This window comes from Nicotiana tabacum, chromosome 10 (genome assembly GCF_000715075.1).
Source record: "Nicotiana tabacum cultivar K326 chromosome 10, ASM71507v2, whole genome shotgun sequence".
In the NCBI taxonomy this organism is placed as follows: domain Eukaryota; kingdom Viridiplantae; phylum Streptophyta; class Magnoliopsida; order Solanales; family Solanaceae; genus Nicotiana; species Nicotiana tabacum.
The window spans coordinates 120,679,468-120,751,556 of record NC_134089.1 but is presented as its reverse complement, the minus strand read 5'-3'; the positions used below and the strand labels follow the sequence as shown (position 1 = coordinate 120,751,556).

The 72,089-nt window shown below is 37.4% G+C and overlaps 3 protein-coding genes and 1 long non-coding RNA gene across 9 annotated transcripts; all 4 read left to right on the top strand.

Annotated features, from left to right (window-relative positions):
* Positions 1-14,086: 14,086 nt before the first annotated feature.
* On the top strand, positions 14,087-20,786 carry LOC107783993 (glycolate oxidase). 2 transcript variants are annotated; one of them, XM_075223254.1, is made up of 12 exons: positions 14,087-15,261; positions 16,219-16,400; positions 16,499-16,623; positions 17,001-17,047; positions 17,648-17,725; positions 17,813-17,937; positions 18,044-18,110; positions 18,202-18,264; positions 19,516-19,585; positions 19,684-19,784; positions 19,908-20,012; positions 20,364-20,786. In XM_075223254.1, exons 2-12 carry the CDS (start codon positions 16,261-16,263, stop codon positions 20,556-20,558), a joined length of 1,116 nt encoding a protein of 371 aa, XP_075079355.1. In that variant the 5' UTR covers positions 14,087-15,261; positions 16,219-16,260; the 3' UTR covers positions 20,559-20,786. The 2 variants fall into 2 exon arrangements, with proteins under 2 accessions (XP_075079355.1, XP_075079356.1); XM_075223255.1 differs by having other exon boundaries at positions 15,252-15,337.
* Positions 20,787-23,648: 2,862 nt separating this feature from the next.
* Positions 23,649-29,244, top strand: LOC142164746 (glycolate oxidase 2-like). Of its 3 annotated transcripts, none has more exons than XM_075223251.1 (9): positions 23,649-23,898; positions 25,639-25,946; positions 26,323-26,395; positions 26,502-26,568; positions 26,660-26,722; positions 27,974-28,043; positions 28,142-28,242; positions 28,366-28,470; positions 28,822-29,244. In XM_075223251.1, the coding sequence occupies exons 2-9, from the start codon at positions 25,685-25,687 to the stop codon at positions 29,014-29,016; spliced, it is 936 nt and encodes a 311-aa protein (XP_075079352.1). In that variant the 5' UTR covers positions 23,649-23,898; positions 25,639-25,684; the 3' UTR covers positions 29,017-29,244. The 3 variants fall into 3 exon arrangements, with proteins under 3 accessions (XP_075079352.1, XP_075079354.1, XP_075079353.1); XM_075223252.1 differs by having other exon boundaries at positions 23,888-24,301; XM_075223253.1 differs by lacking the exon at positions 26,323-26,395 and having other exon boundaries at positions 23,843-23,898.
* A 2,862-nt stretch (positions 29,245-32,106) lies between these two features.
* On the top strand, positions 32,107-37,702 carry LOC142164745 (glycolate oxidase 2-like). 3 transcript variants are annotated; one of them, XM_075223248.1, is made up of 9 exons: positions 32,107-32,356; positions 34,097-34,404; positions 34,781-34,853; positions 34,960-35,026; positions 35,118-35,180; positions 36,432-36,501; positions 36,600-36,700; positions 36,824-36,928; positions 37,280-37,702. In XM_075223248.1, exons 2-9 carry the CDS (start codon positions 34,143-34,145, stop codon positions 37,472-37,474), a joined length of 936 nt encoding a protein of 311 aa, XP_075079349.1. In that variant the 5' UTR covers positions 32,107-32,356; positions 34,097-34,142; the 3' UTR covers positions 37,475-37,702. The 3 variants fall into 3 exon arrangements, with proteins under 3 accessions (XP_075079349.1, XP_075079351.1, XP_075079350.1); XM_075223249.1 differs by having other exon boundaries at positions 32,346-32,759; XM_075223250.1 differs by lacking the exon at positions 34,781-34,853 and having other exon boundaries at positions 32,301-32,356.
* A 2,850-nt stretch (positions 37,703-40,552) lies between these two features.
* Positions 40,553-43,342, top strand: LOC142164744 (uncharacterized). The gene is made up of 3 exons (XR_012695702.1): positions 40,553-40,814; positions 42,555-42,862; positions 43,239-43,342. It is a non-coding gene; the product is annotated as an uncharacterized LOC142164744 (long non-coding RNA).
* Positions 43,343-72,089: the final 28,747 nt, after the last annotated feature.

The following is a 72,089-nucleotide window of genomic DNA, read 5'->3' as shown; positions in this document are numbered from 1 at the left end:
GGTCCCACCCGAACCTGGGAGACCTTTGTTCTTGTACCTTACAGTCCTAGAAAATTCTTTCACTTGTGTCCTGGGGCAACATGATATGACCGAGAAGAGAGAGCAAGACATATACTATTTGAGCAAGAAATTCACTAGTTATGAAGCCAAGTATACTTTGTTGGAAAGAACTTATTGTGCCCTAACTTGGGTCGCCCAAAAGCTTAGGCATTATTTGTTGGCCTATACCACATATCTCATAACCAGAATGGATCCTTTGAAATACATATTCCAAAAGCCGATGCCCACAGGAAGGTTAGCAAAATGGAAAATCCTGCTTATCGAGTTTGACATAGTCTATGTCACCCACACGATGATGAAAGCTCAAGCCTTGGCGGATCACCTAGCTGAAAATCCAGTTGATGATGAATATCGACCCTTTAGTACTTACTTTCTGGACGAGGAAGTAAATTCAGTTGAGGTAATTCCAGAAGACACCAATGCTTGGAAAATGTTCTTTGACGGAGCTGTAAATGCAAAAAGTGTTGGGATAGGGGCAATTTTGATTTCGCCCACTGGTCAGCACTATCCGGCAACAGCCTGACTTCGTTTCTTCTATATGAACAACACTGTCGAGTATGAAGCTTACATTAATGGAATGAACATGGCAATTGATCTGGATGTGAAAGAATTGTTAATTATGGGAGATTCTGGCTTGATTATTCGACAAGCTCAAGGTGAACGGGAAACTCGAGATATCAAGCTTATCCCATACAAGAAATATATAGAAGATCTTAGCAAATGGTTCAAATCCGTCGAGTTCAGGTATATCCCTCAGTTCCACAATGAGTTAGCCGATGCACTAGCTACTTTAGCCTCAATGCTGCCCTATCCGGGCAATGTCTACATTGACCCGCTGGAAATCCAAATCCGAGAAAGACATGGTTATTGAAATATAGTTGAAATAGAACCAGATATTCAGCCATGACATCACGATATCAAAAGATTCTTGAACACAAAGGAATATCCCGAGCAAGCTAGTGGAGACCAAAAGAGAACCATTAGAAGGCTCGCCAGTAGTTTCTTCTTGAGCGGAGAGGTCTTGTACAAAAGAACTCCAGACCTGAACCTTTTAAGATGCGTGGATGCCCAATAGGCTGGAAAAATCATGAATGAAGTGCTTGCAGGAGTATGTGGACCCCATATGAACGGATACGTCTTTGCAAAGAAAATCATTCGGGCAGGTTATTACTGGATGACCATGGAAAAGGATTGCTTCAGTTTTGTCCGAAAGTGTCATCAGTGTCAGGTACACAGTGACCTGATTCATGCACCGCTAGAATTTTATCCTATGTCAGCACCGTGGTCGTTCGTTGCTTGGGGTATGGATGTCATTGGGACAATCGAGCCAAAAACTTCAAATGGGCACAAATTCATTTTAGTTGCCATTGACTATTTCACAAAGCGGGTTGAAGCAGTCACTTTCAAAGCCGTCACCAAGAAAGCAGTGGTGGACTTCGTGTATTCCAACATTATCTGTTGTTTTGGTATTCCTAAGACTATCATTACGGACAATGCTGCAAATTTGAACAGCCATTTGATAAGGGAGGTATGTGAACAATTTAAGATCATGCATCAGAATTCTACCCCTTATCAGCCCAAAGCTAATGGTGTTGTTGAAGCAGCAAACAAAAATATCAGTAAGATCCTCAGGAAAATGATTCAAAGTTCTAGACAATGGCATGAAAAGCTGCCTTTTGCATTATTGGGATACCACACAACCGTGCGCACATCAGTTGGGGCAACACCATATCTATTGGTTTATGGCATTGAAGCCGTAATATCTGCAGAAGTTGAAATTCCATCTCTTTGAATAATCGTCGAAGCTGAGATTGAGGATAATGAATGGGTCAAGACCCGTCTAGAACAGTTAACCATGATTGATGAAAAGCGGATGAACGCAGTCTGCCACGGGCAGTTGTATCAACAAAGAATGGTCCGTGCCTATAACAAGAAAGTGCGGCCTAGAAACTTCAAAGTGGGGCAGCTTGTTCTAAGGCGTATTCTCCCGCATCATGAGGAAGCAAAAAGGAAAGTTCACTCCAAATTGGAATGGTCCATACATTATAAAACAATTGTTGCCAAAAGGGGAATTGTACTTAGGAGATATTGAAGGAAATGACCTCGAAACAGCTGTCAATGCGGACGCGGTCAAAAGGTATTATGTTTAACCCTTTTGCGATACTAATATTATCCGATTGGGATGATGAAGGCTTTCATTCTCGCCACCCAAATACTGTCAACCCTTTGCAAACCCTTTGAGCCAATTACTTTTCTTTGATTACCCTCTTTGGAACTCGAAAATGTTGTTAAAAAAACAATCAAAACAAAGTTCTTGAACTACGTTCGACTTGATTCCAAAAGGATACGTAGGTAGCCTCTCTCTGGGGTTCAGTCACACCAAAACAAAAATTCATATTTCCCCAAAGTTAAAATTGGGGCAGAAGTTACAATGATTCGGCAATAGTTTTTGCTTGAAAGGTTCCAAAGTTGTAATTCAATCCAAATTCTTTTACCCTAAGTCCTGTTCAAGTCCTTTAGACCAATCGTTAAAGATGTTCAAGATTGGAGGATATGGTTACTTGGATATGCTACAATCAAATGAGAGAAATAAAATGAGAGTCTTATTGGTGTAAACCTACGGACACCATAGGGCGATGGTAAGTAGAGAAATTGAGAATGAGAGAGTCTTGTTAGTAAAAACTCGCAAAGAGCACTATAAGACGACAATGAGAAGAGAAATAAAAGAGGTCAGTTGGTGAAAACCTGCAAAGGGCGCCACTGATTGAAAAGGTAATCCCTTACAACCATCGGTATTGATAGACCTGGCAAGATTTCTCGGGTTTTGAGGTATGGGATATGATGGGTTTATGAGAGTTGGATGGTTTACGCATATCGAATATCCAGTCCAAGAAGCATGTCATGTCCATTGAAGTCTGCATGCACTCCAGATAAGTCCTTCTTTTCTTTCCCCGAAAGGGACACCTCTCGTTTAAATTCATTATCATGTCCATTGTTTACTTTTCTTTGAATCCCTTTCGGTCTAATTCTGCTCCGAAACTAATACAAAGAAAATATGGCAAGATAGGTTTACAGGGTTTTGTTTGAAAAAAGCCAATGTTCAAGAAAGGCACCTAGCCTCAGCAAGAGCATCAAGTCAACCTCGACTGGCCATGATGGCCGATGCTTCGGAGTCAAAAACTCTTGAAAAGAAAGGAAATCAAAGTCAAATGTCCATAAAGGCAAAATAAGGTGGAAAAAGGCCAAGTCCCACACGAGTTAATTATCATGTGAAGTTTGAGAAAAGTCAAAACCCTTGGGGTTTAGAAATGAAACTGATTCCCAAAAAGAGCAAGCGAGCAATGAAGTTCCTTATTGAAAGAGCGGGGCCAAGATCAAGTGATTGAAACAATCAAGGACACAAAACCAACCACCGCTTCAAACTGACAAATTGTTCTTTGTTTGAAAGTAGGGAAACAGGTGCAATCCGAAATAACCTTGCAAGAAGCAGGTGCGATAGAAGCCAAGTACGTAGAGACCAAAACGGTTCTGCAGCAAAAGTTAACCCAAAAATGAAAGTCCCCTCCGAATTCTTTATTCATTCTCCTAAATAAAAATGAAAAAAGAAATCGAAAGGAAGGAAAGAAGAAAATTCAAAATCATAATAGTATAAGGTCTCCAATCCCTAGCTGCGTCTTTTCCAACATAGGGTCCCACTCTCTAGTTGATGTCGGTATAGCCCGATGACTTTTCCAACATAGGGTCCCACTCCCTAGTTGATACCGGCATAACCTAATGACTTTTCTAACATAGGTACTCACTCCCTAGTTGATGCCGACATAACCTGGTGACTTTTCCAACATAGGGTCCCACTCCCTAGTTGATGCCGGCATAACCCGATGACTTTTCCAATATAGGGTTCCACTCCCTAGTTGATGCCAGCATAACCCGATGACTTTTCCAACATAGGGTCTCCATTCCTTAGTTAATGCCGGCATAACCCGATGACTTTCCAAATAGGGTCCCACTCCCTAGTTGATACCGACATAACCCAATGATTTTTCCAATATAGGGTCTCACTCCCTAGTTGATGCCGGCATAACCCGATGACTTTTCCAACAAAGGGTCCCACTCCCTAGATGATGCCAGCATAACCCGATGATTTTTTCAACATAGGGTCCCACTCCTTAGTTGATGCCGACATAACCCGATGACTTTTCCAACAGAGGGTCTCACTCCCTAGTTGATGCCGATGTAACCCGATGACTTTTCCAACATAAGGTCCCACTTCCTAGTTGATGCCAGCATAACTGATGCCAGCATAACCTGATGCCAACATAGGGTCACCATCCCCTAGTTGATGATTTCCTAACAATAAGGTCTATAATCCCTAGCTGATTTCAGATATAGGTTCTCCACTCGCTAATCTTTTTTTCCAAGGATACACAATCCTGATTTTATTGCTTTCAATAGTGAAGTAGCTTAGAATTTTGTTATAATAACTCACGAAATTTTTCTAGTTAAAACTGAGGCAGAAAAAAATCGTTCGTCTATTTGTTTTAATGTCTGAGTAGGTTATACCTCGAGACACAGGGTTCGAGACGACCAAAGAAGAAGTCTTAATCCAGAATAAAAGAAAAGAAGTGAACTCAAAGTGTAGAAGCGGAGAAAAGATGTGGACTTCTCAAGACATGATTGAAGTCACAAGCTCTGCATGTCCCGCCTTGATCCGAAAAGCTGAAGAAGAATGAACCAATGGTTGCAGCTAACAACCATCAAGATTCAGTTCAAAGTCTACAAGAAGAACCAGCCGAGACTTAAGATCAAGCTTCAGAAGGTTTATAGGTAGGAATCTTGTAACTCGTAGCTGATAGGTTTAGTTAGTTAAGTTTTTCATTTTGATTTTGGTGTAATAAAGAGCTCAGCAAACAGAAATAACAGCAACAACAGTGAAATCACAGTTATTCGGTAGTTCCATCTACCAAAACTTCGAGAACTACACTGACCTCATTCCTTTATAGCCAAGGATATGTAGACAACCTCCGAAGTAAGGTTCAGTCAAATTTTTTCAAATGCTTTCTAGGGAGTATCCAGACGGGCAAAAATCGCTCATAATTGCTCATTTTATATTTGCCCGAAAACTCTTCGTGTTTCCGAGCAAAGAGGGGCAGCTGTGAGCGTTTGGTTTTTGCCCTACTAGAAATACTCCTACAAAAATTAAGGAAAATAGATTTTTCTAAATTGTTTTTAATTTCATAGGATTTTTGTAGGATTTTATTAATTGTTTGCATTTCTATGCACATTTAATTTTGTTAAAATCATGGAAAATACCACAAAAACGTCAAAAATTTCATGCATTGCATATTAGGTTTTGTGTTCATATTTTAGAATTAAATAGTTAATTAATTGCTTTACTAAAATGAAAATCACAAAAAATATTGTTTATTTTACATTTTTTAACTTTTAGTATTAGATTAGTAATTTTCTCTTCATCAATTTAGGATTAATTAATTTTATAAATATTATAAATATATAATTAGTCTGATTTTAAAGATTAGATTAATTTAGATTTTAATTTAGGACTTTTAATTAATTTAGTTAAGTATTTAAAATTAAAGAAAAGAAAAGGAAAAACAAAGAAAAAGAAAATTGGAGAAATAGTTTGTTTGGGTGTTCTGATTTTGGGCCACCCAAAGCAAAATTCAGTGGCCCAAATGCTATTTTTAATCAATTTCGCCCAAGCCCAATACTCCCTATACCCGGTCCAATCTTCCCCCTACCTAAACGACGTCGTTTCATCACTCTTTAATCCCAGCCGTTGGATTCTTTTGATCCAACAACTCGCAACTCCACACCCCATCTCCTTATAATTGTCCGAATAGACCCCCTAACCCCCAAAACACCCTCATTCTCTTCTCTCTCTCAATAACGTTAACCATAGTTGCCCTAAAAAACCCATTCCCTCACCACCAGTCCCCGCCCACCGAAAATCACCTCACGGCGGCGGCGACGCTCCAAACCCTTCCAAATTAACACCAGACAACCACCCTCTCCTCCTCTTTCTATATCTCGTAACCATTCCCTTCAAACAAGCCCAGAAATTCCCAAATCTCAGATTTAAAGTCAAAACCCTAGTTTGTTCTGTCTCTAATTTTCTGTTCAATTTCGGGCCATTTGAACCCAAGACCTTCATCAATTGATTGCTCTTGATAAGAGCAATCGATTGATGATAGTCTTAGTTCATTTTACCCCACCGGAATTTGTCCGAGTTCGTGACTGTCCAGTTCAAATCAAGCTTTGGTACTTTCTTTTTTCCATTTTTCTTTTGTTTGTCTCTTTTCTTCTTTGATAATCATCTTCTTTTTCTCCTTAGCTTGCATGGCTTAGGTTTAATTACAGCGTTTGTTCTTCTTTTTTTTGTTGTGCCTGTTTGTTTATTTTGTCTATACTAATTTGAATCATCTGAATATGTCTGCTTATGAGCTTAACAGTTTTCCCTTTCATGAGAGTTTGTTGATAGTAATAGATTCTCAATAATTCCATTATGAATCTGGTTCATGCTAAGTTTAGTTAGGTTTATGATTAGTCTAGGTTTTCAAATGCTTGATACTCTAGGTTTAATTGCATTGTCTCGTTTCTGCTTGTCAATTGATTTGGATTTTGATTTTTTTTGTTTGCCTTGTCTCTGTTTGCCATAATTTGTAAATCATTAGAAACTTGTAGTAGTTAATTGAGCTAAAAAAACTTAGGAGGGTCTTAGAAGTTTTAGAAAGAAAATATCTGGAAAGGAAAAACTTTTAGAAGGGATAACTGTCCAGAATTTGTTAAAAAAAGATGCTGAAAACTGGACAGCTCTCTATTATTTCTGTCAAAAGATGATGCACTATCGGACATTCCTGAATTTAGGGTAGAATATTCCATTTTTATGCCGATATTTGTGCATTATATATAATATATAGACCATCATTCACTCACACACACATTCATTAGCATATTCATCTAAAAGTTTCTCTGAATACACAGAAGAGAAAAAAAGGAAAATCTCCTTGCATTTTCTTGCTCTCAACATCTGCTTTTGTTAAAATTTCCCTACTGGTTCACCCTAGTACTGTCTACTCTGATTCTGGGCACTCAAGTCAGCTATTGTTCTTTGATTTCTCGGCTGATTTCCTGCTATGTTGATTGTTTCTTGCTGTTATTTCCTCTTTAGCTTCAGCCAGAATTTCTTTTTGTTTCCTTTTAGTTTTTGTTGTTTCAAGGTACTGATTTCCATCCTTATTGATGTACTATTTATTTCAATGTCATAATATCAAAAGCTGCAGTTATGGTTTACTTGTATGTGATAAATGAGTTTTATTTCATGTTAGTTACTGATTTGTATTGCTATAGATCTAAGTAATCTCTTGTTATGTGAGTCTAAGATTGAAATGATCTAATGTAAGTGTAGTGAAACAAGCTTGGTTGGTACATTAATACTTGTAGCTTTCTCTTATAGGATGTGAATTGTTGACTTCAGGGGTGTTGTTTGAAGTTGTTTCTTTTAGTTAAAATCTTGTAGTGTCAACATTGATTCTAAACATATAGCTGCTGTAATTTTCTTTTCTTCTTCTTCCTACGTATGTGATTAATAACATGGTGTCTAGTTGAGGTCATTGGGGTTTTGTGTTGCTAATTATGGGCTATAACTTGTGGATCTGGCCACTGGTTGGCCAAATCAGCAAGTTTTAAAGCCAGGAGCTGAAATTCTGCTGTTAATGTTATGTTAAAATTAATGACTCCATGTGGTGGACTAAAGCTTTGGTGGATAAATCATATCCAAAGGGGCAAGTGTACACTAGGCTACCAATTTCATGGGAGTTGTAATAGAATTAGTTAGTGTTTTCTCTTTAAGTTTAGAATGTTGTTATAATAAATCAGTTGTAATCCTCAAATGTTAAATATATGCATATTTTCCTCTTAAGGTAGTCGTAATTATTGTCATTTGGTATCAATTGGGTTTAAAGTATATACTGTCTTGGATCAAAAATGTAAATGTTATTGGTTGTTTTAGATTTAATGAAGATAGCAGGTGGATTTACTCATGTGGTTATCTACCTATGTGCTATAAATACAGCATAAAGTTTTAATTATAATTGCTATTGATTTTAAAGTTGAAGTTTAGTTGAAATTTCCTTTCCTAGGCATAATATGTCATGATTCAAGGATGTTTTGTTCAATTAAAGTAGTTCAAGCTAATTCCACTTTTCAAACGGCATGTTAATGCAACAAATTAAGTTTCTAGTATAGTTATTCATTATGTTGATATTCAGAATTTGGTATGATGTTTGCTATTTGTGTATTTGAGGAAATGTGAATGTCAAATGAGGCATTGGTATATTAAGAGCCTTCATCTTAAAGTTGGGCCTGGTACTTAGCCCAAGCGAGACAGCCTGGTCAAAGACAAAAGACCTGAGGTGTCTCTGGGTCTTCGTTTCGCGTCTGGGCTCAGTTTCGAGCCCAATCCAGCGGTAGTAGCACCATTTTTAAAGGCATGGCCAGAATAATGCATTGGGTTTGTTGCTTGGCCCATCTCTTCTTAATAGCTAAAATCATACATATCTTTCACAATGTTATAGCCATAATTCGTGGCCTTAACAATAATCTCAAATTAGCTTTAAGAGTAACCATGAACATTCATAGTTTGTTTTAGGCGCGTTTATAATAAATCATCATGACTATGGGTACGGTTCCCGTGACGTAGTTGTGATACATAATTTCCAAAATTTGGGTGCACATTTCATGTGACTCGACCACAACTTCGAACAATAATAAAATGCACGTGTTGTAGATTGTGGGTACGGTTCCCATGGCACGATTCACAACATTTACAAAAATAAACAAGTGTACGACAATCGCAACTTGTTCCAGAAATAATTCCATAAATAATTAAAAGCGGTTAAAAGGTTAAAATATACACTAGGTTTTAAATATGTAATAAATCAGGTAATTACGCCAATTATTAATAGTTAAGCGACCGTGCTAGAACACGAAACCCGAGAATGCCTAATACCTTTTCCCAGATTAACAGAATTCCTTACCTAGTTTTTCTGATTTTGCAGACTTTTAAATAAAGTCAAATTCTCCTCGATTTGGGATTTAAAATAAATCGGTGACTTGGGAACACCAAATAATTATTCCAAGTGGCGACTTTAATTAAATAAATAATCTCATATCGATTTATGCCATTTTAATTGGAAAAACTCCCTTATACCCCCTTTCGGGTAAAAAGGTGGTGTGCCAATATTCTTATGATGTTTTGGGATGAAAATGATATGGTAAGAATAAATATGATGTTATAGATGTTGTAGGCAGATTCATGGAAGAGGAATTGAATTTAAACTATATTTTGTTAATCGTAAATAGAGTTTGCCGCTCAAAATAGTTGTTGAAGTAATCGGAGAGCTTATTATGAATTATATTGTTGTTATTTTGGGATTTTTGGTGACTTACAGTCACTTATGGGATGTATTACAAACATGGAAAGTGTTGTTCGTTTTCTTGAATGTTGGTTTCAACATATGAGAGCTACAATGTTTATGTGATGACGACGAAGTCAGTTTCGTTTGAGACGTAAGAAGATCATATTGAGCTTGGTTGAAGATTGCAAAAGTATGTTAAGTCACTTCCTTCTTTCTTTTGTCATGATCTAAAGTGCAATGAACATAAACGATAAGCTATTTTATAACGGATCTACTCCTAGAAACTAAGGTTGTCCATGTCGTTCTTTCCTTATAAAGTTATTCTAAGCAAGTATGTATGATCCTTATCATATTGAGGTTCATATTGATGGTATGGATGTCAATAATGTTAATCAAGGATGGGTATGATATGATGATGATACCCACAGAGGTGTATGTTTTTAAAAGTATATATACATATATATATATATATATATATATATATATATATATATATATATATATATATATATATTTATATATATATATATATATATATATATGCATTTCATGTCAATCGCCCTCAGAGGCACCCAGATGTTACATGTTGTATCTTCTCTATCTCTCTTTGCATTACTGATCTTGTTTATGCTTTCCTGTGTTACATACTCGATACTTTATTCGTACTAACGTCCTTTTTGTCTGGGGACGCTTGCGTTTAATGCTTGCAGGTCCCGATAGACAGGTTGGCAGTCCTTTTAATAGGCTATCGGCTCAGCGGAAGGTGTTAGTGCACTCCACTTGCTCCGGAGTTGCCTATTTGGTTAGTATGATTTGAACATGTATTGATTGGTATGGCGGGGCCCTGTCCCGACTTTTATAACGCTAATGTGCTCTTAGAGGCTTGTAGATAGATGTCATGTATATGTATACTTGTATGGCCTTGTCGACCTATGCTTGGCTTTATAGGCCCGTATATCACATATATAAATTTTTATACCCTTCGGTTTGGATCGTGGCAATTATATAACCTTTTGCATATTTAATCAGCTTTAAATTACTCCATCAATTCTATTTTATATGATACATTTTCTTCTTTAGTATATCATAAAAAAATAAATTGTTGAAAGTATTTGACCTTAACATTCATATTATACCTTTAATGACATGACATTGGGGCCTACTTGATATAAAATTTCGTTCTTTTATATAAGGAGATAACACATGGAATTGTAACCACCACTCGTTTAAAATAATAATTTTGATACTTTATATATTGACTTACATTTCAAAAGCCTTATGCAAATTTTGATGTTCAATCAAACACAAATCATATAAAACGAGAAGGATGAAGTAATATCATTTGTGTTTATTGGGTTAGGTGGTCCATTGGGTGACTAATAAATCGTTCTCCATCTTTGACGACACCTGCTTCTCATGTGCCATCTTATGAGGTAATTATTTATGGATCGTTTGATTTAGAAATAAACAATACAACTCTACAACATTATGCATATATAGCTACAATATATCGTAGCTAAATACAAAAAAAAATCATGGCTAAACACTTTAGATACAATATTATAAAAGATATGTATCTAGTAATCTCTACATCTTTGAAGAATGAGAGCAAAAGTCTGTTGCATGCTCTAGTATCGTGTCTCCTTTTGAGCCACCTTATCGATAAAGATTCTCTCTCTATCTTTGTCGAAGAAGCTCTATCCTTAGTTTTAGAATATTTTTTCATTGGATCGTAAGTCATGCCGATTTGTAGAATACCATCACATCTCGTTAGGTCAAAGGGTTAATAAGTGAGTTGAGTTAGCTCATTTTGATGTTTGGGGGGTCAAGTTCTGTTGTTTCTAAAACTGGACATAGGTATTTTGTCATTTTTATAGATGATTTTTCTCGAATGACTTGGATTTACTTTATGAAGAGCCGCGCTAAATTGTCTACTCACCTTTTATGCTGAAGTCAAAATTCAATTCAATATTTCGGTGGATATTCTAAAGAGCGATAACATTAAAGAATACATGTCAGAGTTATATAGGTCGTACATGAGATAACATGATATACTACATTAGTCCTCATATATTGATATACCCTCTTAAAATAGAGTTGTTGAGAGAAAGAATAGACATCTACTTGAGACAGCTCAGACACTTCTATTCCAAATGAAGGTTCCTAAATAGTTCTAAGTTAATGCGGTCTCTACGGCTTATTTTCTGGTTAATCATACGCCATCTATTGTGCGTGGTGGTAATGTGCCTTACATTGTTCTTTTACTAAACAAGTAATTATTTTCAGCGGAACCTAAGGTATTTGGATGCACATGATATGTTCGAGATGTTTGACCATCTATTATCATTAGATTCCAAGGCATTGAAGTATATTTTCCTGAGCTATTATCGCCTCTAGAAGAGGTATATTATTCTACTAAACTTGATATATATCTAGTGGCAAATAATGTGGTATTTTCAGAGACTACAACACCTTCCATTTCTATAACAGGGGAAGGAAGATGAGTAGCAGTATACCAGGTTACCAATATTTTGATAGAACAATCAGATGATGTCCGTCCATCTCCTAGTTGTTCTGTTGAGAACCAAACAATTATTATGCCTTCAGCACCTGCTCTAATTGTGTTAGCAAGATGGCTAATTATTCAAGTTTTCTCGCAGAGGCGAGAGACAAATGATATATATCCTACAATAGTCCCATCGATATCATATTTTTCTCCGCCTAATCCTAAGAAAAACATTGACCTTCCTATTGCTCTTCGCAAAGGTACACATACTTGCAAGTCCACATATTTTATTGCTAATTTTATTTACTATAACCACTTATCCTCTACATCTAGATCTATGATTGCTTGTCTGGACTCTATCATGGTACCCAAAATAGTGAAGAAGACTTTGAATCATCCCAGATGGTATGATGCAATACTTGAAAAAATACATGCCTTAGAGGATAATCACACATGGGATTTGATGGATTTACCCAAGAAAAAAAACTAGTAGGATGTAAGTCGATGTTCACAACTAAAGTTAATCCATATGGTTCTATGGCAAGACATAAGGCCAGACTTATGGCTAAAGGGTATACTCAAACTTATGGGGTGAATTATTTCGACATCTTCTTTCAGGTTGCCAAATTCACTTCTGTCTGCTTAATTATTTTTGTAGCTACTTCCGAGAATTGACCTTTACATCAATTGGATTGGATTTTTTGAAAATGCGTTTCTTCATGGTGATCTTCAAGAGAAAATGTATATAAAGCAACCGCTCAGTTTTGTTGCTCAAAGAGAGTACAAGGAATTTTGCCATTTGAAGAAGTTCTTGTATGGCTTGAAGCAGAGTCCTTGATCTTGGTTTGGCAAGTTCAGTAAAGTAGTTCAGGAGTTTGGGCTAAAAATGAGCAAGTGTGATCACTCAATCTTCTATTAGCAATCAACAATTGGCACTATTCCCTCCTTGTTGTATATATTGATGACATTGTTATCACATGAAGTGACTATGAGGCGATATCTTACCTCAAGTCTTTCTTGCATACTATGTTTTGTCAAAGGACTTGGGCCTGTTGAAATACTTTTTGGGAGCAGAAGTAAATAGAAGCAAGAAGAAAATTCTTGTGTCTCAAAGAAACTGGAAAGTTGGTAGCTAAACCCTATAGTATTCCAATGGTTTCTGATGTGCAACTTGTGAAAGACAATATAGATCTTTTTGATAATCTAGAAAGATACAGATATTGCTTTTGCAATAAGTGTCGTTAACCAGTTCATGCCCGCACCAACGATCAAACATTGGGCAACTTTGGAACAAATTTTATGTTACTTGAAAGGAGCTCATGTACTTGGCATATTAATTATATAGCAATCACATCCATACTCGTATTGAGTATTTTGCAGATGCTGACTATGTTGGATCCAAAATTGATAGAAGATCTACTATATGCTATTATGTCTTTGTTAGAGGGAACCTGGTATCATAGATGAGTAAGAAGCAATGTGTTGTATCTCGATCTAATGCGGAATCCGAGTATAAAGTTATGTCATAGTCTATGTGTCAGATTATATGGATACATTATCTTTTGGCTGAAACTGAGTTGGAGCTTTCAATACCAGAAAAACTCTAGTGTGACGATCAAGCTGCCCTCCATATTATATCAAATCCTGTGTATCATGAAAGAACAAAGCATATTGAGGTTGACTACCATTTTATTCTTGAAAAGGTTTAGGAGAACTTAATCTCCACTAGCTGCGTGAAGACAGAAGAGCAACCAGCTGATTAATATCTATGCTCCAACTTGAGGGAAAGTATTACAACATAATGAACGTAGACATATACGACGTAATAAACATAGAATGTACAAAGCTAGCAGAATTATAGAGATTCACACCAGATTTATAGGATTTCCTTTTTGATTCTTTATATAGTTAGTACTCTATGTACTTGTATATATACTTGTTATTTTTTGAGTTATAGTTAGTGCTCTATGTACTTGTACATATATTTGTTATTTATTGGGTTATTACACAAAGAGATTGCTCTATTGTCTGCGTACTATAGTCTTCAATAATTTTCACATTGCTATTCATTTCTCTAAATTTTGGGGAGTGCAAGCTGCCCAGCACGGCATTCCCGTATTCCACACTCTTGCTCTCTCCCAGGCGTGACTTCCTATACGAGGGAGCGCTAGCTCTCAGTCCAATTCCATTCTATTGGGTAATAATAGACCTAGTTAGATTAGATGATATGAAGAGTTCAAAATCAAATTTTTAGTGTCTCATATAACAGTGCGAGGGCAAACAAGTGGAAAACATGGGCTTGCACTAGTGTATCACTAAGCCATTGAATATTTTCCTGTTTTTTTTTTCCTTTTTCTTTTCAAAATTTCAAGTCTCTTACATGCTAAGGTCAGTGTTTCGTTAGCTATTCGCTGCTTGATGTTATTCTTAATAGAAAGCACTTGCCCTAATAAGAGCACCAAGATTAGAACATAAAGACTGCCATTGACTACTTGACCTGTTTACTGAACAACTGGATTAATTCTCTATTGCTGTTGCAGCCACAGGGAGGGTAGTTATTTATTGTTATAGGTGTGAAAAAACTGTATACTGTAAATTCAGATCAGACTCATGACATGGTAATGCTCAACTGCCTAACCAATATGCCTATAGTTGTGGCTATTTAACAATGGAGCCATAATTCAAGTTTCACGTGTGCCGAACTGTTCTATAGTGGCACTCTTACCAATGGGTAGTGAACTAACAATTTGGACTTTTAGCAGTATCTCTTTTGCTAGAAAACAGCGACTCTCAATTCTCACCCCCTTATCTTCATTTACTTCTTATCTCCTTATAACCGTCTGGTATTCTGTATAACGACAAGTGGCAGGTTATTAAGATGACTTATGATAAAAAGCTATGGACTTTTTGTTGAATGATGTATAGTAGATGAATGATTTTTGGGAAATTATTGTTTGGATGAAAGTGAAGGGAAACTGTGAAACACAGAAGATGCATGTGGTAGAGAGCCATCCATTTGCCCCTCTAATCAGATATGGTTTAAAATACTCACCTCCAAAAACTGATCCTCAAATTTGTGCTTCTCTCTTCATCCACACCCCACTTCCATTTGTCTTTTTCTTCATTCCTATTTAATTATTTTCTTGCCCACTTTGTCAGTATTATTTCTTGTTTTTTCCTCTACTATTTTATCAACCAGTTGTCCACTGGTTACATTTCACTCTGCTCAAAGAGTTCTCAACAGCTTGGGAGTCCAAGGTCTGTCCTATAGACTTCCTTACTCTTTCTTTAGTTTTGTTTTCAAGAATCTTTGGTTGTTTGAGTCCTGTTAGTTGTAAGCTCTATTTACTGCATGCATGTTTCATGCTTTATTTGTTAATTCAAGTGAAGAGTAGCATTTAATGCCTAAAAGACTCAGCTTTCTTACTTTTAGATCATTTGTCTTTGTTGCTTCCTTTATTCTGTTGGTCTGTGCTGTTTCTGCCAGATTTCTTTGTTCTTGTTTGTTATTTCTTCAAATGTGTGACTTTCATCTCTTTGATGCTGGTTCTTTCTCAATCCCGAGTAAGGCATATTCTTGTATCATATACTCTCATAGAGAATCTATTGTTTGTCTTAGTTGCTTTTACATCTTTGATGGATACTTCTTCTTCACTAATTAAGTGTGTTTGGTATGATGAAAACATTTTTCTGGAAAACATTTTACATGATGAAGTCATTTTGGTCTTTGATTGCTGCCACCAAAAGGGGTCAATGACTTCCCTCACTTATTTGTGAAGTCATCTTCTTTAATAACCGAGTATTTTTCGTTTGATAACCGAGTAATCCTGGAGGGAGGGCCAATGGCGCACGGCGAAACTCGGTGTAATGGCCTGATCCTCTACCCTTTTCCACTTAAGCTTTTGTTGCGGCAGAGTTCGAACGCTGACTCTTACTTTATATCACTTGCTTTAACTAACTTTTAGACATTATTATTGATCTTTAATACTTAAAAAATCTCAACAAAATACTATCATTATACTTTATATAATGATAAGTTACTTTATACCCAACCAAACACTGGAAAATGATCTAGATAGAGTGTCTTGAGGTAAAACATCTTCCTTGGTTGCCATCTTGTATTTATGTATGTGCAATAGAGACTTCACAGACTGAGCTTAGATAATTATAAGACAATAACTCATCCAGCATCTTAATGTGCTAAATTTTGTGTAGCGTCAGGAATTTTAAAGGAGGAGCACAAATAACTTGCTAAAGATGGAGGAAGTAACAAATGTCATGGAGTATGAGGCCATTGCCAAGAAAAAGTTGCCAAAGATGGTTTTTGACTACTATGCCTCTGGTGCTGAAGACCAGTGGACTCTGGCTGAGAACAGAAATGCCTTCTCAAGAATTCTGTAAGCGGCTCTTGGTCTAATTCCTGAATTTGCCTACGTAAAATATGACTATTGGGTTATATTCACATATATGTTGTATTCTTTTTCAACTGATACAGGTTTAGGCCCCGTATTCTCATTGATGTGAGCAAAATGGACATGAGCACCACAGTGCTAGGATTCAAGATTTCAATGCCTATCATGATTGCACCAACAGCCATGCAGAAAATGGCACATCCTGAAGGTATACCTTGCACTCATACAAGTTACTTAAAGTTTACTATCTGGACTCTACTGGCATAACTAAGAATTTGTTTCGTGCTATCACAGCTAACTCAAAGGACATAATGTCAGTTAATAAGTTAATGGATTATTCAATTAAAGACCTGCTGCAATAAAACAGGAGAATTGTGAATTTGCATTTGCCAACTCCATGCATTTCTAAAAGGCTTTGAGCTCTGTCTACTTGAGAAAACTGTTGGTCACGTCTGGTTTAATTATTTATCCATAAATCTTAGTAGAGTTCAGACGGCTATAGTTAATTTTGAGGGCTCGAGTATTCTTAATGTGGACAAACTGTTAAGTGTCTTGTAAGTCTGATTACTTGGTTGCTTTATGTAGGGGAGTATGCTACAGCAAGAGCGGCATCAGCAGCAGGCACAATCATGGTTAGTGTCACTTGGTTTTTTGTAGCAACTTTAACTTTAAAAAGCCAGGATCAAACTCTTCCTTTCCGGTTACATTGGCTTGGCCTTTTGGACAAGCAGATAGCACATGACCAAAATTTTTTACACCCATGAGCTATAATGCCATTGGATTAGAAATATGATGGACTCATAGCTGATCTTACATGATGTCGATAAAAATATTTTTGGAATCTTTCCAATCCCAATATAATTGCAGCCAATGGTTAGTGCCTTTAAAACTTATTTTGAAATGAATAGTGCAATTGATACAATTTCGGCCAACTTTGGCTTCTCATTTAAGTCTTGCATATACTTGTGGATGAATTGCATACATAGTACAATTGATCACTGCCTCTTTATTTGAGCAGCTAAATCAAGTCATAGCCTTGTAAGTTACTGTTATCACTGTCCTGCAAAAGAGAGAGGAATTACGTATTAGAACAATGATTTTCTGGTTCTTCAGAAGGCTCCTGAAGCCTCTTTTATGATCTAAAGGACATGGGAAATATAAAAGAAGAATTAACTGTGACTTAGAATGTGGTGTTTTTCACTTTGTTAACGTAACACAAATTTGTGTTTCAGACATTGTCATCTTGGGCCACTTCCAGTGTCGAGGAGGTTGCTTCAACAGGACCTGGCATCCGTTTCTTCCAGCTTTATGTGAGCATGAAGTTGCAGTTAGAATTTAAGACAAATGTACGCACATTATATTATGTCTAAACTGTATCTATCCTCTCATGTATTCAGGTCTACAAGGACAGGAATGTTGTTGCTCAGCTTGTGAGAAGAGCTGAAAGGGCAGGTTTCAAGGCTATAGCCCTTACTGTTGATACCCCAAGGCTGGGACGTAGAGAAGCTGATATTAAGAACAGGTAATATCCTAATACTGTCATATCATTAGGTTTTATCGCCTTTTCAGTCAGCGAAGGTGCTTAGTATGAAGCTCGACAAGCTAATTTTATGTCCACCACCTTGCAGATTTGTTTTGCCACCATTTTTAACGTTGAAAAACTTTGAAGGATTGGACCTTGGCAAGATGGACCAAGTGAGTGGACAAATGGATATTTCTCTGATCCGTGCTTCAAATTCTTGTAAGAATCTATTTTGTATCATCTTAAATTGTCTTCTCTATGCAGGCAAGCGACTCTGGATTAGCTTCATATGTTGCTGGTCAAATTGATCGCACTTTGAGTTGGAAGGTACATTACCTTTCTTCAGCTCATCCTGCATATTCCATGTTTTATTCTCCTTTTCCATCATTTCGTGATACTTCAGTAGGCCTAGAACTAGAGTGGCAAACGGGCAGGTCGGGTTGGATATGGTTCGGGTCGAAAACGGGTAATGAAAAAACGGATAAATTATCCGAACCGACCAATATTTAGTACGGATAAAAAACGGGTTAACCGGCGGATAATATGGATAACCATATTATCCATGACTTCTTGCATATGATCACTTTTGGGAGAATTCTTAGTCTCCCTAACTTGAGAAATCCCCAATTTGAGGCTTCACAAATGTAAAAGTTAGACTAAGTTGCTTGGACACGGGTGCGGGTATCCGACACGGGTGCGGATCCTTCGAGATATAAATTCTAAGATTCGGAGATATGGATCCTAGTACAGATACGGGTGGGGGATCCAGCTAAAAATAATTCAAAAAAATAAAAATATAAAAATATCTCTAAATTATGAGAAATTTTGTGGAATACTTAGCTTGTAAAGTATGAATTTCTTTATTCTCAAGTTGTAGATAAGTAAAGTATTGATTTCCTAGATAAGTTGTGCTATTTTCTTTAGATTTACCCTAGTTTAGTTCTGATTTCGGGAATCAAATTGTATCTCGTCTCGAATTTTTCTGTCTGATGTGGTCAAAGTATCCAAAATTATTTGACCAGATCCGGTACGGATCCCATACCCACACCCATACTAGTGTCGTGTCGACAACGGCACCTAAACTGCCATGTCGGAGCAACTTAGAAGTTAGACCCATTGATTATCCATTGGTTACCCAATGGTTATCCATTTTCTAAATGGATAATATGGTTCTTATCCATATTTGACCCGTTTTTAAAAAGTTCATTATCCAACCCATTTTTTAATGGATAATATGGGTGGTTAACTGTTTTCTTTTAACCATTTTGCCACCCTTACCTAGAACTATTCTTTAATCTCAAATAGGTAGAAACACCAAAGATTTGCAAAACACATTTTTTTGGCCAATGAGGAAAATAACATCTGCTGGAGCTATAAAAATGTGGTAGTTTCTTGGTTTGTAATAGTTCAAATGCACTGGGGTTAGGATTGAAAGTAGAGACTCAATTTGACATGGCAAAAAAATAAAGATTTGATGAACTTGCATATCAATTGAAACTGCAATCACCATTCTGTCCTTAAAAAATGAATCTCAAGAAAAATTTCACTTGTCAAGAATTTCTTTCTGGACTTGAACAGGATGTTCAGTGGCTCCAGACTATCACTTCATTGCCAATCCTGGTGAAGGGTGTACTTACGGCTGAGGATGGTATATGACTCATTGCTCTAACAAAGCTACCCTCTTCTATTATTCAGTCCTATGCTCGTGCATTAATACTGAAACAATTTTCCTCCTTGGACTTGCAGCTAGGCTTGCAGTTCAGGCTGGAGCAGCTGGTATCATTGTGTCAAACCATGGTGCTCGCCAACTCGATTATGTCCCTTCAACAATCATGGCTCTTGAAGAGGTAGGTGACTTGCTTCTAAAAATCGTTGTTCTTTGCGGTTCCTGTTACTTTTTCTTTGTCTGGAAGTTCTGTTGGGAGCTTCTATACACATTCTGATGTGCTCCATTCGATCTATCATTCCAGGTTGTGAAAGCTGCACAAGGCCGGATCCCTGTATTCTTGGATGGAGGTGTCCGCCGTGGAACTGATGTCTTCAAAGCTTTGGCACTTGGAGCTTCAGGCATTTTTGTAAGTACCATATGCTGATTTGACCTAGATTGGCATAGAACTCAATCTTTTATCTTTATCTATTCTCTAGTAGACCAAGTAGTGCCTTTTTACCAAAATTCTGCCATGAGAATGATCAACAATCGATGGTCGTAGTTATCTTCCCCTTTTAGGGCACTATATTGGGAAATTCAAAGTTAATACTGACAGCTCTAGCATTTGTAGTAGAAGTACCTTGCATTTTCGAGAATGAGTTCCATAGGTTAATGGAAATGAGTTCATTATTGGCGAAGTAAACAGTGGCATATTATTCGATGTTTCCTTCTCGTCTTAATGCATTTAGCGAGTGACATTCTGTGGCGGTCTTCACAGATTGGAAGGCCAGTAGTTTTCTCATTGGCTGCTGAAGGAGAAGCTGGAATCAAAAAAGTGTTGCAAATGTTGCGCGATGAGTTTGAGCTAACTATGGCATTGAGCGGTTGCCGCTCACTGAACGAGATAACCCGCAACCATATTGTCACTGAATGGGATGCTCCACGTGCTGCTCTTCCAGCCCCAAGGTTGTGAAAATGTACCTCAAGTGTCAAATTGTTTGATCAAAGCAAAGTATTGCTTCACTGTTTCAGAAGCTTATATTTTGGTTTTGAATACTTGTTTCTGTTTAATGAGTTTACGAATATGTTAAGCTTTTCTCAGTAATGGAAAACTGATAAATTCTGATAAATGGCCAGATATGCCTCCATTTGTACATCCTCTATTTCTATATATCATCATATTGTGAACTTCTCGCATAAATTTCTCTGCTCAATAGCCAATACTTGGCAGAGGTAGATTCTTTTTTGCTTGTGGATATGAGTTGTTCTTGGTTGGAACAGACTTGTTGTACATCTGCACCTTCAAATTCTTGACGTGCCTTTGAGACATTGGATATACGCTTTTATGCCAAATAGACTTAACAGGCGTATAATTTATGGAAACACAGAATGTGACATATGTGATATGCCTATAAATCTAATCTTTCAGCATTTTTTTAATTTCTACCATCTAAGTTTTTGTCCTTTCTTTCCCATAATATGGATAAATACATCCCAGTTATAAAATGGTCTCTTCAATTACTATTTTGACTTTATTAGTATTCTGCAACTTCAAAATTAGTTTTGAACTATTATTAGAATCACTCAAGAGTTAGATATGATAGTAACTTCAAAATTGCTTTTGTTTGACTGGAGATCTCTGGATATGTCTGTTGCCTTCAAAATTTATCCGAATTACTTTATATTGGGACGTGTGATCTAGGTGCTTGGATAATATTTGGTAGAGAAAATAAATTATGGAATTGGGAGGTGTTTAGCCTAAAAATTGTAGTTAATAGATTAAGCAATTAAATTTGTATTTGTAGGCATAAATTTTCGTCAATACAATGTAATAGAGAAATTGAAAATGGATTCAATGATATATAATCAAAATAATGCAGAGAAGAGATAATTCTTATTGAATGATCCTTGATATGATGAGTGAACCAATAGAGCTTGATGAGCCGAATTATAGCCAACTATGAAGCAAATTTTCTATGAATTACAACGTTTTGAATTGTAGAGAATCGAAATTAGATCATTACAATGGTGGTAAAATGTACCTATTTATAGCAATACTCAGATAACCACTTCCCTTGAATCATGAGTCCATTTTTTCAGTCCATTTATTATTTTTGAAAGACTTGTAAATGCTGAGCTAATGTTGGATTTCCATAACTGCTGAGTTAATTCTGTAACCGCTGGTCGGTTGGTTAGCTTGTCCTAGAATAGTTGCCTCGGGATATTCTTATACGGAGATACTTTACTCGGACAGTGTTTCCAGATTCGATCACTGTCCCGGACTCATAATGGTTACCTCCGGAATGACACTGGTGGATCCCGATGATTACTCGGGTTGTACTTCCTTGGATGGCCTTCTGACTTGATGTGGAGCTGATTATGTTTCAAGCGGACCACATATTAAGTCCATTTTTTATTAATATGGGAGGCACAAAACAAAATGGAGAAGGAAGACACTGCATAATTACGAACTTTTCAAGGTTTCATTGCTCGAATAAATTTCACAATAAATTTGGATAAAGGAGCAACCATTATCGTAAATCAATGGTTAGCATATAATCAAATTAGGATGCTTCATAGAATTCGTATAGATAATGATAACTAGTTTGAAGCGGCGACGGAGTTAGCATTGATGGAACGTGTTCGGTCGAATTCAGTTACTTTAGTTCAAACCTTGTATTTGTCTTAAAAATCTATTTAATATACAAATTATTAATTCAAAATCCAATAACTTAAAAGTCTTAAAATTTCGAACCTAGGAACTTCAAAGCCTAGCTCCTTTGGTTTGGAGTTGCAGTAGATTGAATGATATTGTGGTGGCACCAACAGTACACCAGCATTTGAAGATGGTACTATAGAAGCCATGGCTTGTGGCCTTCTACAGTTCCACATTTTGTACTTGTACAGTTTACTGCATAAACCTCAAAATGCACAAGACGATAGTGCGCTGAAAACATCATATATGAAAGTTGTAGGCATTATGCCCAAGGAGGCTGGAAATGCAATTACCAGCAGATCGCTTCTTCAATATGCGACGTGATGCATTAATTTTTTTTCTTTTTGATTTTCTTCCGAAATACTTTGATGAAGCGCACAATTAGCCGCTTTTTGGTCCGCTATTTAAATAATAGTCGAATTTATAAAATGTAGCAGCTTCATAGCCAAACTTCAGATCATGGGGTTTGAACTTTCAAACTTCAAACATCGGGTATAAAGTTAGAGTCTGCATTTTAAATGCAGTTTAAGTTTAGGCCGAAATTGAGATGAAATTTGAACCGAAGCCTAACTTTAGTGGTATCAAATTTTGGTTTTGCCGTTCAAATTCAGACTGTATGGGGCAAATTGGTTGGTAACAAATGGTTGAATGGTACGATGACACGTGGATCCCAAAGATAGACAAAACGCGAATTGGGAAATAATTAGTACCGAATGCGGCGTGTGTGGCTGGTACCGGATAAATTTCGAAGGGAACGTAGTCGGTGATAGAAGTTCAAAGATTTGCCATCGGACTGCATTCAATGAGGGAATATTTACTGGCGTTAAATGAATAGCCATTACAAAGAATATTGGCATTGAAGGCCTGTCGTTACAGACTCATCAATGGCCTTTTTATTATCATTTAAAGAGGAGCTTGATCCTAAGATCTTGTTTTCCTAGGTCGAACTATAAATAATGGGGTTAACATCCATTGTGTGGACACGAAACACTCTGTACACAAAAGATATGTTGTTTTGCTCTCATACTTCACCATTTAGCTCTCAATTTAATAGCTTCACCATTGCTTTATCTCTATTTGCACTTTTTGCTCTCGAAAAGGCTGAGTTCAGAATCAGGCTTGTTATTTTCTTTAATTATAATCGCTAAATAATAATTTTAGTTTTACTTCTTTATCATTCTAAGGGTCAAATCGATCCGCTTGTTTATAAATCACGTTACAGATTCAACAGTACAATTTTACGGGTAAACAGTTTGGCGCCCACAATGGGGCATAGACAGTTACGTAATCCCTTTGATTTATACGTTTTCTCTTATATTAGAAGCAACAGTTGGTTTCTTCACCTGTCAGTGTCATCAACATGTTGTCTGGCCCAAATGCTTGGCCTTTCACCACAGGCCAACCGATGAAAAACCAAAAATCTAAAAAGACAGTTATTTGCAACTCAGTAAAATTCCACCGTCTCCGATATTGCACACGTGTTTCGCTCTCACTCTCTTTTGTTAACTAAGGCAAGTTGCAACAAACGTTTGGATGCAGTGAACTGAAACAACACTCTTCTTAGGCGGCGAATTTGGTTCTCTTTCGCTACCGCTACGTACTCTTCTTTCTCTCTGACTTTTTTCCTCTTGATTTCTACCCTTATAATCCAAAATTCATCCTTATGCTAAAAGCCCTAATTTCTTTTATTCCCTTATTATGATTTTGGGTAAATTGGAAAAACTGTGTGATTATGTAATAATTTGGAGGTCTCCTTCTCCATAAATCGATTTCGCAATCGCTATTTTTTTAAAATCAACTGAAATCCAATTGGGTATTGCTTTAAAATTTGATGGGGTTAACTCTATTACTGATGTTGATCTTTTTTTTTTTTTGACATAATATTTTGGATTGGTTTGAAATTAAGGCTTGACGTAAAAGTTGTTCAAACACTTCACTTTCTTCATGTAAAATTAACCAATTATTGGACTTCCTATTGATGTGCTTAATAGAATCAAAAGGTAATGTGGTTCCATTTCTATTCTTGTGATAATCCCAAGATAATATATTTGTTGTTTGATATGGCTACTGTTCTGTGGTTAAAATTTTTGGTTTCTTAATTTTTTTTCTGCTTTTGATATGAAAATAGTTGCAATTTACTTTATACTAGAGGTGGGCATCGGTCGGTTCGGTTCGGTTATGAATATTATCGGTTTAGCATATCGGTTATCGGTCAAATTTGATAAACCGATAATCGAACCAATAACATATCGGTTATCGGTTATCGATTAATCGGTTATCGATCATTATCGGTTCCGCTATCGATTTACCCGATAAGATAACTCAATCTAGAGTTAAGCAAAAAAGAGAAGACAATTCACTGGAGTTGTCAAAGCTCAGCGTACTGTACAAAAGAATAATGTTCAAAATATACCCGAAACTGATGAAGATTGTCGATTGAGAATTGATAAGTGCGAAGATAAATTGGTAGTCGTTATAGGCTGCACAACGTGAGCTCACAAAATTAAGAAATGAAATAAAAAAATAAAAAATCATTAACAGTCAAAAATACCACTATGAAGATGAATTTTGTTATAGAAATTAAAAGCCTAATGTATAAGTTCTAAAGACTTACGCTAGGAGTAACTAGTAAGGTCTATGAAGAATGAAAATGAAGCAACTGAAGAGTGCGGCTGAGAAAGAATATGAGAGAATGAACTGAAGCCCTAGTATATGTATATACTTAAGGGTAAAATTATAATTTTATTAGTTCTTATTGGGTTATCGGTTAACCCATTAACAACATTGGCAACTCGAGGCCCGAACCGATAATCCACTAGTAAAAAATTCTAAACCGTTAACCCAATAACCCTATACCGATAACCCAATAAATAATTAACGGTTCGGATTATCGGTCTTACCCAATATATGCCCAGCCATACTTTGCGCAAAGTGAAAGATAAGTTGCATTTACTGGTTCATTTGGTTATGTCATTGCTAAATACTTCAAATGTGACCATTCAACTGTATTCACTTGAAGAAAAGCTTTATCTTACCACGAGCTGCATATAACATAAAATATGTTTGAGAATCTAATAAGCTGCTAAAATTGATCATTTAACCATGTATATATTACGTAGATCAATGCTATTTGTGTAGTTCCTAATTTGTATTTTTGTTTTGGTAAAATTTCTACCGGACCAGATGATCTGACCTTCTGAAATTAAATCAACATTGACTTTCAGCCAATGTTTTTTTTAATGAATTTCTTGGTACAAGTCATTAGAACTATTTCTTAGTATAGTTGCACTATTATTTGTTTACTGACCATGAATTTTATAACGTTTAAAAATTGTAGGAATCTTGTGCCAACTGATATTAGGGAGCAACAAACTTTAATATTGATGGACTCTGGACAAACAAACAAGTGTCCCTGCTCTGAAAATAAATGTCCTGATAGGAATGTTAGACGACGCGAACATTATAAACTTAAGATAGCGAATGAAAAGAGTGCACTATCGTTACAGGAAGTACTCAAAAATCAGGCGTTGCAACGTAATCGCTTTGAAAGAGCGAGTTCTACCATCTCTACTGATATAACAACAACATCAAGACATTTACAGTGTACTTCTAATACAAAGGGCTCCTACTATACTTCCAAAATAGGTTAGTATACTAATTTTATGTCGCAATCTATATTGTACGCAATTGTTTCATTGTTTAGAATAAATATAATTTTTTTGTGTGCATGAATATCTACCATAAATTTAATACTATAGACATCTGTTGTGCTTACGCCTACTATGCATAGAGTAAGGTTACAATGCTTCCATCATTTCCTCCTTTTGACAAGGGAAATCCTCTTTTCACTTATGAGAAAGGCAAGTTGCCTTAAGTTACCATAATTTTACACTAATATACAAGACATTATGTTGACTAAAAAACTACTTATCTGGTAGGTTCAACGTCGGTTGTACCTAATGAACAAAATGATACAACTGAGATAATGATAACTAAAGGTTTGTATTTGTGTCATCTTTAGGCTATATCATTTTGTGCTTACTATTTCACTCCTTAAAACCTCTACAACATGCATGTCGCAGTCAAAATAACAGGTAATATCCTAATACTGTCATATCATTAGGTTTTATCGCCTTTTCAGTCAGCGAAGGTGCTTAGTATGAAGCTCGACAAGCTAATTTTATGTCCACCACCTTGCAGATTTGTTTTGCCACCATTTTTAACGTTGAAAAACTTTGAAGGATTGGACCTTGGCAAGATGGACCAAGTGAGTGGACAAATGGATATTTCTCTGATCCGTGCTTCAAATTCTTGTAAGAATCTATTTTGTATCATCTTAAATTGTCTTCTCTATGCAGGCAAGCGACTCTGGATTAGCTTCATATGTTGCTGGTCAAATTGATCGCACTTTGAGTTGGAAGGTACATTACCTTTCTTCAGCTCATCCTGCATATTCCATGTTTTATTCTCCTTTTCCATCATTTCGTGATACTTCAGTAGGCCTAGAACTAGAGTGGCAAACGGGCAGGTCGGGTTGGATATGGTTCGGGTCGAAAACGGGTAATGAAAAAACGGATAAATTATCCGAACCGACCAATATTTAATACGGATAAAAAACGGGTTAACCGGCGGATAATATGGATAACCATATTATCCATGACTTCTTGCATATGATCACTTTTGGGAGAATTCTTAGTCTCCCTAACTTGAGGAATCCCCAATTTGAGGCTTCACAAATGTAAAAGTTAGACTAAGTTGCTCGGACACAGGTGCGGGTATCCGACACGGGTGCGGATCCTTCGAGATATAAATTCTAAGATTCGGAGATATGGATCCTAGTACAGATACGGGTGGGGGATCCAGCTAAAAATAATTCAAAAAAATAAAAATATAAAAATATCTCTAAATTATGAGAAATTTTGTGGAATACTTAGCTTGTAAAGTATGAATTTCTTTATTCTCAAGTTGTAGATAAGTAAAATATTGATTTCCTAGATAAGTTGTGCTATTTTCTTTAGATTTACCCTAGTTTAGTTCTGATTTCGGGAATCAAATTGTATCTCGTCTCGAATTTTTCTGTCTGATGTGGTCAAAGTATCCAAAATTATTTGACCAGATCCGGTACGGATCCCATACCCACACCCATACTAGTGTCGTGTCGACAACGGCACCTAAACTGCCATGTCGGAGCAACTTAGAAGTTAGACCCATTGATTATCCATTGGTTACCCAATGGTTATCCATTTTCTAAATGGATAATATGGTTCTTATCCATATTTGACCCGTTTTTAAAAAGTTCATTATCCAACCCATTTTTTAATGGATAATATGGGTGGTTAACTGTTTTCTTTTAACCATTTTGCCACCCTTACCTAGAACTATTCTTTAATCTCAAATAGGTAGAAACACCAAAGATTTGCAAAACACATTTTTTTGGCCAATGAGGAAAATAACATCTGCTGGAGCTATAAAAATGTGGTAGTTTCTTGGTTTGTAATAGTTCAAATGCACTGGGGTTAGGATTGAAAGTAGAGACTCAATTTGACATGGCAAAAAAATAAAGATTTGATGAACTTGCATATCAATTGAAACTGCAATCACCATTCTGTCCTTAAAAAATGAATCTCAAGAAAAATTTCACTTGTCAAGAATTTCTTTCTGGACTTGAACAGGATGTTCAGTGGCTCCAGACTATCACTTCATTGCCAATCCTGGTGAAGGGTGTACTTACGGCTGAGGATGGTATATGACTCATTGCTCTAACAAAGCTACCCTCTTCTATTATTCAGTCCTATGCTCGTGCATTAATACTGAAACAATTTTCCTCCTTGGACTTGCAGCTAGGCTTGCAGTTCAGGCTGGAGCAGCTGGTATCATTGTGTCAAACCATGGTGCTCGCCAACTCGATTATGTCCCTTCAACAATCATGGCTCTTGAAGAGGTAGGTGACTTGCTTCTAAAAATCGTTGTTCTTTGCGGTTCCTGTTACTTTTTCTTTGTCTGGAAGTTCTGTTGGGAGCTTCTATACACATTCTGATGTGCTCCATTCGATCTATCATTCCAGGTTGTGAAAGCTGCACAAGGCCGGATCCCTGTATTCTTGGATGGAGGTGTCCGCCGTGGAACTGATGTCTTCAAAGCTTTGGCACTTGGAGCTTCAGGCATTTTTGTAAGTACCATATGCTGATTTGACCTAGATTGGCATAGAACTCAATCTTTTATCTTTATCTATTCTCTAGTAGACCAAGTAGTGCCTTTTTACCAAAATTCTGCCATGAGAATGATCAACAATCGATGGTCGTAGTTATCTTCCCCTTTTAGGGCACTATATTGGGAAATTCAAAGTTAATACTGACAGCTCTAGCATTTGTAGTAGAAGTACCTTGCATTTTCGAGAATGAGTTCCATAGGTTAATGGAAATGAGTTCATTATTGGCGAAGTAAACAGTGGCATATTATTCGATGTTTCCTTCTCGTCTTAATGCATTTAGCGAGTGACATTCTGTGGCGGTCTTCACAGATTGGAAGGCCAGTAGTTTTCTCATTGGCTGCTGAAGGAGAAGCTGGAATCAAAAAAGTGTTGCAAATGTTGCGCGATGAGTTTGAGCTAACTATGGCATTGAGCGGTTGCCGCTCACTGAACGAGATAACCCGCAACCATATTGTCACTGAATGGGATGCTCCACGTGCTGCTCTTCCAGCCCCAAGGTTGTGAAAATGTACCTCAAGTGTCAAATTGTTTGATCAAAGCAAAGTATTGCTTCACTGTTTCAGAAGCTTATATTTTGGTTTTGAATACTTGTTTCTGTTTAATGAGTTTACGAATATGTTAAGCTTTTCTCAGTAATGGAAAACTGATAAATTCTGATAAATGGCCAGATATGCCTCCATTTGTACATCCTCTATTTCTATATATCATCATATTGTGAACTTCTCGCATAAATTTCTCTGCTCAATAGCCAATACTTGGCAGAGGTAGATTCTTTTTTGCTTGTGGATATGAGTTGTTCTTGGTTGGAACAGACTTGTTGTACATCTGCACCTTCAAATTCTTGACGTGCCTTTGAGACATTGGATATACGCTTTTATGCCAAATAGACTTAACAGGCGTATAATTTATGGAAACACAGAATGTGACATATGTGATATGCCTATAAATCTAATCTTTCAGCATTTTTTTAATTTCTACCATCTAAGTTTTTGTCCTTTCTTTCCCATAATATGGATAAATACATCCCAGTTATAAAATGGTCTCTTCAATTACTATTTTGACTTTATTAGTATTCTGCAACTTCAAAATTAGTTTTGAACTATTATTAGAATCACTCAAGAGTTAGATATGATAGTAACTTCAAAATTGCTTTTGTTTGACTGGAGATCTCTGGATATGTCTGTTGCCTTCAAAATTTATCCGAATTACTTTATATTGGGACGTGTGATCTAGGTGCTTGGATAATATTTGGTAGAGAAAATAAATTATGGAATTGGGAGGTGTTTAGCCTAAAAATTGTAGTTAATAGATTAAGCAATTAAATTTGTATTTGTAGGCATAAATTTTCGTCAATACAATGTAATAGAGAAATTGAAAATGGATTCAATGATATATAATCAAAATAATGCAGAGAAGAGATAATTCTTATTGAATGATCCTTGATATGATGAGTGAACCAATAGAGCTTGATGAGCCGAATTATAGCCAACTATGAAGCAAATTTTCTATGAATTACAACGTTTTGAATTGTAGAGAATCGAAATTAGATCATTACAATGGTGGTAAAATGTACCTATTTATAGCAATACTCAGATAACCACTTCCCTTGAATCATGAGTCCATTTTTTCAGTCCATTTATTATTTTTGAAAGACTTGTAAATGCTGAGCTAATGTTGGATTTCCATAACTGCTGAGTTAATTCTGTAACCGCTGGTCGGTTGGTTAGCTTGTCCTAGAATAGTTGCCTCGGGATATTCTTATACGGAGATACTTTACTCGGACAGTGTTTCCAGATTCGATCACTGTCCCGGACTCATAATGGTTACCTCCGGAATGACACTGGTGGATCCCGATGATTACTCGGGTTGTACTTCCTTGGATGGCCTTCTGACTTGATGTGGAGCTGATTATGTTTCAAGCGGACCACATATTAAGTCCATTTTTTATTAATATGGGAGGCACAAAACAAAATGGAGAAGGAAGACACTGCATAATTACGAACTTTTCAAGGTTTCATTGCTCGAATAAATTTCACAATAAATTTGGATAAAGGAGCAACCATTATCGTAAATCAATGGTTAGCATATAATCAAATTAGGATGCTTCATAGAATTCGTATAGATAATGATAACTAGTTTGAAGCGGCGACGGAGTTAGCATTGATGGAACGTGTTCGGTCGAATTCAGTTACTTTAGTTCAAACCTTGTATTTGTCTTAAAAATCTATTTAATATACAAATTATTAATTCAAAATCCAATAACTTAAAAGTCTTAAAATTTCGAACCTAGGAACTTCAAAGCCTAGCTCCTTTGGTTTGGAGTTGCAGTAGATTGAATGATATTGTGGTGGCACCAACAGTACACCAGCATTTGAAGATGGTACTATAGAAGCCATGGCTTGTGGCCTTCTACAGTTCCACATTTTGTACTTGTACAGTTTACTGCATAAACCTCAAAATGCACAAGACGATAGTGCGCTGAAAACATCATATATGAAAGTTGTAGGCATTATGCCCAAGGAGGCTGGAAATGCAATTACCAGCAGATCGCTTCTTCAATATGCGACGTGATGCATTAATTTTTTTTCTTTTTGATTTTCTTCCGAAATACTTTGATGAAGCGCACAATTAGCCGCTTTTTGGTCCGCTATTTAAATAATAGTCGAATTTATAAAATGTAGCAGCTTCATAGCCAAACTTCAGATCATGGGGTTTGAACTTTCAAACTTCAAACATCGGGTATAAAGTTAGAGTCTGCATTTTAAATGCAGTTTAAGTTTAGGCCGAAATTGAGATGAAATTTGAACCGAAGCCTAACTTTAGTGGTATCAAATTTTGGTTTTGCCGTTCAAATTCAGACTGTATGGGGCAAATTGGTTGGTAACAAATGGTTGAATGGTACGATGACACGTGGATCCCAAAGATAGACAAAACGCGAATTGGGAAATAATTAGTACCGAATGCGGCGTGTGTGGCTGGTACCGGATAAATTTCGAAGGGAACGTAGTCGGTGATAGAAGTTCAAAGATTTGCCATCGGACTGCATTCAATGAGGGAATATTTACTGGCGTTAAATGAATAGCCATTACAAAGAATATTGGCATTGAAGGCCTGTCGTTACAGACTCATCAATGGCCTTTTTATTATCATTTAAAGAGGAGCTTGATCCTAAGATCTTGTTTTCCTAGGTCGAACTATAAATAATGGGGTTAACATCCATTGTGTGGACACGAAACACTCTGTACACAAAAGATATGTTGTTTTGCTCTCATACTTCACCATTTAGCTCTCAATTTAATAGCTTCACCATTGCTTTATCTCTATTTGCACTTTTTGCTCTCGAAAAGGCTGAGTTCAGAATCAGGCTTGTTATTTTCTTTAATTATAATCGCTAAATAATAATTTTAGTTTTACTTCTTTATCATTCTAAGGGTCAAATCGATCCGCTTGTTTATAAATCACGTTACAGATTCAACAGTACAATTTTACGGGTAAACAGTTTGGCGCCCACAATGGGGCATAGACAGTTACGTAATCCCTTTGATTTATACGTTTTCTCTTATATTAGAAGCAACAGTTGGTTTCTTCACCTGTCAGTGTCATCAACATGTTGTCTGGCCCAAATGCTTGGCCTTTCACCACAGGCCAACCGATGAAAAACCAAAAATCTAAAAAGACAGTTATTTGCAACTCAGTAAAATTCCACCGTCTCCGATATTGCACACGTGTTTCGCTCTCACTCTCTTTTGTTAACTAAGGCAAGTTGCAACAAACGTTTGGATGCAGTGAACTGAAACAACACTCTTCTTAGGCGGCGAATTTGGTTCTCTTTCGCTACCGCTACGTACTCTTCTTTCTCTCTGACTTTTTTCCTCTTGATTTCTACCCTTATAATCCAAAATTCATCCTTATGCTAAAAGCCCTAATTTCTTTTATTCCCTTATTATGATTTTGGGTAAATTGGAAAAACTGTGTGATTATGTAATAATTTGGAGGTCTCCTTCTCCATAAATCGATTTCGCAATCGCTATTTTTTTAAAATCAACTGAAATCCAATTGGGTATTGCTTTAAAATTTGATGGGGTTAACTCTATTACTGATGTTGATCTTTTTTTTTTTTTGACATAATATTTTGGATTGGTTTGAAATTAAGGCTTGACGTAAAAGTTGTTCAAACACTTCACTTTCTTCATGTAAAATTAACCAATTATTGGACTTCCTATTGATGTGCTTAATAGAATCAAAAGGTAATGTGGTTCCATTTCTATTCTTGTGATAATCCCAAGATAATATATTTGTTGTTTGATATGGCTACTGTTCTGTGGTTAAAATTTTTGGTTTCTTAATTTTTTTTCTGCTTTTGATATGAAAATAGTTGCAATTTACTTTATACTAGAGGTGGGCATCGGTCGGTTCGGTTCGGTTATGAATATTATCGGTTTAGCATATCGGTTATCGGTCAAATTTGATAAACCGATAATCGAACCAATAACATATCGGTTATCGGTTATCGATTAATCGGTTATCGATCATTATCGGTTCCGCTATCGATTTACCCGATAAGATAACTCAATCTAGAGTTAAGCAAAAAAGAGAAGACAATTCACTGGAGTTGTCAAAGCTCAGCGTACTGTACAAAAGAATAATGTTCAAAATATACCCGAAACTGATGAAGATTGTCGATTGAGAATTGATAAGTGCGAAGATAAATTGGTAGTCGTTATAGGCTGCACAACGTGAGCTCACAAAATTAAGAAATGAAATAAAAAAATAAAAAATCATTAACAGTCAAAAATACCACTATGAAGATGAATTTTGTTATAGAAATTAAAAGCCTAATGTATAAGTTCTAAAGACTTACGCTAGGAGTAACTAGTAAGGTCTATGAAGAATGAAAATGAAGCAACTGAAGAGTGCGGCTGAGAAAGAATATGAGAGAATGAACTGAAGCCCTAGTATATGTATATACTTAAGGGTAAAATTATAATTTTATTAGTTCTTATTGGGTTATCGGTTAACCCATTAACAACATTGGCAACTCGAGGCCCGAACCGATAATCCACTAGTAAAAAATTCTAAACCGTTAACCCAATAACCCTATACCGATAACCCAATAAATAATTAACGGTTCGGATTATCGGTCTTACCCAATATATGCCCAGCCATACTTTGCGCAAAGTGAAAGATAAGTTGCATTTACTGGTTCATTTGGTTATGTCATTGCTAAATACTTCAAATGTGACCATTCAACTGTATTCACTTGAAGAAAAGCTTTATCTTACCACGAGCTGCATATAACATAAAATATGTTTGAGAATCTAATAAGCTGCTAAAATTGATCATTTAACCATGTATATATTACGTAGATCAATGCTATTTGTGTAGTTCCTAATTTGTATTTTTGTTTTGGTAAAATTTCTACCGGACCAGATGATCTGACCTTCTGAAATTAAATCAACATTGACTTTCAGCCAATGTTTTTTTTAATGAATTTCTTGGTACAAGTCATTAGAACTATTTCTTAGTATAGTTGCACTATTATTTGTTTACTGACCATGAATTTTATAACGTTTAAAAATTGTAGGAATCTTGTGCCAACTGATATTAGGGAGCAACAAACTTTAATATTGATGGACTCTGGACAAACAAACAAGTGTCCCTGCTCTGAAAATAAATGTCCTGATAGGAATGTTAGACGACGCGAACATTATAAACTTAAGATAGCGAATGAAAAGAGTGCACTATCGTTACAGGAAGTACTCAAAAATCAGGCGTTGCAACGTAATCGCTTTGAAAGAGCGAGTTCTACCATCTCTACTGATATAACAACAACATCAAGACATTTACAGTGTACTTCTAATACAAAGGGCTCCTACTATACTTCCAAAATAGGTTAGTATACTAATTTTATGTCGCAATCTATATTGTACGCAATTGTTTCATTGTTTAGAATAAATATAATTTTTTTGTGTGCATGAATATCTACCATAAATTTAATACTATAGACATCTGTTGTGCTTACGCCTACTATGCATAGATTAAGGTTACAATGCTTCCATCATTTCCTCCTTTTGACAAGGGAAATCCTCTTTTCACTTATGAGAAAGGCAAGTTGCCTTAAGTTACCATAATTTTACACTAATATACAAGACATTATGTTGACTAAAAAACTACTTATCTGGTAGGTTCAACGTCGGTTGTACCTAATGAACAAAATGATACAACTGAGATAATGATAACTAAAGGTTTGTATTTGTGTCATCTTTAGGCTATATCATTTTGTGCTTACTATTTCACTCCTTAAAACCTCTACAACATGCATGTCGCAGTCAAAATAACAGGTAATATCCTAATACTGTCATATCATTAGGTTTTATCGCCTTTTCAGTCAGCGAAGGTGCTTAGTATGAAGCTCGACAAGCTAATTTTATGTCCACCACCTTGCAGATTTGTTTTGCCACCATTTTTAACGTTGAAAAACTTTGAAGGATTGGACCTTGGCAAGATGGACCAAGTGAGTGGACAAATGGATATTTCTCTGATCCGTGCTTCAAATTCTTGTAAGAATCTATTTTGTATCATCTTAAATTGTCTTCTCTATGCAGGCAAGCGACTCTGGATTAGCTTCATATGTTGCTGGTCAAATTGATCGCACTTTGAGTTGGAAGGTACATTACCTTTCTTCAGCTCATCCTGCATATTCCATGTTTTATTCTCCTTTTCCATCATTTCGTGATACTTCAGTAGGCCTAGAACTAGAGTGGCAAACGGGCAGGTCGGGTTGGATATGGTTCGGGTCGAAAACGGGTAATGAAAAAACGGATAAATTATCCGAACCGACCAATATTTAATACGGATAAAAAACGGGTTAACCGGCGGATAATATGGATAACCATATTATCCATGACTTCTTGCATATGATCACTTTTGGGAGAATTCTTAGTCTCCCTAACTTGAGGAATCCCCAATTTGAGGCTTCACAAATGTAAAAGTTAGACTAAGTTGCTCGGACACAGGTGCGGGTATCCGACACGGGTGCGGATCCTTCGAGATATAAATTCTAAGATTCGGAGATATGGATCCTAGTACAGATACGGGTGGGGGATCCAGCTAAAAATAATTCAAAAAAATAAAAATATAAAAATATCTCTAAATTATGAGAAATTTTGTGGAATACTTAGCTTGTAAAGTATGAATTTCTTTATTCTCAAGTTGTAGATAAGTAAAATATTGATTTCCTAGATAAGTTGTGCTATTTTCTTTAGATTTACCCTAGTTTAGTTCTGATTTCGGGAATCAAATTGTATCTCGTCTCGAATTTTTCTGTCTGATGTGGTCAAAGTATCCAAAATTATTTGACCAGATCCGGTACGGATCCCATACCCACACCCATACTAGTGTCGTGTCGACAACGGCACCTAAACTGCCATGTCGGAGCAACTTAGAAGTTAGACCCATTGATTATCCATTGGTTACCCAATGGTTATCCATTTTCTAAATGGATAATATGGTTCTTATCCATATTTGACCCGTTTTTAAAAAGTTCATTATCCAACCCATTTTTTAATGGATAATATGGGTGGTTAACTGTTTTCTTTTAACCATTTTGCCACCCTTACCTAGAACTATTCTTTAATCTCAAATAGGTAGAAACACCAAAGATTTGCAAAACACATTTTTTTGGCCAATGAGGAAAATAACATCTGCTGGAGCTATAAAAATGTGGTAGTTTCTTGGTTTGTAATAGTTCAAATGCACTGGGGTTAGGATTGAAAGTAGAGACTCAATTTGACATGGCAAAAAAATAAAGATTTGATGAACTTGCATATCAATTGAAACTGCAATCACCATTCTGTCCTTAAAAAATGAATCTCAAGAAAAATTTCACTTGTCAAGAATTTCTTTCTGGACTTGAACAGGATGTTCAGTGGCTCCAGACTATCACTTCATTGCCAATCCTGGTGAAGGGTGTACTTACGGCTGAGGATGGTATATGACTCATTGCTCTAACAAAGCTACCCTCTTCTATTATTCAGTCCTATGCTCGTGCATTAATACTGAAACAATTTTCCTCCTTGGACTTGCAGCTAGGCTTGCAGTTCAGGCTGGAGCAGCTGGTATCATTGTGTCAAACCATGGTGCTCGCCAACTCGATTATGTCCCTTCAACAATCATGGCTCTTGAAGAGGTAGGTGACTTGCTTCTAAAAATCGTTGTTCTTTGCGGTTCCTGTTACTTTTTCTTTGTCTGGAAGTTCTGTTGGGAGCTTCTATACACATTCTGATGTGCTCCATTCGATCTATCATTCCAGGTTGTGAAAGCTGCACAAGGCCGGATCCCTGTATTCTTGGATGGAGGTGTCCGCCGTGGAACTGATGTCTTCAAAGCTTTGGCACTTGGAGCTTCAGGCATTTTTGTAAGTACCATATGCTGATTTGACCTAGATTGGCATAGAACTCAATCTTTTATCTTTATCTATTCTCTAGTAGGCCAAGTAGTGCCTTTTTACCAAAATTCTGCCATGAGAATGATCAACAATCGATGGTCGTAGTTATCTTCCCCTTTTAGGGCACTATATTGGGAAATTCAAAGTTAATACTGACAGCTCTAGCATTTGTAGTAGAAGTACCTTGCATTTTCGAGAATGAGTTCCATAGGTTAATGGAAATGAGTTCATTATTGGCGAAGTAAACAGTGGCATATTATTCGATGTTTCCTTCTCGTCTTAATGCATTTAGCGAGTGACATTCTGTGGCGGTCTTCACAGATTGGAAGGCCAGTAGTTTTCTCATTGGCTGCTGAAGGAGAAGCTGGAATCAAAAAAGTGTTGCAAATGTTGCGCGATGAGTTTGAGCTAACTATGGCATTGAGCGGTTGCCGCTCACTGAACGAGATAACCCGCAACCATATTGTCACTGAATGGGATGCTCCACGTGCTGCTCTTCCAGCCCCAAGGTTGTGAAAATGTACCTCAAGTGTCAAATTGTTTGATCAAAGCAAAGTATTGCTTCACTGTTTCAGAAGCTTATATTTTGGTTTTGAATACTTGTTTCTGTTTAATGAGTTTACGAATATGTTAAGCTTTTCTCAGTAATGGAAAACTGATAAATTCTGATAAATGGCCAGATATGCCTCCATTTGTACATCCTCTATTTCTATATATCATCATATTGTGAACTTCTCGCATAAATTTCTCTGCTCAATAGCCAATACTTGGCAGAGGTAGATTCTTTTTTGCTTGTGGATATGAGTTGTTCTTGGTTGGAACAGACTTGTTGTACATCTGCACCTTCAAATTCTTGACGTGCCTTTGAGACATTGGATATACGCTTTTATGCCAAATAGACTTAACAGGCGTATAATTTATGGAAACACAGAATGTGACATATGTGATATGCCTATAAATCTAATCTTTCAGCATTTTTTTAATTTCTACCATCTAAGTTTTTGTCCTTTCTTTCCCATAATATGGATAAATACATCCCAGTTATAAAATGGTCTCTTCAATTACTATTTTGACTTTATTAGTATTCTGCAACTTCAAAATTAGTTTTGAACTATTATTAGAATCACTCAAGAGTTAGATATGATAGTAACTTCAAAATTGCTTTTGTTTGACTGGAGATCTCTGGATATGTCTGTTGCCTTCAAAATTTATCCGAATTACTTTATATTGGGACGTGTGATCTAGGTGCTTGGATAATATTTGGTAGAGAAAATAAATTATGGAATTGGGAGGTGTTTAGCCTAAAAATTGTAGTTAATAGATTAAGCAATTAAATTTGTATTTGTAGGCATAAATTTTCGTCAATACAATGTAATAGAGAAATTGAAAATGGATTCAATGATATATAATCAAAATAATGCAGAGAAGAGATAATTCTTATTGAATGATCCTTGATATGATGAGTGAACCAATAGAGCTTGATGAGCCGAATTATAGCCAACTATGAAGCAAATTTTCTATGAATTACAACGTTTTGAATTGTAGAGAATCGAAATTAGATCATTACAATGGTGGTAAAATGTACCTATTTATAGCAATACTCAGATAACCACTTCCCTTGAATCATGAGTCCATTTTTTCAGTCCATTTATTATTTTTGAAAGACTTGTAAATGCTGAGCTAATGTTGGATTTCCATAACTGCTGAGTTAATTCTGTAACCGCTGGTCGGTTGGTTAGCTTGTCCTAGAATAGTTGCCTCGGGATATTCTTATACGGAGATACTTTACTCGGACAGTGTTTCCAGATTCGATCACTGTCCCGGACTCATAATGGTTACCTCCGGAATGACACTGGTGGATCCCGATGATTACTCGGGTTGTACTTCCTTGGATGGCCTTCTGACTTGATGTGGAGCTGATTATGTTTCAAGCGGACCACATATTAAGTCCATTTTTTATTAATATGGGAGGCACAAAACAAAATGGAGAAGGAAGACACTGCATAATTACGAACTTTTCAAGGTTTCATTGCTCGAATAAATTTCACAATAAATTTGGATAAAGGAGCAACCATTATCGTAAATCAATGGTTAGCATATAATCAAATTAGGATGCTTCATAGAATTCGTATAGATAATGATAACTAGTTTGAAGCGGCGACGGAGTTAGCATTGATGGAACGTGTTCGGTCGAATTCAGTTACTTTAGTTCAAACCTTGTATTTGTCTTAAAAATCTATTTAATATACAAATTATTAATTCAAAATCCAATAACTTAAAAGTCTTAAAATTTCGAACCTAGGAACTTCAAAGCCTAGCTCCTTTGGTTTGGAGTTGCAGTAGATTGAATGATATTGTGGTGGCACCAACAGTACACCAGCATTTGAAGATGGTACTATAGAAGCCATGGCTTGTGGCCTTCTACAGTTCCACATTTTGTACTTGTACAGTTTACTGCATAAACCTCAAAATGCACAAGACGATAGTGCGCTGAAAACATCATATATGAAAGTTGTAGGCATTATGCCCAAGGAGGCTGGAAATGCAATTACCAGCAGATCGCTTCTTCAATATGCGACGTGATGCATTAATTTTTTTTCTTTTTGATTTTCTTCCGAAATACTTTGATGAAGCGCACAATTAGCCGCTTTTTGGTCCGCTATTTAAATAATAGTCGAATTTATAAAATGTAGCAGCTTCATAGCCAAACTTCAGATCATGGGGTTTGAACTTTCAAACTTCAAACATCGGGTATAAAGTTAGAGTCTGCATTTTAAATGCAGTTTAAGTTTAGGCCGAAATTGAGATGAAATTTGAACCGAAGCCTAACTTTAGTGGTATCAAATTTTGGTTTTGCCGTTCAAATTCAGACTGTATGGGGCAAATTGGTTGGTAACAAATGGTTGAATGGTACGATGACACGTGGATCCCAAAGATAGACAAAACGCGAATTGGGAAATAATTAGTACCGAATGCGGCGTGTGTGGCTGGTACCGGATAAATTTCGAAGGGAACGTAGTCGGTGATAGAAGTTCAAAGATTTGCCATCGGACTGCATTCAATGAGGGAATATTTACTGGCGTTAAATGAATAGCCATTACAAAGAATATTGGCATTGAAGGCCTGTCGTTACAGACTCATCAATGGCCTTTTTATTATCATTTAAAGAGGAGCTTGATCCTAAGATCTTGTTTTCCTAGGTCGAACTATAAATAATGGGGTTAACATCCATTGTGTGGACACGAAACACTCTGTACACAAAAGATATGTTGTTTTGCTCTCATACTTCACCATTTAGCTCTCAATTTAATAGCTTCACCATTGCTTTATCTCTATTTGCACTTTTTGCTCTCGAAAAGGCTGAGTTCAGAATCAGGCTTGTTATTTTCTTTAATTATAATCGCTAAATAATAATTTTAGTTTTACTTCTTTATCATTCTAAGGGTCAAATCGATCCGCTTGTTTATAAATCACGTTACAGATTCAACAGTACAATTTTACGGGTAAACAGTTTGGCGCCCACAATGGGGCATAGACAGTTACGTAATCCCTTTGATTTATACGTTTTCTCTTATATTAGAAGCAACAGTTGGTTTCTTCACCTGTCAGTGTCATCAACATGTTGTCTGGCCCAAATGCTTGGCCTTTCACCACAGGCCAACCGATGAAAAACCAAAAATCTAAAAAGACAGTTATTTGCAACTCAGTAAAATTCCACCGTCTCCGATATTGCACACGTGTTTCGCTCTCACTCTCTTTTGTTAACTAAGGCAAGTTGCAACAAACGTTTGGATGCAGTGAACTGAAACAACACTCTTCTTAGGCGGCGAATTTGGTTCTCTTTCGCTACCGCTACGTACTCTTCTTTCTCTCTGACTTTTTTCCTCTTGATTTCTACCCTTATAATCCAAAATTCATCCTTATGCTAAAAGCCCTAATTTCTTTTATTCCCTTATTATGATTTTGGGTAAATTGGAAAAACTGTGTGATTATGTAATAATTTGGAGGTCTCCTTCTCCATAAATCGATTTCGCAATCGCTATTTTTTTAAAATCAACTGAAATCCAATTGGGTATTGCTTTAAAATTTGATGGGGTTAACTCTATTACTGATGTTGATCTTTTTTTTTTTTTGACATAATATTTTGGATTGGTTTGAAATTAAGGCTTGACGTAAAAGTTGTTCAAACACTTCACTTTCTTCATGTAAAATTAACCAATTATTGGACTTCCTATTGATGTGCTTAATAGAATCAAAAGGTAATGTGGTTCCATTTCTATTCTTGTGATAATCCCAAGATAATATATTTGTTGTTTGATATGGCTACTGTTCTGTGGTTAAAATTTTTGGTTTCTTAATTTTTTTTCTGCTTTTGATATGAAAATAGTTGCAATTTACTTTATACTAGAGGTGGGCATCGGTCGGTTCGGTTCGGTTATGAATATTATCGGTTTAGCATATCGGTTATCGGTCAAATTTGATAAACCGATAATCGAACCAATAACATATCGGTTATCGGTTATCGATTAATCGGTTATCGATCATTATCGGTTCCGCTATCGATTTACCCGATAAGATAACTCAATCTAGAGTTAAGCAAAAAAGAGAAGACAATTCACTGGAGTTGTCAAAGCTCAGCGTACTGTACAAAAGAATAATGTTCAAAATATACCCGAAACTGATGAAGATTGTCGATTGAGAATTGATAAGTGCGAAGATAAATTGGTAGTCGTTATAGGCTGCACAACGTGAGCTCACAAAATTAAGAAATGAAATAAAAAAATAAAAAATCATTAACAGTCAAAAATACCACTATGAAGATGAATTTTGTTATAGAAATTAAAAGCCTAATGTATAAGTTCTAAAGACTTACGCTAGGAGTAACTAGTAAGGTCTATGAAGAATGAAAATGAAGCAACTGAAGAGTGCGGCTGAGAAAGAATATGAGAGAATGAACTGAAGCCCTAGTATATGTATATACTTAAGGGTAAAATTATAATTTTATTAGTTCTTATTGGGTTATCGGTTAACCCATTAACAACATTGGCAACTCGAGGCCCGAACCGATAATCCACTAGTAAAAAATTCTAAACCGTTAACCCAATAACCCTATACCGATAACCCAATAAATAATTAACGGTTCGGATTATCGGTCTTACCCAATATATGCCCAGCCATACTTTGCGCAAAGTGAAAGATAAGTTGCATTTACTGGTTCATTTGGTTATGTCATTGCTAAATACTTCAAATGTGACCATTCAACTGTATTCACTTGAAGAAAAGCTTTATCTTACCACGAGCTGCATATAACATAAAATATGTTTGAGAATCTAATAAGCTGCTAAAATTGATCATTTAACCATGTATATATTACGTAGATCAATGCTATTTGTGTAGTTCCTAATTTGTATTTTTGTTTTGGTAAAATTTCTACCGGACCAGATGATCTGACCTTCTGAAATTAAATCAACATTGACTTTCAGCCAATGTTTTTTTTAATGAATTTCTTGGTACAAGTCATTAGAACTATTTCTTAGTATAGTTGCACTATTATTTGTTTACTGACCATGAATTTTATAACGTTTAAAAATTGTAGGAATCTTGTGCCAACTGATATTAGGGAGCAACAAACTTTAATATTGATGGACTCTGGACAAACAAACAAGTGTCCCTGCTCTGAAAATAAATGTCCTGATAGGAATGTTAGACGACGCGAACATTATAAACTTAAGATAGCGAATGAAAAGAGTGCACTATCGTTACAGGAAGTACTCAAAAATCAGGCGTTGCAACGTAATCGCTTTGAAAGAGCGAGTTCTACCATCTCTACTGATATAACAACAACATCAAGACATTTACAGTGTACTTCTAATACAAAGGGCTCCTACTATACTTCCAAAATAGGTTAGTATACTAATTTTATGTCGCAATCTATATTGTACGCAATTGTTTCATTGTTTAGAATAAATATAATTTTTTTGTGTGCATGAATATCTACCATAAATTTAATACTATAGACATCTGTTGTGCTTACGCCTACTATGCAGAGAGTAAGGTTACAATGCTTCCATCATTTCCTCCTTTTGACAAGGGAAATCCTCTTTTCACTTATGAGAAAGGCAAGTTGCCTTAAGTTACCATAATTTTACACTAATATACAAGACATTATGTTGACTAAAAAACTACTTATCTGGTAGGTTCAACGTCGGTTGTACCTAATGAACAAAATGATACAACTGAGATAATGATAACTAAAGGTTTGTATTTGTGTCATCTTTAGGCTATATCATTTTGTGCTTACTATTTCACTCCTTAAAACCTCTACAACATGCATGTCGCAGTCAAAATAACAGGTAATATCCTAATACTGTCATATCATTAGGTTTTATCGCCTTTTCAGTCAGCGAAGGTGCTTAGTATGAAGTTTTGCTTTGCGAAAAGATTTGAATATGAATCTCCTGGATTTTGTTGTGGCACTGGTACAGTTAAGATAATTTCACATTAAATGCCCACTAAGCTACATGATCTATATTTTGAGAATAGTGAAAAATTCCAACACTTTCGAACATACATCAGAACATATAATAATTCATTTGCATTTACATCACTTGGTATAAACTATGATACAAACTTAGCGCAAAGGAATCATGGTATCTATACTTTTAGAGTTCAAGGACGAATGTATCACCTAATATATGATTTGTATCCCGAAGGAAAAAAACCGAAAAATCTACAGTTGTACTTTTATGACAACAACAATGAGTTAGCAAATAGAATGACATGCTCTAACAAAGTTAATGAATCTATAGTGAGGGAACTGATGGATATGTTGAGAGTTAACCCGTACTCCTTTTTTATCCGATCTTTGATAGATATTCCTAACCTATAAAACTTTCACATTGGACTAAAATGTGATCCTAGTTTAGATCAACGAATATTTAATTTGCTAACTTCATCAGAAATTGCTGCAATATGGGTTGAGAACAATGACAATAGTATAAACCATGCACCTCATATTCATATTTATACTCACAGCAATAGCACACAACTAGTGAACTATTATTAAAGATGTTATGACGCCTTGTAGTATCATTTGTTGTTTCCATATGGACAGAATGAGTGGCATTGTGGTATTAAGAAAATTTCTAAACAAAAAAATATTCATGGAAGTTATAAATGTCAACAGTTGTCGAGCATACAAAATCTTTGCTCTCTTGATTCATATCTTCAAATGGAAGCTCAAACTTTAGAAAAAGGAAAGAAAAAAAAAGATTTAGTTTCTGCTCGTGAATATTACTTGTCACGACCCAAACCGATGGGCCGCGCGGGCACCGACCAAATCGATGGGCTGCGACAGGCACCCAGTACCTTACTCAACCGAGTACCAACATAACGTATCTTTCATATCATTCTATCATAGGTAAATGAACCGGAGTAAAGCATGAGGGAATACAAACTTATACATATGAAGTACATGCCTATAAGGCCGACATGATTCTTTATATACTCGAAACATAGGCTAATAAGGTCATACAAGTATCTGTATACATGACATCTTTCTACAAGCTTCTATGAATACATAATATCATAAAGGCCGGGACAGGGTCCTGTCATACCAATCTATACATGTACTAATCATACTGAACAAAGAAGCAACTCCGGAGCAAATTGAGCGCACCAACACCTTCTGCTGAGCTGATAGCGTAGTTGGAGGACTCTTGACCTGTCTGTCAGGACCTGTGGGCATGAAACGCAACGTCTCCAGGCAAAAGGAACGTCAGTACAAATAATGTACTGAGTATGTAAGGAATGAAATCAGTAACTAGTAGACATGAGAGAAATATGGAGTAAAAGACTCAACATGTATATCTGAATAACTCTGTGAATTATTTAATGTTATAATGTCGTGCATATGCATATAAATGTCATACCATGCATAGGTATATGTGTTCATAACATCATCAAGCCTTTGAAGGCATCCCATCATATCGTCTCGGCTACTGTAGGCAAATCATCAACGTATACCATCTGATTAGGGGGTGGTGCGTATATAATGCCATAACCTTTTCCCATATCCCATATAAATATATATGCATATATAACGCCATCTGATCATGGGTAAATGTACATGAATGCAATGCATGAGAAATACGTCAACAAAATTTCTTGGAATGCCTTAAGACCATTATGCCTTCGAGTAATATCATGAAGTGAACTCTTTCAACTTACGTATTTTTTGAGACCCATGAACATATGATAGAATAATATGACACATGGAGAATCAAGAACATAAGCATCTCTAGCATTTCTATGAATAGAGTCATTTATAGAAGTTGTGCATTTGCACGTTTCGTTTGCATCATATGGATCATGCCAAAAGAAATAAGGGATAGCCTTAACATACCTGCATGACATCTTCCTTATTACTCAACCAAGCTCGACATAATGTCTTACATCTTTAACAAGTGAAATGATATTGTCGTTAACATATAATGTCGTACCGTCGTATTTGGCTAGTCGTATGACTTAAGAAAAATCGGGCAGAACCTCCCCTATTTTAATACATCCCAAAGACCACTAAGGGTCATCAACAGCCCAATAACAACAACTATAACCAACAATAGCAACAACAACAATGCAATTCAATATGAGTTTCTCCGATTATCTTAACAATCATATTGAGCGGCAAGCTCATTTTTACTCATAACAAGATATGAATTGAATCCAACTCTTATTTCATAAATTAGTTTACAACCTTTAGAACATCATACTTATATGTACCATATTATTTCTAGTTTAAAATATCCACAAAATGCCTTCCAAAATAGCCCGATATATCTAGCACCTTAATTTTTACTGTCAATCACTTGTTTTTAATCTTTTCTTCTTCAATCAACTTAATTAAAACCTAGACAAGCTTAGAAACAGCAGCCACAACATTATCAAATTATTTCTCACAATTTTCAGCCATCACAAACCGTATATTTATCCACAAAACAGCCCAACCAAAGAGACAGCCATATCTCATGTTCTTTCAAGTGCTATCTTATGGTTTTTCACTCAAACAACACAACCAACACAAGATTAGCCTTAGGCACAATCAAGAAGATGTTATACATACCTTGGACAATATCTACAACTCAAAACTCAATCTCAACTTAGCTCACAATAGCCCTCAATCACACCACAACATCATTGAAGCATTCTCTTGTAGTCTTTAACACCTTTGATGATGATTTGAGTTGATTTCCCTTTAGTTTGGTTCTTGGAATCTTGGACCAGATCTTAGAGAGAATTGAGAGTGTTTTGGTGTATTTTTTCTGTTTATAATAACGAGATATACAAAGGAGAAGATAACTTATAAGCCCATCGCCTCAATTCTCCAAGTAGGTGGGTAAGCTGCCTACTTGGTAGCTCGAGCGGTGCAACTTCGGACACGTGTATCTCTCTAATCCGACATCGTATTGATAAACGGTTTGTAGAGTTGGAAACTAGACACATAGAGATTTAATTACATATAAATATATCCATGTAACTCTCAATAGATTGGTAGAAAATGGCATCGCAACTAGCCTATACAATTGTCAGTTTCTCCGAATTGCGGCGACTTGACTTGGCGACCCTACTATATAAATTCATATTTCTCTACCCCGATGTAGTATGAATAAATGGTTTGCACCATTGTAAACTAGGTTCCAAGACCTTCATTTTGGTAAATAATATGTCCCAAAACAACCTCATATGACACATGAAATATATTGCTCAAAATGCTTCATTAGAAGGCAAATCCTTATTCGGTTTTTCCGCAACTTAAATCCGATTTTTCCCAAACTTTATATATCATATCCAAACATCATATATAGTCATATATTGACTTTAAACTCATTTAAATCATGATTAACAAGTCTTATATTCATCTTAACTTGCTTAAGACTTCAGTAAACCTTTCTTATCCTTATAGAAGGATTTCGTCCTTTTTGAGTTTACATTAGATAATCCTATAATGATAGTGGCGTCTGAAGTACGGGGTGTAACAACATTAAATCACTTTATATACTTTCAAAGAATATCTCATTTTCGAGCTTACATCAATTGACTTACGACATACTTTCACGTAGAAAAACATGGGGTGTAACATTACTATTATAAACTTCAAATGAGAAATGATGACAAAGATGAGTTGCTACACACTGGTAGGCTATTTCAGCAATATTCAGTTGACGAATATATAAAAATTGAAACCTAAAGACTGGATTTTGCTTCGTTCAATCAAGATTTATTTAGAATGGATATATTGCAAGGACTTCTAGATATTTTAAGACTTGGAGAACGAGATTCTTCTAACATTGATAAGCAAAAATTCCTTTCAGCTTCTTTTATAGGTAGACCTAGAGATATGCGACAACAATATATGGATGTTATTGCATTACTACAACATTTCGGCAAACCAGATTTGTTTATAACTATGACCTGTAATCCGACTTGGCCAAAAATAAACATGTCTGGACAACTGATGAGGCGCAAAATAGACCTGATTTAATTAGTCGATTATTCAGAGCTAAAGTTGAATAACTGAAAACAGATATAAGCAAGAGAAATATCTTTGGAAAAGTTGCTTGTAATGACCCGGCCGATCTTGTTAAGAATTAACGCCCTGATCCCTTATTAACTACTTTTCCCGCATTTATTTCTGCTATTTTGATTTGCCGGGCTGTTCGATTTTGAGTTTCGGAGAGTTTTGAGACACCTAGTCCCTAAATGAGAGCTTAAGTTTTGAAAATTTGACTGTAGTCGGAACAGTGTGAAGACGGCCTCGAAATGGAATTTCGATGGTCCCGTTAGCTCCGTTGAGTGATTTCGGGCTTAAGGACGTGTTCAAATTGTGTTTTGGAAGTCCGTAGCTAATTTAGGCTTGAAATGCCGAAAGTCGAATTTTGAAGTTTCCGGTTCGATAGTGAGATTTTGATCCGAGGGTCGGAATGTAATTCCAAAAGTTGGAGTAGCTCCGTAGTGTTGAATGTGATATGTGTGCAAAATTTCAGGTCATTCGGACGAGGTTTGACAGACCTTTTGATAGAAAGTGTAAATTTAGAGTTTGGGAGTTCTTAGGCTTGAATCCGTGGTTGATTCGTCATTTCGATGTTGTTTTAGGTGTTTTAAGGATTGGTATAAGTTTGGACAGTGGTGCTAGACTTGTTTGTGTTTTTGGTTGAGGTCCCAGGGGCCTCAGGATGGTTTCGGAAGGTTGTCGGAAGAATTGGGAGTTGTTTAAGCACCTTCAGATGCTGATCTTCTGTCATAACCACACCTACGATTGGGTCCCGCTGGTGCGTAGCCGTAGAAGCGGCAGAATCATCGCAGAAGTAGAAAAGGGGAGAAACAGCAGGAGCCGCAGAAGCGGGATCTTTACTGCAGAAGCTGAACCGCATCTGCGCATGTGGAGTCGCACGTGTGGAAAGCTAAGTTTAGTGATTTGTCATAGATGCGATCTTTGTTCCGCAAAAGCGGATTAGCTGGGCAAAACATATAAATAGTTTCCTTCGCGAATTTGAGTTATTTTCACCTCTTTTCAAATGGGAAGAAGCCTTGGGGAGCATTTTCAAGGGAGATTTTCATTCATTGGGGTAAGGTCTTTGGTCCCTAAACCCATTATTGAGGTGATTTTTATCATTATAAGCATGAAAATTTAAGGAAAATCAGTGGTAATTTGGGGGTTAGGGCTTGATTAATTAGAGACATTTGAGTGATGATTTGAGGGACCAATTGAGGTCCGATTTTGGTACTTTTGGTATGATTGAACTCGTGAGAGTATGAGGATTCTGGAAATGTAAATTTTACCCGATTCCGAGACGTGGGCCCGAGGGGCATTTTGGTCATTTTACCTAATTTCACGTATTAGCTTAGAATTTCTTTGTAGAATCAGTTACTTGAAGTGTTATTTACATTGTGCAATTGAATTGAATAGATAAGTACTCATGGCAAGAATGTGGTTTCGGGTTGACTTTGAGCCGATTCGAGGTAAGTGGCTTGCCTAACCTTATGTGGGGGACCTTCCCCTAGGGATTTGGTATTATTGATAATTGAAATGTCTTGTACGTGAGGTGACGAGTGCGTACTTATGCTAATTGTTGAAATCCCGATTTTCATTAAGTAATTACTAGTATGTTTTCTTTCCTGTGTATATTACTTGCAATTTAAGCATGTTATTAGCTTAGGAAAGCATGCTTAATTGACTCAATTGCCTTACTTGTTCAAACTGCCTTATTTGGATTATGTGCAGCATGCTAGGTTAGAAATACCTGTTTTACCTTGGTATGTAACTTGAATTGAATTGTGTACTCTTCTTATTGTTGTTGTGTGTTTACTTTGGGACTACGAGATGGTATCCCGGGAGGTGTATGTTTACTTTGGGACTACGGAACGGCATTTCGGGAGATCCCCCTGCACATTTACATTGGAACTACGGGACTGCACCTGGTAGATTCCCCCTGTACTGAGTATTTACATTTGGGACTACGGATCGGTATTACGGGGGATCCCCTCGCATTATGAGTTGGACTACGGGATGGTATCCTGGGAGATCCACTAGATATTTACATTGGGACTACAGGACGGTATCATGGGAGATCCTCAGTTGTTATCTTTGTGTTGAGCTGTTGTGTTTACTTTGCTTCTGTAGTAGTTGTTGTTGTCCTTTATATCCTGTGTTACTTTTACTGTTGTACTTATTTATACTGTTTTATTCTACACTATTGAACTTTGTATTTTTATTTAACCTCAGTAGGGCCCTGACCTTCCTCGTCACTACCCGACCGAGGTTAGGCTTGGCACTTACCAAGTACCGGTGTGGTGTACGTATGCCCTTCTCTGCGCATGTTTTTCATGTAGAGACTCCGAGGTATATCTGCCGTTGTAGAGACTCTGAGGTATATCTACCGTGTCCGCAAACTGTAGAGTTCTTTTCTACTCTCCCTTTTTGTATTACCCTTCTGTAATTTTGTTTTTTTGTTAGATATTCTGGAGTTAGATGTTTGTAGACATTCAAAGGCTTGTGATCATGAGATTCCGGGTTTTGGAAAATGTATTAGTTTTGAGAGTTGATATTGTGTATGCCGAGCGACACCTTTAAATGTTGTTTTACTTCATTATTTTGGTTTTTAATTGTTTTCTTCCGCAAATTGGTTTATTTTCTGCATTGTTAGGCTTACCTAGTCGTACAGACTAGGTGCTGTCATGATGGTTCACGGAGAGCGAACCGGGGTCGTTACAAGTTGATATCAGAGCTCTAGGTTCATAGGAGTCATGAATCACAAGCCGGTTTATTAGAGTCTCGTTGCTCGGTACAGAGACGTCTGTACTTATCTACGAGAGGATATGTAACTGTTAGGAAAATTCCACTTCATTTGATTTCCTTGTCATCGCAATTCTAAACTTCTGCCTTCTATTCTTTCATAGACGGTGAGGACACGTGATACCCGAGATGATCAGGCACCCGCGCCCCCTACTATAGTAGTTAGAGGCCGGGGCCGGGGTAGAGGCCGAGGACGCGCACATGGTGCAGCCAGAGCACCTATGCGAGTTACCGCCGAGGTACCACCAACAGTTCCAATCGGAGTCCAGGCACCTGAAACGCCTACTGCTACTACTACTACTCCAGCTCTCCAGGAGACTCTTGTGTAGTTCATGAGCATGTACACCACTTTGGCTCAGGTAAGGTTGCTCCCCTTTGCTGCAGCCACATCTCAGGCTGGGGGAGGAGCACAGACTCCTGCCGCCCGTACTCCTGAGCAGCGAGTGCATGTTGATCAAGTCCGAGAGATTATTCCTATACAGCCTGTAGCCCCAGGTCAACCCGAGGACAGGGCAGCGGTTTCAGAGGATAAGCAACGGAGACTTGAGAGGTTCAAGAAGTATGTTCTCCCTGTATTCAGTGGGTTAGCCTCCGATGATGCCTTGGGATTTCTGGAGGAGTGTCACCGTATCCTCCACACTATGGGTATATCAGGATCGAGTGGGGTTCTTTTCACTGCCTTCTAGCTTCGAGGAGCCGCCTAAGAGTGGTGGCGCACCTATGAGTTAGAAAGTCCGGATGAGGCAGGTTCACTAACTTGGACTCAGTTTTCATATATGTTCTTGAGAGAGTTTGTTCCTCAAAGCCTCAGGGATGCATGGCGCACGGAGTTTGAGCATTTGCGTCAGGGTGCTATGATTGTCTCGGGGTATGCTGTCTGTTACACTAGCTTGGCTAGACATGCCCCAGCCTTGGTTTCTATTGTTCGCGAGAGGGTTCGCTAGTTTATTGAGGGGCTTATTCCCAGCATCAGGTCTAGCATGGCTCGTGAGTTGGAGATGGATATTTCTTATCAGCAGACGGTGAGAATTGCAAGGAGGATTGAGGGTATTCATGCTAGGGAGAGAGAGGAGAGGAAGGCCAAGAGGTTTCGAGAGTCGAGCCATTATTCTAGTGCTCATACCCCCAGCAGTAGGTCGTCATGGTAGGGGTTATATGAGTCGTCCCGTTCATTCAGCTCTTCCAACAGCCAGTGGTGTTCCAGCTCCTCCTAGGCCCTAGGAGACTTATTATGCACCTCCAGTATCTAGGCACCTCCTATGCGGGGTGCTTTCAGTAGTTAGACCAGCAAACCTAACCCGAGCCAGTCACAACCGCCACATCCTCCCAGGGCTTGTTTTGAGTGTGGTGATACACGTCATATGATGAGGGATTACTTAGGAGGGGTGCACCTCCACAGACTTCTCAGCCACAACGTGCCCAGCAGAGTTCTCAGGCTATGGTTACAGCTCCAGTTGCTACCCCACCTGCTCAACCAGCTAGAGGTGGAGGTCTGGGAGGTAGAGGTTACCCTAGAGGGGGAGGCCAGTCCAGATACTATGCCCTTCCTTCCTGTACCGAGGTTGTTGCCTCCAATTCTCTCATCACAGGTATTATACTGGTTTGTCACAAGGATGCATCGGTTGTATTTGATCCAGGCTCAACTTACTCTTATGTGTCTTCTTATTTTGCCCCGCACTTGGGCGTACCTGGGGATTCTTTGAGTGCCCCCGTTTATGTTTCTACTCCTATGGGAGATTCTCTTATTGTGGACCGCATTTATCGGTCGTGTTTGGTTGCTCTTAGTGGTTTTGAGACCAGAGCTGATTTAGTATTACTCAGTATGGTAGATTTTGATATTATCTTGGGCATGGACTGGTTGTTGCCCCATCATGCTATTCTTGATTGTCACACCAAAATCGTGATGCTGGCTATGCCAGGTGTACCGCATGTTGAGTGGAGGGGTGTTTTAGATCACACTCCCAGTAGGGGAATTTCATTCCTTAAGGCTTAGTGTATAGTTGAGAAGGGGTGTGACACATATCTAGCTTATGTGAGAGATGTCAGTATTGATACCCCTTCAGTTGATTCAGTCTCAGTAGTACGAGATTTTCTTGATGTGTTTCCAACTGATCTTCCGGGCATGCCGCCTGATAGAGATATTGAATTTGGCATTGATTTGTTGCATGGCACTCAGCCCATTTCTATTTCTCTGTATCGTATGGCTCCTCCTGAGTTGAAGGAATTGAAGTATCAGTTACAGTAATTACTTGATAAGGGTTTTATTCGGCCCAATGTATCACCTTGGGGTGCTCCTATTTTGTTTGTGAAGGAAAAGGATGGTTATATACGTATGTGTATTGATTATCGCCAGTTGAACAAAGTTACAGTGAAGAGTCGTTATCCTTTGCCTCGTATTGATGATATGTTTGACCAGCTCCAGGGCGCACGGATGTTTCTAAGATTGACTTGCGCTCAGGTTACTATCAGTTGAAGATTCGGGAGCCATATATCCCGAATACTACTTTCAGGACTCGGTATGGTCATTACGAGTTCCTTGTTATGTCATTTGGGCTGACCAATGCCCCAACAGCCTTTATGCATTTGATGCACAGTGTGTTCCGGTCGTATCTTGACTTGTTCGTCATTGTCTTTATTGATGATAGTCTGGTGTATTCCCGGAGTCGGGAAGATCATGAGCAGCACCTGAGGACAGTGCTCCAGACTCTGAGGGAAAAGAAGTTATATGCTAAGTTCTCGAAGTATGAGCTTTGGTTGGATTCCGTGGAATTCTTAGGCCACGTGGTATTGAGTGAGGGTATTCAGGTGGATCCGAAGAAGGTAGAGGTAGTGCAGAGTTGGCCCAGATCATCCTCAGCTACAGAGATCCATAGTTTTCTTGGCTTGGCGGGTTACTACCGTCGTTTTGTAGAGGGGTTTTCATCGATTGTCGCCCCCATGACCAGGCTGACCTAGAAGGGTGCTCTGTTCTAGTAGACGAAAGTGTGTGAGGCGAGCTTCTAAAAGCTCAAGACAGTTTTGACTACAGCCCCAGTTTTGATATTGCCTACAGGTTCGGGTTCTTATACGGTTTATTGTGATGCCTCGAAGATTGTCCTTGGAGTGGTGTTGATGCATGGCGGTAGGGTAATTGCCTATGCGTCTAGATAGTTGAAGGTACATAAGAAGAATTACCATGTCCATGATCTAGAGTTAGCTGTCATTGTTCACGCCTTGAAGATCTGGCGCCATTATTTGTACGGTGTTCCTTGTGAGATTTATACTGATCATCGGAGCTTGCAGCACCTATTTAAGAAAAAGGATCTTAATTTGCGCCATAGGAGGTGGTTAGAGTTGTTGAAGGACTATGATATCACTATTTTGTATCACTCGGGCAAGGCCAATGTGGTGGTCGATGCCTTGAGTCGTCGGGTAGAGAGTTTGGGGAGTTTGGTTTATCTACTAGCATTAGAGAGACCTATGGCAATGGATGTTCAGGCGTTAGCTAGCTAGTTTGTGATATTGGATCTTTCGAAACCTAGTTGGGTCCTAGATTGCGTGGTTTCTCGATTTTTCTTATTTGACCGTATCAGGGAACGTCAGTATGGTGACCTTCATTTGCTTGTCCTCAAGGACAAGGTTCAGCATGGGGATGCCAGAGATGTGACTATTGGTGATAATGGGGTATTGAGGATACAGGGTCGGATTTGTGTACCCAATGTTGATGGGCTTCGGGAGTTGATTCTAGAGAAAGCCTAGAGTTCGCTGTATTCCATTAATCCAGGTGATGCGAAGATGTATCAGGATTTGAGATAGTACTATTGGTGGAGGCGGATAAAGAAAGATATAGTTGGATTTGTATCTCGGTGCCTACTGTCAGTAGGTGAAGTAGGAGCACCAGAGACCGGGTGGGTTGCTTCAGCAGATAGAGATTCCGGAGTGGAAGTGGGATCAGATCACCATGGACTTTATAGTTGGGCTCCCACGGACTTTGAGAAAGTTCGATGCCATTTGAGTGATTATGGATCGGCTGACCAAGTTCGCGCACTTCATTCCTATGTGTACTACTTATTCTTCGGAGCGGTTGGCGGAGATTTATATCCGGGAGATTGTTCGTCTGCATAGTATCCCAGTTTCCATCATTTCAGATAGGGGTACTCAGTTTACATCACGGTTCTGGAGGGCCGTTAATCATGAATTAGGTACTCGGGTGGAGTTGAGTACAACATTTCACCCTCAGACGGACGGACAGTTCAAGCGCACTATTCATATTCTTGAGGATATGCTTCGTGCGTATGTGATTGAGTTTGGAGGGTCTTGGGATCAGTTCTTTCCATTGGCAGAGTTTGCCTACAACAATAGCTATCAGTCCAGCATTCAGATGGCACCGTATGAGGCTTTATATGGTAGGCGGTGTAGATCCCCGGTGGGTTGGTTTGAGCCAGGTGAGGCTAGATTATTGGGCACAAACTTAGTTCAGGATGCTTTGGAGAAGGTTAAGGTGATTCAGGATAGACTCCGTACAACCCAGTCCAGACAGAAGAGTTACACATACCGGAAGGTTCGTGATGTTTCCTATATGGTTGGAGAGCGGGTTCTGCTTTGGGTTTTGCCTATGAAGGGCGTTATGAGATTTGGGAAAAAGGGGAAGTTGAATCCGAGGTTTATTGGCCCTTTTGAGATATTGAGGCGTGTTGGGGAGGTTCCTTATGAGCTTGCCTTACCTCCCATCTTGGTAGGAGTTCATTCGGTCTTTCATGTTTCGATGCTCCGGAGGTATCACAGTGATCCGTCGCACGTGTTGGATTTCAATTCAGTTCAGTTGGATAAGGATCTATCTTATGTTGAGGAGCCAGTGGCAATATTGGACAGGCAGGTCCGAAAGCTGAGATCAAAGAACATTTCATCAGTGAAGGTTCAGTGGCGAGGTCATCCGGTCGAGGAGGCGACCTGGGAGACCAAGCAGGATATGCACAGCCGTTACCCTCATCTTTTCACTACTTCAGGTATGTCTCTATGCTTGTTCGAGGACGAACGAATGTTTAAGTGTGGGAGGATGTAACAACCCGGCCGGTCATTTTAAGAATTAACGCCCCGATCACCTATTAACTGCTTTCCTCATATTTATTTCTGCTATTTTGATTTGCCAGGATGTTCGATTTTGAGTTTCGGAGAGTATTGGGACACTTAGTCCCTAAATGAGAGCTTAAGTTTTGGAAATTTTACCGTAGTCGGAACAATTTGAAGACAGCCTCGAAATGGAATTTCGATGGTTCCGTTAGCTTCGTTGGGTGATTTCGAGCTTAGGGGCGTGTTCGGATTGTATTTTGGAGGTCTGTAGCTAATTTAGGTTTGAAATGCCGAAAGTCGAATTTTGAAGTTTCTGGTTCGATAGTGAGATTTTAATACGAGGGTCGAAATGGAATTCCGAAAGTTGGAGTAGCTCCGTAGTGTTGAATGTGATTTATGTGCGAAATTTTAGGTCATTCGTACAAGGTTTGATATACTTTTTGATCGAAAGTGTAAATTTAGAATTTGGGAGTTCTTTGGCTTGAATCCGTGATTGATTCATCGTTTCGATGTTGTTTTAGGTGTTTTAAGGATTGATATAAGTTTGGACAGTGGTACTAGACTTGTTTGTGTTTTTGGTTGAGGTCCCGGGGGCCTCGGGATGGTTTCAGAAGGTTGTCGGAAGAATTGGGAGTTGTTTAAGCAGCTTCAGCTACTGATCTTCTGCCATAACCGCACCTGCGGTTGGGTCCCGCAGGTGTGTAGCCGCAGAAGCGGAGAAATCATCGCAGAAGCAAAAAAGGGTAGAAACAACAGGAGCCGCAGAAGCGGTACCGCATCTGCGTATGTGGAGTCGTAGGTGTGGAAAGCTGAGTTTAGTGATTTGTCACAGATGCAACCGTTGTTCCGCAAAAGCGGGACCGCATGTGTGGTCCCATGACAGCAGAAACGGATTAGCTGAGTAGAACACATAAATAGTTGCCTTCGCGAATTTGAGTTATTTTCACCTCTTTTCAAATGGGAAGAAGCCTTGAGGAGCATTTTCAAGGGAGATTTTCATTCATTGGGGTAAGGTCTGAGGTGATTTTTATCATTATAAGCATGAAAATTTAAAGAAAATCAGTGGTAATTTGGGGGTTAGGGCTTGATTAATTAGAGACATTTGAGTGATGATTTGAGGGACCAATTGAGGTCCGATTTTGGTACTTTTAGTATGACTGAACTCGTGAGAGTATGAGGATTCTGGAAATGTAAATTTTACCCGATTCCAAGATGTAGGCCCGAGGGGCATTTTGGTCATTTTACCTAATTTCACGTATTAGCTTAGAACTTCTTTGTAGAATCAGTTACTTGACGTGTTATTTACATTATGCAATTGAATTGAATAGATAAGTACTCATGGCAAGAATGTGGTTTCGGGTTGACTTTGAGCCGGTTCGAGGTAAGTGGCTTGCCTTACCTTGTGTGGGGGACCTTCCCCTATGGATTTGGTATTATTGATAATTGAAATGCCTTGTACGTGAGGTGACGAGTGTGTACTTATGCTAATTGTTGAAATCCCGGTTTTCATTAAGTAATTACTAGTATGTTCTCTTTCCTGTTTATATTACTTGCAATTTAAACATGTTATTAGCTTAGGAAAGCATGCTTAATTGACTCAATTGCCTTACTTGTTCAAACTGCCTTATTTGGATTATGTGCAGCATGCTAGGTTAGAAATACCTGTTTTACCTTGGTATGGAACTTGAATTGAATTGTGTACTCTTCTTATTGTTGTTGTGTGTTTACTTTGGGACTACGAGATGGTATCCCGGGAGGTGTATGTTTACTTTGGGACTACGGAACGGCATTTCGGGAGATCCCCCTGCACATTTACATTGGAACTACGGGACTGCACCTGGTAGATTCCCCATGTACTGAGTATTTACATTTGGGACTACAGATCGGTATTACGGGATATCCCCTCGCATTATGAGTTGGACTACGGGACGGTATCTCGAGAGATCCACTAGATATTTATATTGGGATTACATGACGGTATCTTGGAAGATCCCTAGTTGTTATCTTTGTGTTGAGCTGTATTTCTTTTTTGGTGTTTACTTTGCCTTTGTAGTAGTTGTTGCTATCCTTTATATCCTGTATTACTTTTACTGTTGTACTTATTTATACTATTTTATTCTACACTGTTGAACTTTGTATTTTTATTTAACCTCAGTAGGGCCCTGACCTTCCTCGTCACTACCCGACCGAGGTTAGGCTTGGCACTTACTGAGTACCGTTGTGGTGTACTCATGCCTTTTTCTGCGCATATTTTTCTTGTAGAGACTCTGAGGTATATCTGCCGCTTCCGCAGACTGAAGAGTCCCTTTCTACTCTCCATTTTTGTATTAGCCCTTTTGTACTTTCGTTTCATTGTTAGATATTCTGGAGTTAGATGTTTGTAGACATTCAAAGGATTACGATCATGAGATTTCGGGTTTTGGGAAATGTATTAGTTTTTGACAGTTGATATTGTGTATACCGAGCGACACCTTTAAATGCTGTTTTATTTCACTATTTCGGTTTTTAATTATTTTATTCCGCAAATCGGTTTATTTTCCCCATTGTTAGGCTTACCTAGTGTAGAGACTAGGTGTCGTCACGATGGTTCACGGAGGGCGAACCAAAGTCGTGACATTACTGCTTATATGTATACTGTTGAATTCCAAAAACGAGGTTTACCACATGCTCATTTCCTTATAATATTAGCTAACGAATATAAGTTATTGACACCGGAGGCTTATGATGGAATTATTAGTGCTGAATTACCAGATGTTAATTTGGATAAAAAATTACGTTCAATTGTTCTCAAAAATATGGTGCACGGTTCTATGCGGTAATCTGAATCCGACAAATTCATGTATGAAAAAAATGGGCTTTGTAAGTTTAATTATCCAATAAAATTTGCCGAACAAACATCAAAAGGAAGTGATTCTTACCCCATCTATAAAAGACGAAACACAGGAGAAGTTGTGAAAGTATAGGAGCAGTATTTTGATAACTCTTAGGTTGTTCCATATAATCCTTTTTTACTTGGTAAATTCAACTGTCATATGAACGTTGAGGTTTGCTCTGACATAAAGGTTGTTAAATATCTTTACAAATATATTTGTAAAGGACATGACAAAATTGCATTTTACGTACATGATAATGATACAAACAAAGAAATAGATGAAATAAAGGAGTATCAATCTACTAGATGGGTATCACCACCTGAAGCTGCTTGACGTTTATTTGGTTCTCTAATAGTGAGATGTATCCAAGTGTTTATCATCTTCAATTACATCTTAAAGGGCAACAACTTATTTCTTTTAAAGGCAATACAGATATTAACACAATCATTAATAATCTAATGATTAAGAAAACAATGTTGACAGAATTTTTTCAGATTAACAGAACTAACAAAGATGTCATAAAGCTTAAGTTATTATACAAAGAATTTCCTGAACACTTCGTATGGTCTACAACAGACAAAACACGAATACTGCGACAACAACATTGCGTCGTTGGTCGTATCATAACATGTCACCCAACTGAAGGGAATGATATTATCTCATACTACTGCTGCTAAATGTGAGAGGACCGAAATCATATGCAGATCTTCGAACTATAAATAGGGAATGTTATAATACTTTTAGAGAATCCGCAGAAAAAAGGGTATTGTTACACTGTGATAACAGTTTAATTGATTGCATGTCAGAGGCAGCAAACTACCAAATGTCATATAGTTTAAGGCGTTTATTTGCTACATTATTAGTGTATTGTAATCCAGCTAATCCAAAAGAAATATGGAAACAATTTGAAGAGTCAATGTCAGAAGATTACAGAGTGTTACCTAATGTTGAAAGAAAAAATATCCAATATCAAGTTTTAAATCAGATCAATGATATTTTACACTTTTTGGGTCATAATGTAAATGAATATGAGCTTATCCCAAAAACAGTTCAACTATCTATACTGAAAAAAGAAGCGAATGAGGTATTCTTTGAAAGAACTATCAGGGTTAGTGAAGAGGATATATTGTTACACAAAAAACTGAACACAAAACAATTGAAGCATACAATGTGATTATTGACCGAGTATTTTCCAAGAAACCAGGAGCTTTTTTTATCGATAGTCCAGGAGGGACTGGAAAAACTTTCTTATACCGTGATTTATTAGCGGCTATACGTAGTAAAGGGTACATAGCTCTAGAAACTACTACTTCTATCGTTGCTGCTTCAATTTTTCCAAGTGGGCGAACTGCACATTCACGTTTCAAAATACCTATAGACATTGATAAAAATTTCAGCTGTAACATTAGCAAACAAAGCTCAACTGCAAGTCTGATTCGTGATGCAAAATTAATTGTATGTGATGAAGTATCTATGGCTAAAAAAAGAATGCTTGATGTTTTCGATTTGCTCTTAAAAGATCTTATGGATACAAATATTCTATTTGGGGGAAAAGTTGTTCTTTTTGGAGGTGACTTTAGACAAACTCTTCCAGTTGTTCGAAACGGGAATAAAGAAGATTTTATTAGTGAAAGTTTACTATATTCTACCATTTGGGATGAAATTGAAAAATTGCAATTATCTGAAAATATGAGGGCAAAAACAGATCCCGCTTTTTATGATTACTTGATAAGAATTGGAAATGGACAAGAGAGGGTAAACTTTAATAACAAAATTGAACTTCCAGATTCTATGATTATTCCTTTTACAAGTGAAGAAGAATCTCTAAACCATTTATTCGCTATGACATTCTCAAATGTACACATATCCTCCTCTAATTCTTTTCTTGCAGATTCTTGCGTTGTTCTAACGACGAAGAATGATTTTGTAAATGAAATCAACGATATTCTTATAGCAAAATTTCCAGAAAAATCTACTACATTTGTTGGTATTGACGAAACCATTGAGCCTAATGATCAAAGTCAATTTGAAGACTTATTACACACTTTGAATCCTGCTGGTTTATCTCCTTACAAATTAACTTTGAAAGAGAACTGCTCCATTATATTGTTGCACAATTTGAATCCGTATGAAGGTTTATGCAATGGTACACGATTGATATGTTGTGACATTAAAACACATATTATCAGTGCTAAGATCACGACAGGCAATTTTAAAAATAAGCACGTATTTATCCCAAGAATGCCATTATTATGTTTACAAGACGAAAGATTACCAGTTTAATTTAAAAGAACACAGTTCCTAGTAAGATTATGCTATGCTATGACTATAAATAAGGCGCAAGGTCAGACTCTAGATTTCGTCGGAATATATTTGCGAGAACCTGTTTTTTCACACGGTCAACTTTATATTGCCTTATCGAGAGCAAAAAGTTCAAATTGCGTCAAAGTGCTGATCCGACCATCCACGCTAGCCAACCGTGACGACCATTCTAAATATAATATCGTTTATGATGAAATCATCCAAAGAGCGTCCTTGTAAGTCTTCTGCTACCCCAAAATACAATAATTTTTCTGTTTTATTTTGTCATTTTACTAACGTACATTTTGTTGCATTTTTTATAAACTTAGCAGTACTCACATATATTTTTTTTTTCTTTTTGGTCAAATAGACGATGAGTTTAAGAGGGGACTTCTACTTACCTCGAGCTCCGAAACAAGGTCTGTAATGAAAGTTCACCATCATAGATTTATATTACTACTTATAAGATCTTATTTGATTAGATACGATTGATCCACTTATGTTACCACTTGCTAATGCCTCACCATTTGAACGTTTCCCTAAAGTTAATTGGAATCCTGTGTTAGACTAGGTCATTTATCTATGCAGTTCATGCTTACCTTTTGAAAATCAAAAGAAATTACTATCATGTCTGAAATCACCCCAACACATTTGGTAATCAGCTACTGAGTTATTTAAGGTTGCGTCAATGTTTTCCATTTTGGTTAGTTGCGACGAACGTAATTACAAAAACAGAAAAGAACTAGCTAATCATCTTAAGTGTACCTATAAGAACTTCCCAACTGACTGAATGACATGTACTGGAATTAAATCAGCCAAGCTGGACTTCAAAGCGGTCTCTTTAATCAAGCTATCTCTTCTTTTTCTTATTTGCTCTCTAATTTTATTGGTGCTATCTAGGTTAATGACACGAAAATACTCGTTTTCAACTAAGGTAAAAGTTATACAAGTCAGATTAACATTAATCCATTTATGTGGGCGAGATTGGACAAACATATAAGATATTATCCCATACTCGGCAAATATTCATATACTATTTGTGTATTGTCTTCTCTACTTAAAACTAATGTATTTCACTAAGTTTAGAACAAAAATTGCACAAGAGTTAGTTTATAAGTGTAAAATCTATGTGATAGAATAAAAGACACACGTTCAATTAAAAAATTTACTTCTGTTAATGAGTAAATTGAATAAATTTTCCCAAGTGTATTGAAAAATTCCTTGAAAAGCAAATATAATGGTTACATTACTCTAGATCATATTACTGAAGTGTTATATGTAATTTACAAGGGGAAAATATATTTGTACATATGATTGTGCAATTTAAAAGGGAGAGAAAAGGTAAAATGAGAAATAAAAATAACATCGAATTCATCGTTGTTTTATGAAAGAATAATCTTTCAACAAATGTATGTTCCTCTCTTCCCCTGTTACATTGTAATATCTCATTTTTGCTGTATATGTTTTTTTAACATTTTATTGTCTGTTTACTTCTAAACCTGTTGAATGTCACATGCTTCAATACACGAGGCAAATTGCTTGTGCAACAAGTCTCTTTTTACTCATGTAGCCATTCCGTATCTAGGTTACACTGTCTTCTGTACTATTCACATAGAAGTTGATCACTTGTGAGGTACCTTTATCCAAACTAATAATTGCTGATGCTCTTGCAAAAACAGATCCACATTCTCAACATATTTACGCTTCTGCTGTTACCTATACTTTAAAGTGGATATCAGATATTTATTAATCCACAATTAAACTTCTGTGCTCAACTCTTCATCCATTTGAAGTTATTCTTCTTGTGCACATGGGAATAACAAAACATGTTCTCTCTCGTTTCATTTCTCTAAGCAACACTGGTTTAAAGAATGATTTTTCAATGTTGACCTCTTAGTTAAATTGCTCCACCTTTTTCTCCAGTAAATTTTCCCAAAATGTTTATTTTTGCATTATCTTCCAAGTCTGTCCTTTGTTGTTTCTTTTAATTTTCTTCGTACAACACCTTTTCATTTAAGATATGCAAACAACATTGATTTGCTATAGTGACCAGTTGTAGGATTTTCTCTCTTCTTACCTCATTTTTTTACTGGATGCAGGTGGGGATGGTGGAAGGGGTGGTGACGTGATATTAGATTGTTCCCCTGCAGTCTAGGATTTGAGTGATCTGTAGCATCACATTGTCTGTTTTCTTCCCTACTGCATGATGTCTGTTGCACACTTAACTTCTTTATTAATTGAATTCTCCCTGTCATTTGATTGATATATGTGTGGCATTTTGCATCTTGGTTACCTAATTATTTGTGACATGTTTCAGAATGCAAAGAGAGGCAGAAATGGATCTTCCAAAAATATGATAGGAAGCAGAGGAGCTGACAAGGTTAACTTTTGTCTCTCTCTTCAAACCCTTTGGTAGAAATGTTTTTGTGTTTGTTGAATAATAACAGATGCTTTTAATATTAGCAGGAAATTGATAGAAATATACATCAATATTTTTTCAGAAAATTAGGTTGCCCGTGGAAATCTATGTAAAATTTAGTTGTTGAAAAAACTAATTTTAGTGGCGACAAAAACAGTTAGTATTAGTGGCGGATTGGTCGACACTAAAACTTAGGCTACTGTAGCAACTAGAATTGCTACTGAAAGTATTACAGTATTTGCAAGCAGTGACTATTCACAAGTACACTTGTCACCTTCTACTCACTACATACAAAACCGCCATCCAAAACCCAACACTAGCACATCTGTCTCACACTCTCTTCATTACCCTTTTGTTGCTAATTGTAAAAAGAGTTAAAACTTCCACTCCACTTCTGTTCTGATTCTATATATCACATGGAGTTCCAAAAATCTTGTTAACTTTACTTCTCTGTTAAGTCCTTAAAATATATACTTCTCTACCAAATTTAGCAGCTAAGTATTGGTGTTATTTTGACTCTTTCTCTTTCAAGTGGTGACCAAAGGAAAACATTAAAATGGAGGTTTATTCTACTTCTTATATTGCCTTCTCGCTCAATCTTAAAAATGGAAGTTTGGTCTACCATTGGTTTAATTAGTTTCCAAGTTACTCTTTCTTTGGTTTTTATAAATTCTAATTTGTAGTACAACTGAGAAGAATTCTTGAACTTCCGTATTCTTTTGATAAATGTTAAAGGGACCTTGGTTTTCACTAAATACCATGCATGTATTTAATTTGGTAAGTTTGTGGATGCACTGATCATGTTAATTATGCATTTTTAGTAGGCAGTAAGTTAGTAAAGCTTGTTGTTCAAGTAAGGTTCTACAAATATCATAGGCTATCTATTTGTTTTTTTGGTTTGTTTGGATCATTTTTTGGGAGCTTCAGATGTCCACGTAGTATGATTGCTGTCACAATGCGACCCATGTTTAAGCACTATGAGGAACCTATCTACTAGATGGATGACATACTGACTTTATAGACCATTCCAGTTTCATTGTTACCCTTATTTGAGAATATTGTCTACACTTGGTAATTTTATCCAATTCTTTCGTTCTGTTCATTTCTTCGTTACAGTTGAACACATTATAGCACAACAACCTCCATATGAAATACTAGGTACTCTTGATATTCCTTTTATATGATTTACGAAACTTAGATAAGCTTCTTGTGAAACTACAATTCTTTTTTCTTAGCATAATAAGGTGCACCGAGTGTGCTTACAAAAATAAAGTAAAAAAGTACAATAAGTTCTAATGTAGATATCCAGGTTCTTGAAAGCTTTTTTACACCATTCCAGTTGAAGACTTTGCTTACTGAAGGGATTACAGAAGTAATTTTGTACAATAATGGTCTTGTAAAAGCTTATTTCACTGATAATAAAGTAAATTAGGCAAAAAGAAAATAAGAAATTCGAGCAATAGGAGGACTTTAGATAAATGAAAGTGGATAGAAATTTCTTAATGGCTTATTATATGATCATAATGTATGTTGATATTTTCTGAATATCTATTGTAGTGACTGAAAATTACAATCTTCTATGTTCAATCTCTTGCACATTGCTTCATTGAACCTAAAACACTATTTTGCAGTTTTCCCCCACTCAGTTGAAATGATTTGTAGGGTCAATAGCTCCCGTGATGAGATTTACAGCTAAATCTAGAGTCAAGAGTTTCCACGATGCGAATAGTGTCAAATGATAGTTTGGTAGTGGACAGTTCAGAACTAAAGCCATCTCATCTCATATTGTTGTCAAGGAATCTGAGGACACTTCACCTTCAACTGAAATTACAACGAGCGAGGATTGTTTGGAGAATGCTGGTCACCTTCTAACTGTTGAAGTTGACGGAATTCAATCTTTGTCACATGCAGAACTATTACAAGGTTGCATATGCCTAGACAATGAAGGTGTTAATTATGCGCTTAGTTATATGTAGACCCATTCAGGAAGATATATTTGTTAATGAATAAAAGTTTAAAGTTTTTTACTATACTTACAACTTCAAGTTTGGTGACTGATCTCTGATTGAAGCCTACCACTGTAAAGAAACCCAAAAGTATGTCCATACATCGTGTCTTTATAACTGGAGATCAACTAAGGTGAATTGTCTTTAGTACTAACACAATTACTCTTAAAAATATTACTATCAAGACCTAAAATGAAATAACATATCCACTCAATGTTTGACAAGATAACATAAGATAATACCCGGGCTAACCCCACTAGTATTACTAACAAGTTTCAGTTCTTTCTTTAGAAAAAATCAGGCATGACAGCTAACGATGTCAACAACGCATACAATGTTGAACCACATATTGAACGTGAAGAACTTTCCCAAGCGCTAACTCAATCAATGACACCTATACCGAAGGTGATAAAACAACCTCGGTTTGTGAATGACAGTATCCTCGGCATTTACGGGAATCAACTCCTGATGATGCGGAGGAGGAACATGTCGTAGAAATGATCAAACTCTTGAGGGAACAGCAGAGAACAATCATGGATCACCTCTCGAGACAGGATCAGATGATGACGAAATTGAAACAAGCATTGATAGGTGCTTCTAACAACGCAAAATCAAAGAATCGATAACAACACCCCAAGGGGCAGGTTTCAACGAGGCTGGAGGGACCGGTAGTGGATCTGGGAACAACAATGGAAGCAATCCTTTCAAAATCGAGCTTATGAGATTCATGAGAGAAATGAACAAACAAATGGATTAGAATGCGAAGGAGTTTCACGCTCGGATGGATAAGATTCCAGTTGCACCTCCAGTGCTAAAGGACCTGGATTCAAAAAAGTACACGCAGTTTCCATTTAAGCCAAGTGCGGCACCAGAGTTAATTCTAAAAAGATTCAAAATGTCGAACATACCAAAATATGATAGGATTTCGGATATAGGAGCATATCACAACCTACTCCACGGATGTGAAAGAAAATAATTTGGCTCAACATAAGATCAAGTCAGTCTTGTTGAAAAAGTTTGGTGAAACCCTCACAAAGGGGGCCTTGACATGGTAATCTCTTTTACCCGAGCATTCAATTGATTTTTTTGAGATGCTTACAGATTCGTTCATTAAGGACCATGCCAGATCAAGGAAGGTTCGGGATAGAAAGGCAAAAATATTCAGAATTGCGCAGGGCGAATCCGAGCTGCTGCGAGAATTTGTGATCCGGTTCCAGAGAGAAAAGATGTTGCTACCAGCGGTTCTAAATGAGTGGGCAACAGAGTCATTTACAAAGGATCTAATTCCGATGAGTTTTGATGTCTCCCGAAAACTAAAGGAGAGCCTGCTTGAGTTTTAAGCAACCACATGGGCAGATGTCCATAGCCGTTATGAGTCAAAAACAAGGATAGAATACGATTATCTTGGGTGTTCGGTATCGGCTAGGGGACGAGGTCAAGATAAGAGCCATGACATGTTTAAAAGTGATTTTGACATAGATCGGTGGTCCTCTAGAGGATGTTTCTACCGTACGAGAGGACCGATGGGCGTAGCGACAAAGGGTTTCAAACATTAGATAGGGTTGCTCTCGATAAAAGAGTCGATTGTGGCCGAATAGGGCGTTGCAAGAGAAAGAGGTGTCAAGGGCCCGAGATTCCACGTACCCAGGTTATCAGATTATAATTTCAACATCAGCCTGGTAGAATTAGTATTGGCAATGAGGAATATCAAAGAAGCACGGTTCCCGAAGCCAATTCGCTCAGATCCTAGCCATAAGGATCCCAGTTTATAGTGTGAATACCATGGAACTCACGACCACAGAACTAGGGACTACCGATATCTTCGTGAAATGGTAGTGACATTGTTGAAGAATGGTCATCTCATGGAGTTTTTAAGTGATCGAGCCAAGAACAACTACGGCCAAAGTCGGGACAATGCAGAGCCTTCGAAAGTAGCACAAGGCTCCCCTCGTCTGACTATCGGCATGATTTTTGGAGGAAATGAAGTCAAAGGTGTAACCTTTTTAGTAGCAAAGAAAATGAAGATATTTGTAATTCACAACAAGAGACTTTGGGAAGTCGTAGAAGATAATATCACTTTTACAGAGGAAGACGCTGATGGACTTCTTTTTCCATACAACAAAGTTTTGGTAATCTATCTCAAAGTTTTAGCTTTCAAAATTAAACGTGTTTGGTTGACCCAGGAAGCTCAGCCAACATAATACGATGGGGAGCTTTGGAGCAAGCAAAATTAACCAGGAACATCATTCCAATGACAAAACTCTTAGCTGGCTTCAACTTGAGAAGCGTGATAATCCGATGAGAGATTTTGCTACCCACACACGCCAAAGGAGTAAAAAAGACCACTCTATTCAAAGTGGTAGATGGCGATATGGTTTATAATGTAATCCTCGGAAGGACATGGATACATAAGATGAGGTTCGTACCCTGACATATCATCAGTTGTTGAAATTTCCATCGCCAGAAGGAATCAAACAAATAAGAGGAGATCAACCGGCAACGAGAGAGATGAATGCATAAACTGTTTCCAGCAACAAAGGGAAAAAGTCCAACAAATAGAAATTACATGAATCAATGCCTTCTCCCTGTCCAAATGAAGACGATAAAAGTGAGGAGTCATCGGAATCCCATCAGGTTCCAAGATATTTTCAGGTACCAGAGGAGACAGATGCGACCAAATCAATTACGGAAGAACTCGAGCAAGTGGACCTATTCGAGGAATTTTTGGAAAGAAAGTTTCATCTGGGTACATGGTTAAATCTCGAGCTTAGGTTAGAATTTATAAATTTTCTTAAAGCTAACATTGACTGCTTTGTATGGTCGCACTCGGATACGACAGGTATCCCATTAGAGGTAGAGGTCCACAAGCTAAGTCTGGACCCAAACTTCCCATCGGTAAGGTAGAAGAAGCGCCCGATAGCGGAGGTGAGGAACAAGTTCGTTAAAGAAGAGGTAATTCGACTACTCTATATCAGTTCAATCCGGGAGGTAAAATATCTGGAATAGTTAGCCTACGTAGTTGTAGTACCCAAAAAGAATAACAAATTTAGAATGTGCGTAGACTATAAAGACTTAAATAAGGCATGCCCTAAAGACTCGTTCCCGCTGCCAAATATTGATCAAATGTTTGATACGATAGACGAACATGAGGGGATGATTTTCCTTAATGCTTACTCCCGGTACAATCAAATCAAGATGAATCTGTAGGATCAAGAAAATTTTTCTTTCATAGCAAACTTTGGCACATATTGCTATAATGTGATGCTTTTTGGGCTCAAGAACGTCGAAGCCACTTATCAGAGGCTCGTTAATAAAATGTTTAAAGGTTATGACATGTTAGTCAAGTCTTTGAATGCATGAGATCATTCGAAACACCTCCAAGAGACTTTTGACATTATGGAGAAGCATAACATGAAACTTAACCTAGAGAAATGTGCGTTCGGGGTTGGTTCTGGTAAGTTCTTGGGGTTCTTGGACTCGCAAAGAGGGATCGAGGTAAATACTGAGAAAATCAAAGCTATCAAAGACATTCCAGACCAATTGACAAGTGTGAAAGAAGAGCAGAGGCTGACCGGAAGGTTGGCGACTCTGAGCAGATTCATCTCAAGATCTTCGGAAAAGTCCCATCGTATTTTCACTTCTAAAAAAGAAGGACGATTTCGAATGGACTCCAGAATGCCAACATTCATTGAAAGATCTAAAAAGGTATTTGTCTAGGCCCTCGTTACTGTAGAAACTGGGGGAAGGCGAGCAATTACTGATATATCTAGCAGTCTCAGAAGTAGCTATAAGTGTCGTTTTGGTCCGAGAAGAAGAAGGTACGCAATTTGCTATTTACTAACATTAGCAGAATATTGTCGGGAGTAGAGAATTGGTATCCGCACCTCGAAAAGCTAGTCTTGGCTCTCGTAGTTGCCTCTCAAAAGCTTAGGCCTTATTTTTAGTGCCACTCGATAGTTGTAACAACCTTTCCCTTAAGGAATGTCCTTCACAAGCTTGAATTGTCAAGCTGTTTGGCTAAATAGGCAGTCAAAATTAGTAAATTTGACATTAGTACAAACCTAGGACTGCGATAGAGTCACAAGTTTTGGCCAACTTTGTGGCTGATTTTAGTCCCGGGTTAATGCCCTTGGATTCTAAGAAAGCGGTGTTGGTGTCGGAAATGGCATCGGAAGTTTGTACCTTGTTTATGGATGGAGCTTCCAATGTAAAAGGGTCCTATCTCGGGATAGTTCTAATCATGCCATTGGGGGAACCCCTAAGGCAGGGCATTAAAACTGTTTTCTTAAATAACAATGAAGCCGAGTATGAGACTTTGGTTGCAGGATAGGAACTAGGCCGGGGACTAGGCTTCGAGGTCATTGAAGTGAAATGTGACTCCCAACTGGTAGTAAACCAAGTATATGACATTTTTGACACAAAGAAAGAACGCATGCAACAGTATTTGAAAAAGGTTCAGGCATTGCTTGCACGATTCAAGGAATGGTCAATCATCCACATTCTAAGAAAAGAGAGTGTGGAAGCAGATGCGCTGGCTAATTTGGTGTCATCCACAAAGATAAAAGGATCTAATTCGGGTACGATCGTCTAACTTCTACATGCGGTGTTGGACGTGGATGGTTATTGCGAGATAAATTCTACCAACTTGGTCCGGGATGGGCAGTTATATAGGAGGTCGTCCCAAGGACCATTGGCCCGGTGTCTAGGGGCCTCGGAGGCCGACTATGTGATGAGGGAAGTCCACAAAGGAGTTTGCAGGAATCATTCTAGGCTAGATTCGTTAGTTAGCAAGTTGGTCAGGGCAGGTTACTACTAGCCCTGTATGGAATAAGACGCAAAGCAATTCATTAAAAAATGTGACAAATGTCAACGTCATGCGCAGTTGGTGCACCAACTAGCAGAACTTTTGCATTCGGTGTTGTCCTTATAGCCATTCATGAAATGAGGGATGAATATAGTTGGTCCTCTTCCACCGGGCTCGGGAAAGGTCTGATTTCTTTTAGTTTTAACTAATTACTTCACTAAGTGTCTTGAAGCAGGTCCTTACTAAAAGATCGGTGAGTGTGAAGTGGTCGACTTCATATAGGACCACATAATCTACTAGTTTAGAATACTAAAGGAAATCGCTTGTGACAACGGGTCACCGTTCATAGGTTCAAAAGTCACAAAGTTTTTGGAAAGATTAAAAATCAAGAGAGTTACATCTTCGTCGTATCACCCAAGTGCTAACAGACAGGCGAAATCAACCAACAAGGTCATTATTTAGAACGTTAAGAAGAAGTTGTAAGACGCTAAGGGCAAGTGGCTCGATAAGCAACCATGAGTACTATGGGCATATCGGACAATGGTGATGTCAATCACGGGAGAGACACCCTTCTCACTCGTTTACGTCACAAAGGCTCTAATACCGGTAGAAGTGGGGGAGCCGACTTTATGGTTTTCCCGAGCAAATAAAGAGACAAACAATAAAGCGTTGCTGGTAAAGCTGGACTTGCTCGATGAACACCGGGACTTGGCGTACGTGCGGATGGTGGCTCAACAGCAAATGATGGAAAGATATTATAATCGCATGGCCAATCTCCGCTATTTCAAAGTAGGGGATTTAGTTTTTAGGAAGGTGACTCAAAGCACTCGGAAAGTCAATGCTGGAAAATTGGGGCCAACATGGGAAAGTCCTTACCTGGTTTTAGCTATCACTGGTAAGGGATCATACGAGTTAAAAAATCAAGATATGGTCAAATTGCCCAATAATTAGAACGTGACTCATCGCAAAAGATTTTATTGCTGATGGTTCCTGCTAATACTGAAAGTATGTGATCCCTTCAACCAGTTTTGTTTCCAATCGGGTTTTATTGGCAAGGTTTTTAACGAGGCAACAACGGAAAGTATACAACGAATAAAGCGTCATCGGCAAAGGAAAGACTTTTGAATATCAAGGCACTGAAATTTTCATATCGAGGTAAACGACTATATGGATGCTTAAATAATCTTTGGTTCGATGGCAAGCCTTGCCTTCCATTGTTAAAGAATGATTATTTAACTGTTCACAAGTTGTTTCCGCTGGTGAAACAACAATCTGGGTACAAGACTTCCAGTCTTCGAATTCACATGATTCACATTCGAACATTAGGGAGGAAATAGTATATGTTACGACACCAAGAATGCCACAAAAATCAGGGACTACTAGAATCGGGATCAATAATGTCTCATCAAAGCCGGGGACTGCATGATCAACCCTGTAGAAATAAGTTATACAAGTTGGTCACATGTATTGGCAATTTTATTTACTTAAGCAAATGAATGCTTATGTAATTTTAAGATAGAGCGAATAAAATAAAGTCCTTTTATTTTTATCTTATTTCTTGTACAAATGATGAGTTAATTTATTGTTTGAAAGTTAAAAAATTCAAATGCTTGTGTCGGAATGAACAAGAGACATCCTTTTTAATAGCACTGTAAACATAAGGGCCATCTCTTATGAAACTCTCATAATAAAGGGTAGATTCCAGAAGCGTTTTTGCCTGCAATCAAAAGCTATCAGATGAAAATATAACTGAAGTTTTAATTAACTAAACATAAAAAGAATATTTTTGCGCAATACTTAAGTAAAAAATTCCTTTTTTATCAAGTGACAAACTCTATGAAAGGTTTGGCATTTTTAAAAAGTACAAAAAAAAATAGAAAAAGAACCTATACATCATTGCCGCCAGAATCCGAAGGGAGAGATGGGTCTGCGCTTTCCCCAATAGATGAAGGCGGATCTGCTACCAGGCCAAGGCCCTCATCTTCTTCAGTCTTCCCTTTAGTTCCCGAATACTCAAAAATAGTATTCAAGGAGTCAGTTGCAGCAGGCCGAGCGGGAATATTTTCACGAGCAGTTAACTCCAATTCTCGGGCCTTGACGATATAATTATCAATATCGATGATGGCCTCCTTGGCCTCTTCCAAGGTTTTTCTCCTCATATGATATATGGCATAAGTCTTCTTAGAGACGAGTGAGTCCTCTTGGTCCTGGAGTTTTGCTTGGAGTTTGTCAATTTAGGCCTGGAGCCCTTCTCTTTCGGTTTTTATGGCGTAGTGGCGGGAGTCGAGCTCAACATTGGTAGTTGAGTGAAGCCGGTTTTGCTCCATG

Bases quoted from the DNA above. Each gene is read 5' to 3' on its own strand.
- LOC107783993 (XM_075223254.1), top strand. From the start codon at position 16,261: ATGGAGGAAGTAACAAATGTCATGGAGTATGAGGCCATTGCCAAGAAA. The intron at 18,265-19,515 runs GTACATTACCTT...GGACTTGAACAG, and splicing joins ATCGCACTTTGAGTTGGAAG to GATGTTCAGTGGCTCCAGAC. The intron at 20,013-20,363 runs GTAAGTACCATA...CGGTCTTCACAG, and splicing joins TTGGAGCTTCAGGCATTTTT to ATTGGAAGGCCAGTAGTTTT.
- LOC142164746 (XM_075223251.1), top strand. From the start codon at position 25,685: ATGGACTCTGGACAAACAAACAAGTGTCCCTGCTCTGAAAATAAATGT. The intron at 26,569-26,659 runs GTGAGTGGACAA...TTCTCTATGCAG, and splicing joins ACCTTGGCAAGATGGACCAA to GCAAGCGACTCTGGATTAGC. The intron at 28,471-28,821 runs GTAAGTACCATA...CGGTCTTCACAG, and splicing joins TTGGAGCTTCAGGCATTTTT to ATTGGAAGGCCAGTAGTTTT.
- LOC142164745 (XM_075223248.1), top strand. From the start codon at position 34,143: ATGGACTCTGGACAAACAAACAAGTGTCCCTGCTCTGAAAATAAATGT. The intron at 34,854-34,959 runs GTAATATCCTAA...ACCACCTTGCAG, and splicing joins TGTCGCAGTCAAAATAACAG to ATTTGTTTTGCCACCATTTT. The intron at 36,701-36,823 runs GTAGGTGACTTG...CTATCATTCCAG, and splicing joins CAATCATGGCTCTTGAAGAG to GTTGTGAAAGCTGCACAAGG.